General features: G+C 39.4%; 1 protein-coding gene across 2 annotated transcripts; it reads right to left on the reverse strand.

The window, feature by feature from the left end:
• Positions 1 to 8,469: 8,469 nt before the first annotated feature.
• Positions 8,470 to 46,435, reverse strand: LOC131218989 (uncharacterized). 2 transcript variants are annotated; one of them, XM_058213926.1, is made up of 4 exons: positions 46,235 to 46,435; positions 11,776 to 11,964; positions 9,118 to 9,179; positions 8,470 to 9,040 (listed from the first exon to the last, which is right to left on the reverse strand). In XM_058213926.1, exons 1-4 carry the CDS (start codon positions 46,314 to 46,316, stop codon positions 8,831 to 8,833), a joined length of 543 nt encoding a protein of 180 aa, XP_058069909.1. In that variant the 5' UTR covers positions 46,317 to 46,435; the 3' UTR covers positions 8,470 to 8,830. The 2 variants fall into 2 exon arrangements, with proteins under 2 accessions (XP_058069909.1, XP_058069910.1); XM_058213927.1 differs by lacking the exon at positions 11,776 to 11,964 and having other exon boundaries at positions 46,235 to 46,427.
• Between the last annotated feature and the right edge of the window lie 7,766 nt (positions 46,436 to 54,201).

Genomic DNA, 54,201 nt, shown 5'->3' on the forward strand with positions numbered 1-54,201 from the left:
TATATTATATAAAAAAAAACCCATTAAAAAGACGAACGCATAATTTTCATTATAAATGGCTAAATAAATGGATGATCCTCAAGGTCATTTGTTTCACAATCTATCTTAGTGCTTAGGGTCGAAGGTGTTTGGTTCAAAACAGGCCACATTCTGCTCTGGCATGCCCCTGCATCAATAATCAAATTTTGAGCCAAATCTCTTTTTTCGCACACCCATTAAAATGTGTTCTACTTTTAGTTCAATAATTTAATGATATAGTTAGAAATTTTCAAAACGGCTGAAATTTTCCTCCACAAGTTAGCAATGTAAGAAAGAGTTGGTTCAATTGATTAAATGGCCTAAATGACTAAGAGGCCCATCATCTCAGAGGCATTTGGGGGTAATTTGTCCTTAAAACTAAACAGCCTGAGGGAAAACCTCTTATCTGTTGGTTCTTAATTCCTCTATCAGTGAGTCCATAAGTCAAGAATGGAGTGGTTGTGAGGACCTATCAATTGAAGTTATTAGCATGATTTCGTAGAGAAAGAAACATAAGAGTCATTATTGACGTCTAATATGATCAGGTCAAATCAGATGACTTAGAAGACACCACGTGACAATATTATCTTAATGAGAATCTTTACAGACGTTACAATGATAAAATTGGTTATTAAAATGGCCATCCGATGGCCAATTAATAGCCAACAATTTATTTTCAGTTGAGAACATCCATAATGGCTGATTACACTTGATAACAATCAGCAATGGCTAATTAATTGTTGCCATGGGACACATGTTAAATGGTCAAAGTTAATCACCAATAATCGCCTTGCACAAGTGACAATATATGAGATGAAATATTCACTTAGTACCCTAACTGTTCCTATAACCGCCTATAACTAAATATGTGGTGGAGTGGCTACATAACCACCTTATATCGTATACAAATAAAACTAAGAATGGACTTTTTCATGTGGAGGCCAAAATCAATAAAACCCAGTGTAACACTGCTTATTCGCAAGGCTGCTATGCCACTAATTACTACCTCGCTACGCCAAATTCTACTCTACCACGTTGCTATGTTGTTATTTACTACATGGCTATGCTACTGTGTGATATGTCACTATATGCCAAATTCTACATGACCACGATGTTATGCTAATCGGCACACTATTATGATGGGTTGTCATCCTATGCCAAAAGATCACCACCTTCCATCACAATGATTGTCATTTTCTAGAAGAATATTGTCTTGTTATGAAGCTCAGTCTCCACTGAATACAAATATATTGTCATTCTTAACAAATGATTGTAAGTGTAATTATTATGCATTATTAATAAAATTACTTTAAGCTTTCAATCAATTATATCTTCTTTCTTTATTGAGATTACAAATATTGAAGTCCTTCTAAGTGAAATAAAAAAATAAAAAAATTTAAAAAATTTAAAAAATCCATCAAAAGGACAAACCCTTCCCTCTGCAAATTACTTGATTTCCAATAAAGATGGTTGAATATATGACTAATCTGCAAGGTCATCGGTCTCTTAGTTTATCTCGGTGCCTGAGATCGAAGGCGTTTAATCCGAATCGAGCTACATCTTGCCCTGGCATGCCTGCACATCAATGACCGAATTTCGAGCCAAACAATTGGTTAACATCTATTGGATGGTTGGCATGAGATATCACCGAATACTAGAACAAGTGTCCATAAATCAGAGGTTGAGATTTTGAAAGAAATCTAATTTTTAGTAAGATGAATTGTCTAGCGATAGGTACAACAAATATGAGATTACATATGCTACATGTAGGCCTCACTGTTAAAGCTATACACGAGTCGAACTAAGTCGAGCTTGGCCCAGCTTGGCTTGGCTCGGCCAACAACCAACCCCAGCTCGAATGGCTCCGCTTGGTCTTCGAGCTTGACTGGCCAACACGACTCAGTTCGATCAGCAACTTGGGCTAGCTCGAGCCGAGTTCGAGCTAATGCAACATTTTCTCAAACACATAAAATGCATCTTTAATCTCTCATATTTTAAATGTAAAACAACACTTTGCAGACATTTCATCAAACACTCAACGAGCAGCATCAAGATTCAAAAATGAGGACAGTCCTACGATGCAAAGTTTTTTTTAGTGATTTGTTTCTTCAATCTTTCCTCGAATGCTCATTTCAAGAATACATTGATAAGAGGACAGTCAAAGAAACAATAATCCGTTGAGTCATTTTATTAAACACTCGGCAAGTAACATCAAGCTCAAAATACCCGAGTCACTGAGCCGATTCAATCCAAGTCAATTCGAGTTGGGGTTCGAGCTAAGCCGAGTCAAGCTCGGGCAAGCTCGGACTCGACTCAAAAAAAATTTTGAGATCCAAAAACCAGCTTAACTCGATCTGAATCCAGTTTCGAGCCAAGGTGAGTCGAGCTTTTCCAAGTTGAGTGAGTGAGCTGACCATGCTAACTTGACTCGTGTACATCTCTACTCACTATCATTCATTAAATTTTGGCCCCATATAGAGAAGATGATAGACGAGAGAGATGTTAGTCCTCTTTGAACCGCCATTGATAAATCATAAATGAAATAAATGCAACCATGGAAGAAAAGTTATTTTCCAACCCATTAAATAACTCATTTCTTCCTTATATTTATTAGCATTGATTCAACTAACAAAGTATAAACTGCTTGGACTTGAGAGCGCCTCACTTCCCCATAGGTCGAGCTTTGTGGGCTCCACTATGATGTGTGTTGGACATCTGCACCTTGCATTTGGTGTGTCCCCTCTTAAGTTATAGAATAGCCTAAAAATCAGCCGTATTCGAATTTCAGGTGGGCCACACTATTTGAAACCATGTAAAATCAAGCCCAAAATATCTAAAAGCAATTGGTGGGGCCCACTTGAGTTTTGGAATGGCTTTAAATTTGACCTGACCTCTCATTCAAGTGAGATGCACACAGTTGATGAATTAGATGTCAGAACAACATCTCAATGGGCTCGATAAATAATCAGGAAGGGTTCGATGAGTGGGCATTCACTCTCAACTATTGTCTATGGTGTGGCCCACCTAAGTCATGGATTGCCGAATTTTTAGGTCCAGCACCCCCATTGAACAGCGTGTTTGATTGATATTGTGTATGTTCAACGTATGTTACAGTAGGGCATGGCCCCACCATGATGTGTGATGCACATCTATCTCATCAATCAGATGCACCCTTTCATTGTGGGCCATGGACCTAAAAATCAGGCTAATCCATTACTTAGGTGGGCCACACCACAGGCCCCACCAAGTGCTTTTAGATGTTTTAGGCATGATTTCTCATGGTTTTAGATGGTGTGGCCCACTTGAGTTCTCGATATGCTTGATTTTTTCCACATCTTATAACCTAGAGGAGACTTATCAAATGCACGACATGGATTTCCATCATATATTAAGGTGGTACCCACCGAGCCCAGCCTCACGGGAAGCACCCACGAGGTTGACATCATATGCGAACACGTGTGAGTAACCCAACTAATTCGCGTGTGGGGCCACCATGGTGTTTGTAGAACATCCTGCCCATCCATTAAGATTATTCTATCATGAAAATAAGATGCCTCAAAAATCAGGTTGATCTAACTATAAGGTGGGGTATACCATAAAAAAACATGAAACAACACCTAAAAATTCCACTTTCATGTGAAGCATCCCATTTCCCTACATGGATTGTCAGGATTTTTGGGGCATCCTGTTTTCACGGTGAGACAACCCTTATTTGACAGACGAGGTGTCATACAAACACCATGGTGGCCCCCACGGGCGTGTGAGCAACTCTTTCAACCGATAACCAGCTATGAAAATAGCTATTAATAAATGGATAATTAATGTTAATAAATAACGCCAAAGAAGAGGAAAAGGGGGGTCCTGCCCAGGTGGGCCCTACTGTTGTGTTTATGTGAAACCACTTTGATAGGCAAGTGTGCCACCTCATGTTAGGCCCAAGGTCCAAACGTTAGCCTCATCTATTATTTAAGTGGACTACACAATTAAAAATAATTTATAGAACAACGGTCATCATCCAAATCTTTTCTCTTAATGTGGCCTGCCTTAAGGGGGTGTTTGGTGCATGGAATTAGATATTCACTTTGGTGTTTGGATCACGTAAGATGTAGGGCTTAAATACATGTTTTGATTCACGTGGTGTTCGGTTTTACATCAAAAATAACTAACTACCAATCTCAAAAATCATGTTTGAAAACTACAGCGAGAAGTAAGGTGGGCCCCACCTTGATGTTTGTGAGTAATCCACCCCGTCCATCTATATTGTGAGATCATTTTAGGACATGCTACCAAAAGTCAAGCAGATCCAAAACTAAAATGGGCTATACGAGAGGAAAGAGTCGCGAAAGAATTTCCTAGCATTTTAACCTTCTCGAGCTCCACCTTGATGTTTATATGTCATCCCAAATGTTTATAAGTTCATTCCTTCCAGGATGAACTGCCAACATAAAAAAAACTTTATCGTGATGCAAAACTTTTGTGGCGATATGAATGTTTCAATGGTGGTCACTCAATCTCAACTATTTTCTCCTGTGTGGCCCACATGAGTTTTAAATCTACCTCATTTTTGGTCGCTTACCCTAAAATGATCTTGTAAAGCTGATGGATGGGGTGGATTCCTCACAAATATCAAGGTGGGCCCCACCTCCCTTCCCAGTGTAAGAACTTCCTAACTCATGCGTTCATAAGGAAATCCCATTGATTTTTGCAAATCGTGATTGAATTGTGGAAAGCCCTCCCTACCCCTCCTTACTCTGGACACAAATTGCGTCCTACCCTCGCCTAGACAGTAATCCGTCCGGGCAGGGCTCTATGTAGCCCACTATGATTTAAAGATTTTATCCACACCATTCATCACTTTTCTCATATCATTTTAATGTATTGTACAAAAAATGAAGCAGATACATAGTTCCAATGGACCACATCAAAGGAAGCTGCAATGATAATGACACCCACCGTTGAAACCTTTTTAAGGGCCACCGTGATGTTTTTTTACTACCCAACCTATTAATAAGGTCATGCAGACTTGGATGAAGTGAAAACACAAATTTCAGCTTGATCTGACACTTCTCCAGCTCCCAAGAAGTTTTTAATGGTGGACGTTCAATCCCCACTTTGTGGTCCACTTAATCCCTGAAACTACCTCAATTTTTGGCTCATTCCTTAAAACAAACATATAAAAACTATTAATGGTGTGGATAAAATACTTACATCACATTGGGTCCCACAGAGCCCTGCCTGGATGGATTACCGTCCGGGCGAGGGTAGGACACAATCTGCGTCCCCCTACTCCCTGCACACCTACTCCATGTACGGGATCCAATGTTGGAATCCTATGATGAACCAAGCAGGATGATTTTTCAAACCAAGATATTTAAAGTTCCATCCCACTTAATACCATCTTAATTCCATGTACCAAACACCCCCTAAGATTTTTGGGCTCTACACCCAACATTTAGTATCACATCTAATGGTAGGAGTAGACCAAGTGCCTACCTATGAAAACTTCCAGGGGCAAAGAAGTTTTGGATCAAGTTGATATTTTGTGTTAATCTTATGCATAGTTTGGATGGTCTCAACAGTGGATGTCTTTTTCTTTAGTGTTTCCTGTGGTGTGGTCCACTTGAGCTTTTTATATGCTTCAATTTTAGTTTCATACCTAAAATGAGCTAGAGAAATAGATGGACCACGTGGATAAACTATATGCATCACAGTGGGCCCACGTTCTTTACACCATGGTAAAGGGAGGTGACTACTTGGCTATTAATCCTAGGCAAAAGGGTCATACTGGGTAAGCCCCACCATAATATATTTTCAAAATCCACTCCAACTAATAGGCAAGTGACCCAATTTTAGGTCTAAAGATGAAAAACCAGTGACATCCATAATTCAGGTGGATCCCATTATTGGAAATAGTGCACATGGCCACACTCGCCCTCCAAACTGTTTCCTTGGTGTGGCCCACTTGATTCATGGATGAGCCCAGTTTTAAGAGTTCATCCCTAAATTTTAGCATGGCATATAATGGTTTGAGTGGATTTCATGTAATTATTATGATGGGCCTTTAAAAAAACCATGTATGTTTCTCTCCCAACTGTTTCCTTTGATGCAGCCCATCTGAATCAAAGATACAGCTAATATTCAGCCCTGTGCCTAACATGGGGTGATGCACCTAGTGATTGAGATAGATTTCACGTAAACATCATAGTGGGTCCACTTGCGTTGCAGATCACTGAAGATCTCATGTGCTACGGTTCACAGCAGACCTCCACTCTACACACAGATACATCATACATATACGGTTTATGAAGGAGGCAAAAGACACACACACACACACACACACACACACACACACACACACACACACACACATATATATATATATATATATATATATATATATATATATATATATATATATATATATATCGACCTCATGAGAACTTCCCATGAAGTCTAGCTGTGTGGGCCCCACCGTGATGTATGTCAAACATCTACCCCATCAGTCAGATGCACTATTCCATGATGACCCACAGGATTAAAAATCAAGTCAATCCATTACTTGGGTAGGCCACACCACATACGACAGTTGAGAGGGGTTACCCTCCCATTAAAACATTCATAATCATTTAGTAGGCCCAAAGAGATGTGGTTCCAAAATCCATACCATCCGTTGTGTATGTCCCACTTGGATGAGGAGTCAGACAAAGCTTCAGCTGCATCCAAAACTCAGGATGCCCCCAACAAGTGCTTTTATATGTTTTAGGGATGTCTTTGCATGGTTTTAGGTGGTATGGCCCATCTGAGTTCCTTATACGAATGATTTTTGGGATATCCCATAACCTAAAGGGGACCCATCAAATTCACGGTGTAGATGTTCGACACACATCACGGTAGGGTCCACATAGCTCAATGTTGGGATGAATTGACCAACGACTCAGTCTAACAGTTCAACTTCATACCATTGCATAGCCAAAAGCTAAAAGGACCGGGCAGCACACATGAATGAAAGATTGGGCCACTCATCAAGTAGGCCCCACTAAAGAATACCTACAGCAACATTTAGATCTGTTACGAATCATATGTCCATGCTTTTATGTTGAATATGGTATTCTCATCTTTTTACTAACTTCTTGTGGCCCACTTAGTTGAGCTTACTGACCTGATTTTTGGGCCAGCTCATGTTCATCATGGAACCCACTTGATGAGTGGCCTGGATCTCACGTTTCTCTACAACATAATACATATGTCCCTTCAATTTCTCACGCAAGTTGTCATGATTAAAACATTGGATGGTTTTTTGTGGGCCCATCATCCCTTGTTCTCATACATTAGTGGCCCACGTGATAGTTTAACAGACTGAATCATTTGCTGGATCATCTAGATGTTTGATCCCAACCAATACATGCTTAGTATGTTCCACACGTGTGCCAGGCTAGCATGCATGCACATTCTCATCAAGACGAGGTGGAAAGAAATCAACAGACGTGACAGCATGCTTCTACAGTGTCTTTCCACCACCTTTCAGTTTGTCCAAATGGGCCTCATGTTTTAGATATGTGGGGCCCATTTGGATGGCCCACTTCTAAAAAAACCTCCAACATGGAAGAATCCAAGAACCCAAACCTTTCAATAGGCTGCCAAATCCACACAGTACATGAAGAAAATCTAGAAACTTTTCACATTCTACACAAACCAAAAAAAAAAATGCCAAATTATAGTTAAGACCCTCCATTATGGGTAGGCCTAGTAATGGGTCGGGTTTGGTCCGGGTTGAGGTTATCCCAAGCCTAACCCATTTGCTAAATGGGTCCAAACCTACCACCCATTACTTGGGAGACCTGACACATTGTAACCGGGTCAGACTCCGACCCAACCCGTTTCACCTTCAAATACCCCGTAAATATCAACATATGCTCACAGGGTTCCATTAGAGATAGAAATAATCCATAATGGTTTTATGTTAACGGTAATTACGTATTAGAAATTGAGAACTACTGTCAAAGCTATATTATAGATGCTTTGTTTTGTGTTATGGGTCTGGCCGGGTCGATCATCTAGCTCGGTCCTTTGATGAGCTATATGGGCAGGTTGGGTCAGGTAGAATAGATCTAAACACAAAGCTCAACCCATTTATCCAAACGAGGGTTGTAATAGATGTCTTAAATCGAGTTGGTTACTTGGCCTGTCAATGCAATTGACTGATTGTTGGATGTCACTGTCAATGGCATCAATGGGCTTATTTTCCTGAGATGACCTGAACCAAAATGACACGCAGGTCAGGCCAACCCATTGCCACCCGTACTCATGGGGAATTTATGTGGTGAGTCCCATCATACAGATTTTTTCGGTAACTGAATCATGGGACCCACATATCCAAAATGAAAACTAGATCGTATTGCACAAACTCCCCACCCCATGAAATACATACTACTAAAACAGAAATAAACGTAGTGAAGATGAAATCACATTACATTTTTCAAATATGTGCTGATAACTAAAAAAACAAACACACCTCTTACATACGACAAGGCATGCTAAATTGCACGCAAGTTCAGATGCATGGTCCACTTATCCGGTGGGACCCACCGTATTCAAGACATGGCCCAAAAATCAGAGTCATTGGATGATACCAGACATTTGCTCAGTGGCCTGAAGAAGCAACAAAAAGAAAAGGGCAGTTGTAATTTCTTCCTTAAATTCGGGAAATAGGACTTGAGCCATGGTGCATGGATGGAAGGTCCAGCAAGATGAGTGGTCCACATAGGTAGTATGCTAACATTACTAAGTTATTATGGCATCTATTTTACATCAGTTAGGGGGACCCACCATGCTTAGGGCCAGGATGATTTGGAGGAGTCGGCTGTGGAATGTAAGGAATGAGAGGAGTGCCATGTGGGGTGGGCCCTGGTTTGATAGACGCCTTTGAACTTGGAACTGGATCGACAGGGCGATAATCCTCCAAGTTTACACTGCTCAAGTCCCTCTTCTTCTTAAGAACACCATTCAGTTTATAAATCCTCTCCTGAGAAAGAGAGAATTGAATAAAAACCAATGAAAATAAAGTTTTAAACTGAAATCTGAGTGTGCATTATTATGTACCTTTAATTTCCTGTGTGTTGGCATTGTCAGGACCCTTTCTTCATTGTCATGGAAAACTGAATCTGTGTTTGGGTGAAAGTTGATATTCAGTATTAGAATGAATTGGACTCTTTCCATGGTAGAAATTACTATACCCTACTCATCCATAAATGTATATGATGTTGGGGATTGCACGGAAGTAAACCCGAATTCAATTAAATAAGAGGAAATCAAACATAAACCAAACAGATAAAGAACACATGAATATCATGCGAAAAAATTCTCACTGAAAAAAAATCATGGAACAAAGCAACAAACAATCCACTATGAAACGATATTACAAGAGATGTTTCACTTACAATGATGAGAACCCCATTCGAATTTTCCAAAATTCTAACTTTTCTTCTCTAGAATCCTTAGGAACGTCTTTGTAAACCCTTAGAATACCCTAATCCTGATTATACTTGATAAAACATAGCATCACAATCGGAATAGGAAACAAATTATGCACTTATGTAGTTTCATATACGTCGTCAATCTACACGTCAATTGATCGAGTATACCAAAGCTCGAGTGATTGAACTAGTCCAAAATTGTCTAAAGAGTAAAAAAGATTTATTGAAATTACTGTCGATCGATCGAGTATGGTCCAAAACTGTCTAGCGAGCAATCTATCTAATTTCGGAGAGGTTTGATTGATCGAGCATGACTGTTGATCGTTCAATGTCATCTAATTGTACATAGATTGAAGACATCCATTCAACATATGATTTTGTACATGCCAGCGAATGCTTTAGTTGTCCAAACCATTGATCTAAAGGGACACACGTTGGATTGGGGATTCCTAGGTTTTGTGAAAAATTGCAATTACAGGGTCAACGAAAATATGGAACAAAGAAAAAACACACCAAAAATTTACATGGTCTAACTAATTAAGATCAAGCCCTTGATATAGTGGAATGACATAATAAGAACTCACAAAATTTCATACATGCTATGCTAATCAGAATGCTCAAATCATGGCCCATTGTGGATGGATCACAACCTTTTTCAAACAATGTTGTGTATACAATGGATGAGTTAGGATATTAATCTAGGTCCAGGATCCAACCCTAGCCCAAACAAACACACTAGCCAAATACATATTCCACATGTATTAAACAAGTGGGGCCAGGTTGGTCTGTCATGTTGGGCCATGATGATATCCAAACTCACACCTGACCGTATTGGTTATTGCATCTTAAAACTCATGCCCAAGCTCAACCCATAGTCCTTCAGCCTCAGTCTAAGATCAGCTCAAATTGGTAATCTGCTATTTGAGCATGCGTATGGATGATCAGAATCGTCCAACGGATGGAAATCATTGGCCCATTGCCTAAGTACGAGCCCCACAAAAAAAAAAGACCCACCTATCCTATAAACATTATAAACTTTTGTTGTAGTAGTAGTAGTGCCTTTGTAAATATGTCAGCCACTTGATTTACTTACGGATAAATCGAGTGACTGGTGAGTCTAAAGCCACATTTTCACGAATAAAATGATAATCAATTTCAATATGCTTTGTCTAAGTATGAAAAATAAGATTGATTGTGAGATGAAGCGCTAAGATGTTATCACAAAATATTGTTAGAAGTTGTCTAAGTAATGACCAATGTCTCTAAGAAGAAACGTGAGCCACATGATCTCGGTTGTCGTAGATGCCATCACTCAATATTATACTTCCACACTTGATCGTGCAATAGTAGGCTACTTTTTTACACTCCAAGAGATACAATTACTCTCAAGATATGTACAAAACCCAGTGGTGGAGTGATGGGTAGTTGGACATTCGGCCTGATCTGCATCAGAAAACCCATATAACACCAAAAGATTTTTAGCAATCAATCGAACCCCATGATCAATAGCTCTTTAAACATAGCGGAGAATCCTTTTGACGAGCTAAAAATGAAATTTAGTAGTCTGATGCATGTATTGACATGTATGATTGATGCTAAAAGAGATGTCGGGCCGAGTGAAAGTTAAATATTGAAGCCCACACACAATGCTCTGATAAAATTGTGGATCGAAAAAAGGCTCATCATTATTAGATGAAGGATGTAGCTTGGACACCATTTAAATGGAGATGGGCTTGCAACCATACATTTGAGCTCAAGCAATGAAATTAGTAGCATACTTGGCTTGATTAAGAAAGAGTCCACCATTCAATTTTTAGACATCCACAACAAGAAAATAGTGTAAATTGTCAAGATCTTTCATAGTGAATTCACGACCTAAGAGAGATAGAAACCAGGTCAGAGTGACTAAGTTATCGCCAGTAACTATAATATCATTTACATATAATAGTAAAAGATCAATGGTTCCTTGGAGACTATGGCAGATGAAAAGAGACGAATTAGCCATGTTACAAAAGAACTCCAAGGATAGCAAAAAGTGATTGAATCAATCAAACTATGTGCGTGAGGCTTGGCGAAGCCTATACAATACTCGCTTGAGACGACAAACATGGTTTAGATGACGGGAGTCTTGGAACTAGGGTGGTTGCTCCATATACATTGGTTTTATGAGTCATCCATTTAGAAAAGCATTCTTGACATCTATTTGATGAATATCCCAGTTGTGAGCAAGAGCAATAGTAATAACAGTACGGATGGTGACTGGCTTAATAACTAGAGAAAATACCTGGAATTTGATTAAATCCTTTTGGAATGAGTCGAGCCTTTAGGTGTTCAAGAGTTCCATTTGAGTGAAGTTTTGTTTTGAAAACCCACTTGCACCCTACTAAATTCATTGTCGGTGATTGTGGAATGAGGTCCCATGTGTTGTTGTGAAGGACGGCAACAAACTCCTCTTCCATTTCCAAGAACCACCCTAGATGTTTCAATGCAGACTTAGTAGATTTGGGCTTGATAGGGATCATGTTAGCTGTATAGAGGTATTTGGGATTGGGCTTGAAAATGACATTATAGTTACTAGCGATAACTCAGTCACTTTGACCTGGTATTTGGGATTGAGCTTGAAAATGATTGAGTTATCGCCAGTAACTATAATTTGGAAGCCTAAGAAGAATACATGCTTAAAAAGATAAATTAAAGCTAAAAAACAAATCAAGCTGAAGGTGATGAAGAATTAAAGATTTGAAGGTCATTATTGAAGATTTCAAGTACCAAAGATCTAAGAAAATCAAGTACAAAGATGGAGAAAAGACTGAAAAATCACACAACCTGATAATTGAAATAATAGAATAGTCCAGTGATAAATTGAGGTCAGTTCGGTCTTACCGAAAGTGCACAGAATAGTCCAGTGATAAATTGTAATTTTCAGAAGTAATTTGGTTCAACACTTAGGTTCAAACAAAACTATGTTCGGTGCCACCGAACTGATGTTTAATGCGACATAAGAGGGATAGACTTCATATGAATATTGAAGAAATTCGATTACAACCGAGAGACTTAGTTAGTGCGACCAAAGGCTACCATCGGTGCTACCAAAGCATAACAAAAGTACGAAAATTTGAAGTTGGTGTCAAGTCAGTGCAAGTTTTTCATATTTAAAGGGATGTTTTAGGCTATTTTAGATATGAATTAAGGCTTAGAAGAGAGACCTAAGGGTGGTGGAGCTTCCACGGACCTGTCTTTCTTCTTTGATCAGTTGATTCTAGTTTGTCATTTATGTTTTTCTTTTTTCTTTTATAGGATGTTAGCTATGCTTGGCTAATCTTTTAGCTAAGGTTAAGAGATGAAGCTTGTAGTTAATTACAGTATTTAGTTTATTTAATTCAATAACATTGGTTTGAATGATGATAATATATTGAAATAGATTTGGATTTTACTTTAAATTCTTTGAATTATTTATTTATGGATTTTTTGTATACTACGGGTACAATGAATGCTTTGATTTAATAATTGTTTAGTTTAAATTAGAAAATGATTCAATCTGTACAATTGATTGATCTATTATCGTCCAAGGGTGACTTGGATGTTTTTGATCCCATGCTCTTAAAATTTGAGTGCATCATGAGAGAATCATTCAATCAAAATCATGTTTTATTAGTGTTGATGATTAGTTTAATATAATTATTCTCCAATTGGATATAATAGGAATTTGATTCCAATTGAATTATATATTGAATCGGTGAATGAGATATTGTGACTGCTATGAGTGGATTCCTAAATTCTTAGTATTTTATTTATTATTTTATATCATTTTTTACCTCGCTAGATTAAAAATTGAAACCAATTGTTAGCTTTAGATTGGTTTTAAGTCGTGTTCCCCATTCCTTGAGGATTCGACCTTGGTCTCACCGAGTTATTACCACAACGCAGCCTTACACTTGAAGTTGTCAATTCTTGAGTTTGATCAAGTTTTTGCGCCATTGTTGAAGAGTAGCATGAACACAATTAGGTTTATGTTTTCTAGGTTTTCTATTTAAAGTTAGTTTTTTCTTTTTCTTTTTAAAATTTTCTAACCTAGGGTTTTTAGGTTTTTTAATTTCATAGTTTTTTTTAGGGGATAGTTTTGTTTTAGATTTTCTAACATCGCTAACATTGTTTACTTGTTTTTGTTTGTAGGACCATATAGTTCTAATTTGTATCTTATCGTAACATCCCTCCTCCCTCCCTCTAATAGCTTTCCATATTGCTGTAGGATTTTATCTTCTATATGATTTTTATTTAATTTTTAAGTTTAGCTTTAGAATTAAAGTTTTATCATGTTCATGTTAGAGTGGACATGAGAATACTCTAATAAACTTCTAAGAGATGAGATATTGGTTAAAGGGCTAATAGATCACTATGTTACGAAACGCCCTGTCTCATAAATTAAGTGAAACTTCAATCAAGTGTCGACCGGGTTATAATGAAAACAAATATATGATGCTCCACTGGTTAAGAAGATAATGTGTGATTAATATATGGGTGAGAACGCTTATTAATAACCATCGAGTTCACCCACATATGACACATATGATCTTGATTGGTGGAACCATCATAGCTTAAATTAGAGAGGTGAACCAACCATTGATTTTAACAATTATTTCCTTGTGCCTTCTACTTATGAGATCACATCGAAGAAGACCTAAAAGGATTTGGTTTAGAGGTTCATGGATGTTCAAGAAAAAGTTAACCAAAATATCATGCAAACATTCCGCAACATCAGAACATCATTAGACATGTTTGCATCCTCCATTCAAAGAATTCAATCACGCCTTATTAATGAGGAAAAGACTTATCTAGCCTAGCCTCAGCCTAATCTAGAAATACAATGTGAGGAGAGTAATCTCAATCGCTTATTGAACATACTGAATTTAAGAACGATGAGAAGCTGGAGTATGTTCAAGAGTCTATGGTTCAGTTTCCACAAAGGTTGACCTCATCTAAAGCTCTAGTTAACAATAAAAGGATATATGAAATTTTCAAACAAGGTGATGTTATATAATCCACCAACATGACATGTTTGATTCCATTGTGGAGAGTCAGTCCCTCTTCACTGAATGTCCTGACTCTCTAGAAGTTTGCTTGGCACACTTTGAGGATTCTAATGATGACATTATTAAGGAAATAGTGAATGCATTGCAAGACGTTACCTTAGTAATTGATACTAGTAGGAGAAAATTTTATTATGAAGTGCTTCATTCCACTGATTTTGAATGTTTATCATCAAAGGTGGAGGAGTTGAAATCTGAACTGATGTTTGAGACCTTGAATTTTATAGAGACTATGCTAGCTAAGAACTTTACTGAAATTCAAATGTTTATAGTCTCTTATTTACCGTGGTGCACTGACATTAAAATTTTTCTACCACAGGTGAGTTTTATACAAGGTGGATACCTTAGGCAACAAAATAAGATATTTTGTTGAGGTTCATAAATTTGTCGGGACATTCATGCTCCAGGACATCCAATACTAATACAAAATGGGCATTTATATGATCTTGTTGAAAAGCTTGCTGAGAAATTTATTGAGATATTGGCCAGAGGAGGAAAGCATCTACCAGAATGAGTAGTTTTTCTTTTTTGATTTTTTAGATTAGGAGTTTATTGGTTTATTAGGATTAGTTTTTTTTATAATAGTTTTGTTTGAATGCTGAAACACCAACTTATAGGAAGTTTGTACTAGCACTTATATGTTGTCACTTTTTAGGTACTTTTCGTCTATTTTTCTTTATTTTCATTGCATTTAATTCTGCTTTTATTATATATGTTTATACATTAAGGACAGTGTAGAATTTAGGTTGGGGGTAGGTTTCTTTTTGAAATTTCTTTATTTGGGCTGAATTTTTAAGCTAAATTTTTTTTTGTGAATTTAAGTGATTTTGAACATAATCCATATATTAGAATGATAAGATAAGTAATATTTAAGATTTTTTAAACCTAAATTTTAGTTATTTGATAGATTTTAAAGTTGAGTTCGAAGTTATTAATTCTTAAAATTGAAAGTTTAAACATTGATTGAGTCATAAATTCACATGTCACATCTAGCTTACACATTAGAGTTTTAATTTGATATTGAATTGGTAACTTAACGATTATTGAGAATGATAGGAACCAAGCCTAGGAATTTGTCCATCATGTTCAAGTGAAAAAAAAAAAGATAAAAAAAAAGGAAAAGTAATACCCAACTAAAAAAATAGTTATTGTCGAAAATGCTTGCTTATTGGAAATTGTTCATGAAAGGACTATTGTGAAAAGAAAGAAAATAAGAAAATAGAGTGAAATTTGTTGATGGAGGAATTAAAAGCTATAAAAGTAGAATGTTGAATTGTAAGGCAAGTTTTGGTCTATGTTTTAGTTATCCTCAATATTCTTTTGATTATCAATGTTATAGTGAAAGTATTGAGCTGAACTTTGGTTATATTAAGTCTAGATTTTACTATACACTCATAAAACTCAATGTTTAGAAAATTTTCTAATTATAGGATTAATACTATGAACTTGATTAGGATAGTTACCAAATAGTAGAGTTTTAGGTGGAAGTATGACATCTATTAATGAATTTTAGATTTCTATAATCCGGATTATTTTTGGAATTGTTTGAGTTTATATGAATTTATTCATTTAGTTTCGAAATATCTTTCGCATATTTTGCTCGGGAATAGCAAATTGCTAGTTGGGGGTGTGATAATGCCTAAATATTACATATTTATCCTCTTAATCATTAACTTTTATAGTATTTAAGTGCTAATTTGATTTAATTATATATGATTTATACATGTGAGGTAATTTAGACGCCTAAGAAGAATACGTGCTTAAAAAGATAGATTAAAGCTTAAAACGAGATCAAGTTGATGGTGATGAAGAATTGGAGATATGAAGTCATTATTGAAGATTTCAAGTACCAATGATTCAAGAAAACCAAATATAAAGGATGAAAAAAAGAATGAAAAATCACATAACCTGATAACAAAAATAATAGAATGTTCGGTCCCACCTGATGTTAGTTTGGTCCGACCGAAAGTGCTTAAAATAGTCCAATGATAAATTATAATTTTAAGAGTTAATTTGGTTTGATACTTAGGTCCAACCGAAGCTATGTTTTTGCCACCAAAGTGATGTTTAGTGCGACCTGAGGGAGACAGAGACTTCAGATGAATATTGAAAAAATTCAACTGCAATCGAGAAACCTAGTCTATGTGGCCGAAGTGATGTTCAGTTCGATCAAAGGCTATCATCGATGCGACCGAAGGCTACCATTGGTGCGACTAACATATAAGAAAGTTGTAAATTTGAAGTTAGTTCCAAGTTCGGGAAAATTTTTCCTAATTATATGGGTATTTTAGGCTATTTTATATACGAATTAGGGCTTGAGAGAGAGACCTAAGGTGGCAGAGCTTCCATGGGGTCGTCCTTCTTCTTCGATCTTTCGGTTTTAGTTTGTCATCTATATATATTTTTTCTTTTTAGGACATTAACCATGCTAGGATAACCTCTTAGCTAAGGCTAAGGGATGAAACTCATAGTTAATTATAATATTTAGTTTATTTTATTCAATAAGATTGGTTTGAATAATGATAGTAGATTGAAATAGATTTAGATTTTACTTTAAAGTCTTAGAATTGTTTATTTCTAGATTTGTTGTGTACTACAGGTATAATGAATGCTTTAATTTAATAATTGTTTAACCTGAATTATAAAACTATTCAATCTGTACAATTGATTGATTTATTGTCACCTAAGGGTGCCTTGGATGCTTTTGATTCCTTGCGATGGAGATCTGAGTGCTTCATGAGAAAATCATTCAATCGAAACCATGTTTTATTGGTGTTGATGATCGATTTAATAGAATTATTCTCCAATTCGATATGATAAAACTTCGATTCTAATTGAGTTATATATTGAATTGGTGAATGAGATATTGTGATTGCTATGGGTGAATTCCTAGATCCTTAATCTTTTATTTATTATTTTAAAACTTTTTTTACCCTACCGGATTAAAAACACAAACCAGCCATTAGGTTTAGATTAGTTCTAAGCATTGTTCCCCATTCCTTAAGGATTTGACTTTACTCTCAACGAATTATTACTGCATCGCAGCCTTGCACTTAAAGTTATCAACCCTTGGGTTCGATCAAAATACGATAACAAATCCTTCTTAATAAACTCACTCCTTTCATATATTTGAAATACTTTTATCTTTTGTATCAAATTGGGTATGCATGAACTTGTAAAAAATTTGGAAGCATTGTAGAAAATCAAACTTGTGACGTAGTGGAAAAAACTAGGTAAATCTTGTGCTTTCATCTACAAATATGACATAATACTGAAATCCTTGTCAAGAAAGAATTGGAGTTGGTCCTCATAAATCACAATGAAATTTAACTAAAGGTTCATCAGAAAAAGTTCTTAAAGATAAAAATGGAAGCCTACATGACTTGGCCATTTGATAACTAGTGCAAACTACCTCAATTTTATTAAAACTAGTGCTGGAGATCAGCTTATTGTTTTGAAGAAAATCACCAACTTTCATTTGTGGGTGGCCGAGCCATTGATGCCAGACTTGATCTTTAGTAACTCTAGGTCTAGTTGAGAAAAATGCTTCTTATGTTCCTAGTCTAAAGGCGTAGTGATCACCACTTCTACTACCTGTTGCAATCAGTGCCCGAATTTTGTTGTCCTTTATCATAAACCCGTCTGATGAGAACTTAAAAATATACGGATGTTCAATAGTCATTTGGCTAACAGACAATATTATTTTTTAATATTTGAAACTACAAGCGCATTATTTAATTTAAACACTTTATTACCAAGCCCTATATCAGTTGACGCTATATGAGTAATGTCCAAAGCATCCCCATTGCCCACAAAAATTTTCTCAGGTCCAATATAGTTTGACAGAGTGTGAAGCTTACCAGGATCGGTTGTCATATGGGTTGATGCTCTAATGTCTGGGTATCAGGTTTCATCCTAATTATCATGTAGGGTCATGGCCGCCAGAGCTTGAGGAACGTCCTCCGGCTGATATGTCTAGTTGAATCGATGCCAAAAACGTATTGCCATATGGTTCGGCTTGTTGCAGATCTCACAAACTGCTCCTCTCTCCTGATTTGGACATTTCTTAGTGTGATCATACTCTCTTGATTTGGACGTTGCTTAGTGTGATCATACTTCTCAGATGGCCCTCCTTGAGAGCCAAAATCATCTATGTTGTTACTTTGCTGACCGGCCTAAGTGAAACCACGTCTCTTAGAAGAGAAACCCTGATTTCCTCCATGACTCTTTGAGTACGGATTTTTATTATTTCTCTGATTTTTATTTTTTTTTTGTTTGAATTTTTGTTACCACCTTAGCCTTGGAAACGTTGACCAAGGAAGGAAACATTGTGATCAAGGTCCTGGATATTGTGTAGATTCTTCATAGTCTCATGACTAAGAAGAAGAGGAAACTCGGCGTAAGAGGGAATTGGCAGTTTGACCACTGTTGTGAAAAACGACTCATACCCTTGGCCGAGTCCTTGAAGAATGTCAAACACCTTCCGACGATCATCTACTAGTTTTCCAATGGCTTAGAGATTGTTGTAGATATTTTGAATGCCTGAATGTACTCAGGCATTGTCAATGTTCCTTTGCGTAGAAGTTGCAATTGTTGAAGGAGAAAAAATTCTCTTGTGATTCTTGTGCAAAGTAATTATGAAGAACTGTCCAAACCTCATATGCGGTGTCAAGTCTGACCACCAATCCGAGCACTTCTTCAGACAAAGTTCTTGTGATCCATCCACTAAGAAGATGATCAGAACGCCTTTAAGAGAGATAGACTAGGTTGTCGATTTCATTCGTACCTTTAGCAGTTGAGATAGAGGTCCTATGATCTGGAATGGTAAGTTCACCATTGATAAATACAATCACATCTTGACTCTCAATGAGTCCCATGATTTGTGTCTTCCAAAGTAAGAAGTTTGATTGGCACAAAATTTCCTACGTTAAGAGAGGATGGATAGGGATAGGTCTCACTAGAAGAGGAGGATGTCATTGCTAATGGTATAGAAGAAATTACAGTTAAAGGATAAATCTCACAACTCACCCTACTCCGATACTATGAAGAGAAAATAGGACCCAACCAAACTACTTTCGTAACTCTCTTTCTCAAAACGTAAGTTTGCGAGAGATTTTCTTAAGATATAAATAGAGGATAATTACAATCGTATACAATATCTTTTGACATTTTAAATTTTGGATTATAATCATGTTAGATTACGTAAGATGGAGAGATAACTATTTGAAGAATCCTGGCTATCTCATATACATGAAGAGTCCTTCTATGTTGAAGACTCTTTGCCATCGGTTTCAATAAATGAAGAGCTCTTTTATATGGAGATTGCTACCGAAGAGTCCTTACATGTTGGTATTTTTGATTTAGTTGAAGAGTGTTGGCCAGTTGACGTATGTGAGCATATCGATTCCCATAATTATTTACATCCAAATTTAGGAAAATTTACCATAATTCATCTAAAAGCAAGCTTTAAATCTATTCCCATAAGTATTTACATCCAAACACAATTCTTCCCAAACCATTCTTCATGGGACACTTATTCGAGACCCGCCAAGTTCTGTGGGCCCATTACAATGTTTGTGATATATCCATTTTGTCTATCCTTTCTCAAGCTCATTTTAGAACATGACCCCAAATATGAGAGAGATCGAAAACTCAAATGGGTTATACCTTAGAAACCTTTCTAGGGCTCACCATGATGTTTAGATGCAATCATGATTGTCACATGGGTGAAGAAAAAGAAGAAAAAGAAAAAAAACCCTAATCCAAAAGGACGTGATTGTTTACCGAAGTCTTCATTAGCTCTCTCGCTATTGAAGTTATATGAAATGATTCAAAGAGGGAGATTGACGTGGTTAAAATCTAAGTAACAAATGCTCTTTGGTTAGAGAAAAAAAAACATCGATTGGGGTATGAGTTAAGTGTACTCAACCACGAGAGGTTTTCTCTCTCCATTAGGCTCTCTCCAGCTCTCTGTTTCTCTCCCATTATTACTCACAATTAGAGTTGTACACGAGGCTCAACTCGGTCCTTGCGCCTGACTGGCCAGCTCAGCTCGGCTTAGTCGACAGCTCGAGCCAGCTTGAGTCGAGTTCAAGCCGAGCTTAAGCTTAATCTTTGAGTTGAGTTCAAATTTAGATTTTATGATTTTATATATATATGTGTGTGTGTGTGTGTGTGTGTGTGTGTGTGTGTGATCTCATGGGAACTTCCCATGATGTTGAGCTGTGTGGGCCCCACCTTGATGTGTGTCTAACATCAACACCGTGCATTTGATGGGTCCCCTTTAGGTTATGGGATATCCCAAAAATCAGCCGTATATCGAACTGAGGTGGGCCATACCATCTAAAACCATATGAAGATATGCCCAAAACATGTAAAAGTACTTAGTGGGGCCCACTAGTGTTTTGGATGCAGCTGAAACTTGGTCTCACCCCTCATCCAAGTGGGATATATAAAATGGATGGGCTAGATTTGTGAACCACATATAGGTGAGCCCAATAAATGATTATGAATGTTTTAATGAGAGGGTAACCCCTATCAACTGTTACATGTGGTGTGGCCCACCCAAGTCTTGGATTGACTTGATTTTATAACTCCTGGCCCACCTTAAAATGATGCATCTGATTGATGGGGTATATGTTCAACACACATCATGGTGGGGCCCATATAACTCAACCTCACGGGAAGTTCCCATGAGGTGGACCTCATATTACCATTTCCCATATATAACAAAATATTTATATTAAGTGAACCTGATCCAAGTTGAATCAATTCGAACCAAGTAAGTTCGAGCCAAGTTTCAAGTCAAGTCGAGCGCAGTCCAGTTTGAAATAGGCTTGAAACTTTTTCGAGCTAAAAAAATTAGCTTGACTAAGCTCTAACGCAGTTTCAAGCCAAGTGGAATCAAGCTTTTCCAAGTCGAGTTGAGCAAGTTAACCAAGCTAACTTGGTTTGTGTACAGCTTTACTCCCACATTGTCTTTTCCATATGGCATTCGACAGAGAGCCCATTGGACCCATCGTTAATGGAAAAGTGCATGTATCGAAAAGAAGAGCAAAAAGAGGGAAACAGAGGTTGGGCACGAGGCTTCTATTCAACTGCCTCAATGCGACCCTGGTGAACACGTTGGGGTCTAGACCAGATGAGAATAGTCCCAGGGCGATGGCTTGTCGTAGGAAGGCAGCCCCACCCAGGTGGGACAGTGGTGGAGAAAGTGAGGGGACTATTGAGATGTGGAGTCACATCTGGGCAGTGCCACTTGACCAGTCGAGTGGGCTGCTTGACCAGTCGAGGGCTGCCTCGACTTAAAGTCCAGTTAGCTATGATTTTTTAGGTCCACGGTGTTCGATCGTTCGAGGCCCTTGCTCAACCAGTTGAGGTTACGCAGATTCGTTTCCTGATTTTACACGGATTGCGGATTTTTGACACGGTTTCATAAGAGGTGTGAAAGGGAAGTTGCCTAAACTATAAATAGGGGTCCCTAGGGCTTTTCTAGGGTTATGAGAGTTATTTTAAAGTGTAGGTAAATGATTTTCTCTATACATCCAAGGGAAGAGGTTAGTATATTGCTTGTAGTCTCGTTTTCTTCATAGTGAAAGTTTGCACCTGTGGTTTTTTACCCTTGTTGGGGTTTTTCCACGTATATGCTGTCTTGTGGTTTGCTTGGTATGCTTTGATTATACTTTCTAATTTATATTTCTTCTTATTTATCATTTGTGGGTGAGACTGGAGATTGGATCTCGGTTCACTGCATCGTTGGCGTGTTGCGCAACAACTGGTATCAGAGATATTAGTTTAGTTCAAGTGAGAGTGATGACGGAAGAAGGGAAGACTAAAATTGTGAAGTTTGATGGTTCAAACTTTACTTTCTGGAAGATGCAAATGGAGGATTATCTACATCAGAAGGACCTTTATATTCCTCTAGGAGGAAAAGAGAAAAAACCAGAAAAGATGACAGATGATGAATGATCTTTATTGGATCGGAAGGCTCTAGGAATGATCTGACTCTCTTTGTCTAAGAGCGTCACCTTCAATATATCTAAGGTGAAGAATACAAAAGAATTAATGAAAACCCTAGTTACGATGTATGAAAAACCCTAAGCATCCAACAAGGTTCATCTTATGAAATGGTTATTCAACATGAAGATGTCAGATGGCGGGAGTGTGGCTGAACATCTAAATGAGTTCAATACAGTTACGAGCCAGTTAGAATCCGTTGGCATTATTTTTTAGGATGAGGTCAGGGCGTTATTGATCTTGTCCAGTTTGTCAGACAGTTGGGATGGTTTGGTGATTGCTTTGAGCAATTCTTCAAAGTTGACAAAGCTGAAATTTGATGGTGCGGCCAGTCTAATTCTCAGCGAAGAATATAGAAGAAAGGCTTTAGGAATTTCAGGGGATTCAGGTAATGCTTAAACGTTGAAGGAAGAGGAAGATCGCCGAACAAAAGAGGCAATAAACAATGATGTTCTAAGTTAAGGAAGAAGTCCAATGGACCGAAAGAGAAAGACGGGTGTTGGCATTGCGGAAAAAAAGGACATATGAAATGTGATTGAAGGACGCTTAAGAAACAATAAGGAAGCTCTCAAGGCGGGAAGGATTTAGTGAATCTATTAGAGGAGAGTGACACAGAGGCGTTGATTTTGTCTCTTGATGCGAGGAATGAGTCTTGTGTCATAGACTCGGGTGCTTCGTTTCATGCCACTTCATGTAAGGAAGTTTTACGTGATTATATGTCAGGTGACTTTGGGAGAGTCTACCTAGGTGATGATGAGCTGTGCAATATTGTTGGAAAGAGGACGTTCATATAAATCAGAAAGATGGAACGATTTTGAAATTGAAGGATGTCATACATGCACCGAGTTTGAAACGGAACTTGATCTCTGTGGGACAGTTGGCCGATACCGGATATGTGATGACCTTCACCAGTAATTCCTGGAAGATCACAAAAGGTGCCTTGGTGATATCTTGAGGCAAGAATGATGGAACTTTGTACGTGATTTCAGGATCGTATAGTTCACTAGTAGTCATATCAACTGGAGTAAATGGGCAGTTATGGCATCAGAGGTTGGGTCATATGAGTGAGAAAGGGATGAAAGTGTCATTATCAAAAGGGAAGCTATCAGGGTTGAAGTCTATTGACTTGGAATTCTGCGAGGACTGTGTGTATGACAAGCAGAAGAAGGTAAGTTTCAAGAAAATAGAACGCGCTCTAAAGACGCATCTGTTGGAGCTTGTACACATTAATGTGTGAGGACTTGTAACGCCCCAAAAAAATCCGTACAAAGACTCGAGTACGACTTCCTGTAAAAATCACTAAGGACTAAATCCTTTAAAAATTAGACAAGAATTAGCTAAGTGCCAAACTAGATTATCTGTGAAATTAGCTCTAACGGCTTTAAATACGAACTATAAGGCCCAAAACGCGTAGAATCATTGACGCTACATCACCCTGAAATCTAGGATCAATCCCTAAACTCGGTTGCTCTCGGGAGCACACTGAAACTCTGTATCGAACCTGGACCGCGTGTTGAAAGTCCGATTATTGTAAAACTATACAGTTATGACCGCCTTGCTGGACTTGACAACTATCTCAGAAATCAAATCCAGATAGTGTCCAAAAACACACAACTTGAGCTCAGAGCGAAGTGTGTGAGAAATGCGAATATCTTTAGGAAATGAACTAAAACTTAAGTGAACCGAGTCATTCACTTGTAGGCCAAATGTAAGGATTCAGACCATTGGAATCTGACCCAATTACACCCTTGGATCAGGGAAAGTTTCCAACACATGTCAGTATACTTGTGACGCTGATCGCATATCGGTGACCGTTGAACTGAAACTGGTCCCCCGCAGCCGATCCACTGATCCGATCAGAATGAAAACTTAAATTGACCTAGATCCAATGTCAGGAAGCTTAAGTCTGACCGCATGCAGAAAAGGGGCCGCTAGATGTGCCCCGTTGAGCTGAAACAACCGACTTTTGGCTATAACCTAAGTATACCATGACCCTGGGGCCATTCCCATCACTTCTCGACCTATATAAGGGTCTTAAACCCTCTCTCTCCCTTCACATACGAATTTCTAACCCTAGGTGAGAGAAGAGAAAAGAAATATAAGGAAAGAAAGAGAAAGTGAGAGAGAGAGAGAGAGTTGGCGTTTGTTCCTGAGATTTAATCCCATCACTCCACGTGCTTAACCACCATACTTGTATCACTTTTTCGATGATTCCAACTCCGTACTTGGGTAAGAAAATCCAACCCTAATCTGTTTAAGGGTTTTCAATAGTATACGTGATGAAATAGCTAACCTATTTGATGCTATAGGTTGCCGTTATGCCATAGACAAAGGCTTAGTGTTTAAACTGAGTTTGTTTCGAGTCTACTGGCAAAAGGTACGGACTATAAATGTTTAGGTTATGGTTTTCAAGGCTTTCAATGTCAGTTAATGGTTTATGACTGACTTGAATGCTATCACATGCTTAGATACGATGTTTCCTGCGCTTTACACATATATATGAACTATGTTGAATATAGTGTATTTCATGTGTTTGTTGATATGCTTGAATGAATATGGAATTATGATTCGTGCTTGTCATGATTATTAATTGTAAATGCATGATCACTGTATACGTGGCACCTCCTTATGAAAGGATTTGCTGTAACATGTGTTTTAACTAAGTTATTACATATATGTAATGTGTGTAGTCTAAGTGTTTGACAAAATGACTAAATGAGTAAATGCTTGTTTAATGGTATGACATAAGGGTGTTGAGACAGGATCCTCAACCCCCTTATCTATACTTATGGTATCCTTATGTAAGCTATCTACTATTACATGACTTGTGGTGAGAGGCCTATGTATATTGACATGTACACTATGTGTTTGTTAAAATACTCAAATAAGATCTCTATGTGGATTGATTGTCACATGCTATTCTTGACTATCACATGTGAAATAAATTATTTTGGAGTATGTTTGGGACTATGGTATAGTTCAGGCAATCGGTAACGGGTCCTATATTGGTGGTTGAGGTTGTTTCACCACACCAGATGTGTTCGATGAATCCGATTCGTACTTGGGTTATCGACATTGGTTAGGCCACACGGAGTGCTTACACACTTCATGTTAATCAACTCGATGAGCGCTCGTACCAGTCGAGCTCGTCAAGTAACCCTATTGGCCTGATCTATTTCACCATGTATGGATGCTACTGCTTGAACCTAAGGTACCAAATTCACTCACTAGTGGAAACCCCGTTAACCTTGGTACCTCAATCTGCTAAGACTCATTAGTTAGACATGGTGGTATGGGACATTGTGGTCGAGCTGTCGGCCTACGTTGAGGCGACGAGCCTCATGAGCCGAATACGGTAGTATGGGACACTGTATTCGAGCTGTCGGCCTATATTGAACAGGTGACGAGCCATTTGTAGTGACCTCGAGCATACTTTGAGATTGCGTTGAGGCGACAAGTCTTTCGCCAGCAATTAGAGTATAAACTAGGCCTACCTCGGCGCAGCCTGACTGTGGTCCCCAGTCGGGTTGGTGACGAGCCTTCGAAAATAGACTGCTAGTTGGTAGGGCATTGATGGTAGTGACCTGAACTTGCGTATCGTATGTGACTGCTAGGATTGACGACCCTAGAATGTATCACTGTTTAGGAATTGATATAAGGGAGGTACCTTAGCTTCCCAATCCTACTGTATGAAAAGGCCTAATAAGAACCTGATAATCACACTCATGCACCACATTGCATGTGCCGTTTGGTGTTGGGTAGAGCACTGAGGAAATGACTGACATGCCGCGACCGTGAGATGAAGATCGCAGAGGGAGTGTAGGCGAGGGCATGCATCATTATTACATACCATTCTTGCATTAATCACAGTGCTTAGGGATGTTTGATTGTATTGTGTTATCATTACTGCTTGACTGAATTGATAACATGTTAACCTTTGCTTTATTGTTCCACTGAGTTGATCACTCACTCCCTCATTATGGGATGGTGTTTTAAACACCAACTAGACCCTATTGTAGTTTCAGATGATGGCGTAGCCTGCGAGGCGGAGCCGGACTTTAAGGATGATGAGGAGGCATTCTCATATATGTAGTATTTAGGCGGGTCTATGTAGACCATGTCCTGATCGACGGGGTTACAGGGATGCTGATGAGAAGTATTTCAAGAGTGCATGTGAAAGAGATCGCCGCACATGATACCTTTGTGGCCGCTTGGTCCATTGGAGCAACCGAGGCACTTGCCTCCCATCGATCAAGATGACTCCTGATTTTCGCCTACTCCACCATATATTCACAAACAATGTGTATCCCAGGTGGAGCAACCGCACTGAGTGCACGCACTTAATGGTAGACTTCTTGTACCGTATCGGGCAGGGAGATAACATGTGCTTGCTTACCTTTATCCTATGTGAGATAGTCATGGTTGCCCGTTTTACTAGGACAGCGACTACACTTCCATTTACTCGACTCATATGCAAGCTTGCTCACGAGTTCGGCTACAAACTTTGCCCCGATGTGGTGGTGCCGATTCACTTTATAAACGACACCACACTCGCTAACATGAGAATTGGGCCGCTACAACGACGTGTTTGGTCCGAGGACGAGGAAAATAGCTACGAGGCTGAGAAGAGTGAAGAAGAAGAGGAAGAGGAAGAAAAATGAGATAGAGGAAGAAGGAGAGTAGGAAGAGGAAGAGGAGACTTAGGACACTGATGAGGGCTCTCCTCTTGCTACACATGAGCATGACAATAATCAGGCTGCTTTAGAAGCCCGTTTGGCTCAGATTGAGGAGGGCCGGATTTTCCTGCGACAGGAGGTCAGAGAGATCCGGGCCAAGCTTGAAGAAAGCCAGGGCCTTCATGAAACAGGAATTCAAGAAAGTGTCTTGCACCTTGAAGGCTCTCCTGTGCTGCATGCAGGACAAGGGTGCCCTTCCTCCATCACCAGATTTGGACGACGAGTCATATGTGTAGTCGTCTCTTAGATTGCCTTGTTGCTAGTCTTCTGTCATGATCCATGTAAGGCTACATCCCATGTATTGTGACGATTTTGGTTAAATGAAATGCATGAAGCTCCTTTTGTTATAGAATGTGTAAAATGCTGTGTAGTTGAGTTTGTGAGCATGCTGAGTCTGACCTGGGTTGCGCCCTATGTTGTATATAGGGAATGCCACCTAAGGCCACATGGAGTACTGCACGTCTCACTCTTGGCGATTCGATTGACGGGGCACCTCCCCTACGCGATAGCCGTATGGACTCCATTTCGGACTCGATTCACGATACTATGCCGGATTCTCAGTCAGCCACTGGCCTCACTAATGTGCCTACACCTGTTACACCATCGGTTCCTGAGCAGAACCGTTCGTCTACCTCGACGCCTCACATACTGCAGTCCACTCCTCCTCCTGATAGGCTGGAGCAGATGATGCTGTTGATGTAGCAGCAGTAGATGCAGCACCACCAGTAGCAGCACAGTTCTTGGCCACCATCGTAGGGGCTTTTGCTCAGAATATGGACACGGCCCCACCTGCACCACCAGTGCACCCTGCTGGAAACGTGGGTGCTAGCGGCCTATTTGAGCGATTCTAGCGCTTCCGACCTCCTACTTTTGCAGGTACTCACAGACCCGAGGAGGCCGAGTATTGGCTAGACTGCTTCTCTAAGATGATGAAGCCGCTGCACTGCACTGAGGATGAGCAGGTTGAGCTGGTTACGTATATATTTGAGAAGGAAGGCAGTCTCTGGTGGGACAGCATCCTACGGACAGTTCCTAAAGGACATGTGTGGACCTAAGACGCATTTGAGACACGCTTCCTTGAGAAGTACTTCCCTCTCACATACCGTAATGAGAGGGAGGGTGAATTCTTTCACCTTCGTCAGGGAGGAATGACTGTGACAGAGTATGAGAACAAATTTACGGAGCTCACCAAATATGCTCCTTTGATACTGGCAGATGAACCGATGAAAATGCAGTGGTTTTTAGGTGGTCTGCGGCCTGAAATCCGCACTAAGATGTGTTGTACTAGCATTTCCAACTATGTTGAGCTAGTCCACACATCTCTACAAGTCGAACAAGATGGAGACAGAGTTTCTTAGACATGTATACCAATGGGCTCGAGGCTTCAGCCTGAATCATAGCACCGACCAGTCCTAGGTAAGAGGCCACATGTAGACTCGCCTCTCAGGTTCGTGACTCCGCCGACCCAGCAGAGATGAGCTGGCTGTTGGTGTACATATTGCAACAAAGGGGGACACACTGACCCCTTCTTTTTACCAAGATGAAAGACAACAGTGTCACGTCACCTCAGAAGATCGACCGTCGGCCACCACGTGGTATAACGACTCCACCTCTATGATCTGTACCACCAGCGCAGCCATATTACCGACCGCCCATACCTCAGAATAGGCCACTTCAACGACCTAAGGCAGTGCAACCAAATCATCTTCAACAAGCCCGTGTGCATGCACTTGCAGTTGAAACACCTGAGTCAGCAACTGCAGTGCATTTGGCCTTTGAGGTCACTGCCCACATTCAAGGTACACCTGTATTCCTATTGGTAGACATTGGGTCTATTAAACTAGTTCATATGAAAGAATAGGCCTAACAATGGATTACTATAAAGATTTATATATATATATATATATATATATATATATATATATATGGTAATTAGAGGTGACAAATATGTTATAAATAATAGAAGGGTTGAAACGAAAAAATTTCTACAACTTCAAGTTACCAAAAGACTAGTTACACATTTTCATATTAAAGTTTAGTATTTGGTGTCTATTTAGGAATTATTTGTAATCATACTAGGAATCATCCTGTAGTTAAATTTAAATTATACATATAAATATACATATATATATATATATATATTAATTGTTTTTGTGCAAGTAAATTAGGACCCTTGAGTAGGATTGAGTTTCATAGTTTAATAGTCTGTAAGCTCATGTTAGTGGCGGACAACAGTAAAATGTTATAAGCTTCTTATTTTCCTTATAAACTCAAGATTCATACCGCGTCGAGGAGATGTCCCTCTTCTTTCCTTTCCCACAGCCTTATGTCGCTAACATTTCAAACTTCTAAAATATATTAGAACTCTCGACTCTTCCTTCCCTCCCGAAGTTAATGAAACCGATCGAAGTGCAATCTGCCCATGACCCCCTAATCGTATGATCGAAATGGTGACATACAAATATAATTTTAGGAGATTGAAAACCCTTCTAGTATAGTCTTTTGACTATGAGCACCATGGAAGAACTTATTATTCACCAAGTTAAACATAGGTTAATCAAGAGCTCTTGTTGAACAAAACCCAAAGGGCAACCTTATAAACATGAGGCTTGAACCTCCTAATGAATTATAATACTCCTCAAATAATTAGGATTATCAGATTTCGGAATTTCAGAATCATACCCCTACGAGGCATTTGCAGCTTAACTCAATTCTCAATCCTTGGTGATTACCAAAGGACTCACTGCTTTGACGGAGCAGAAGACCAGGATTCATCAGGATTCAGAAGGGATACAATGTGTTGTCTGCCCTAATTAGGTGGGCAATCGATGTATCGGGTTTGAGCCTACCACAAATGACTTTCCGTATTAGCCCAATTATAAAGAGTAGATTATACCACCCCTAGGTAAACTTTATCATCAAATGCTTAGCACAATATAATGATTTGGACATGTATTTCCAAACCTTAAAGGTTTAAACTTTTAAGGGGCGTAGATCAATATGAGCTAGGCTAATGCAGTTATTATATACCCTATCACGTATATGAACCTGAAACCAACAAGACTAAGCAAAATGAAATAATAAGACCTTTACTTATTACCCCTAGGCAATTTCGGGGATGAAATTGTTCTTTAAAGAGGGTAGATTGTAACGCCCTGGAAAAATCCGTACAAAGACCCGAGTACCACCTCTGGTAGAAATCACTAAGGACCAAATCCTTTAGAAATTAGACGAGAATTAGCTAAGTGTCAAACTAGATTATCTATGAAATTAGCTCTAACCGCTTTAAATACAAACTGCAAGACCCAAAACGTGTAGAATCATTGATGCTATATCACCCTGAAATCTAGGATTAATCTTCAAACCCGGTTGCTCTCGGGAGCACACCGAAACTCCGTATCGAACCTGGACTATGCGTCGAAAGTCCAATTATCGCAAAACTATACGGTTATGACCGCCTTGCTGGACTTGACAACCATCTCAGAAATTAAATCCAGATAGTGTCCAGAAACACACAACTTAAGCTCGGAGCGAAGTGTGTGAGAAATGCAAATATCTTTAGGAAATGAACTAAAACTTAAGTGAATTGAGTCGTTCACTTGTAGGCCAAATATAAGGATTCAGACTATTGGAATCTGACCCAATTACCCCTCAGATCAGGAAAAGTTTCCAACACATATCAGTGTACTTATGACCCTGATCGTGTATCGGTGACCGTTGAACTGAAACTGGTCCCCCGCTGCCAATCCACTGATCCGATCGGACCGAAAACTTAACTCGACCTAGATCCAATGTCAGGAAGCTTAAGTCCGACCGCATGCAGAAAAGGAGCCTCCAGATGTGCCCCGTTGAGCCAAAACAGCCAACTTTTGGCTATAACCAAAGTATACCATAGCCCTGGGGCCATTCCCATCACTTCTCGGCCTATATAAGGGTCTTAAACCCTCTCTCTCCCTTCACATACGAACTTCTAACCCTAGGTGAGAGAAGAGAAAAGAAAGATAAGGAAAGAGAGAGAAAGTGAGAGAGAGAGTTGGCCTTTGTTCCTGGGATTCAATCCCATCACTCCACGTGCTTAACCACCACACCTGTATCCCTTTTTCGACGATTCCAACTCCGTACTTGGGTAAGAAAACCCAACCCTAATCTGTTTAAGGATTTTCAATAGTGTAAGTGATGAAATAACTAACCTATTTGATGTTATAGGTTGCCGTTGCGCCATAGACAAAGGCTTAGTGTTTAAACTGAGTTTGTTTCGAGTCTACCGGTGAAAGGTGATGACTATAAATGTTTAGGTTATAGTTTTCAAGGTTTTCAATGTCAGTTAATGATTTATGATTGACTTGAATACTATCATATGCTTAGATACGATGTTTCCTGCGCTTTACACACATATATGAACTATGTTGAATATAGTGTATTTCATGTGTTTGTTGATATGCTTGAATGAATATGGAATTATGATTCGTGCTTGTCATGATTATTAATTGTAAATGCATGATCGCTGTATACGTGACACCTCCTTATGAAAGGATTTGCTATAACATGTGTGTTAACTAAGTTATTACATGTATGTAATGTGTGTAGTCTAAGTGTTTGACAAAATGATTGAATGAGTAAATGCTTGCTTAATGGTATGACATAAGGGCGTTGAGACAGGATCCTCAACCCCCTTATCTATACTTATGGTTTCCTTATATAACCTATCTACTATTATGTTACTTGTGGTGAGAGGCCTATGTATGTTGACATGTACACTGTGTTTGTTAAAATGCTCAAATAAGATCTCTATGTGGATTGATTGTCATATGCTGTTCTTGACTATCACATGTGAAATAAATTATTTTGGAGTGTGTTTGGGACTATGGTATAGTCCAGGCAATCAGTAACAGGTCCTAGATTGGTGGCTGAGGTTGTTTCGTAACACCGGACGTGTTCGATGAATCCGAGTCGTACTTGGGTTGTTGACAGTGGTTAGGCCACATGGAGTGCTTACACACTTCACGTTGATCAACTAGATGTACGCTCGTACCAGTCGAGCTCGTCAAGTAACCCGATTGGCCTGATTTATGTTCACCATGTATGGACGTTACTGCTTAAACCTAAGGTACTAAACTCACTCACCAGTGAAAATCCCGTTAACCTTGGTACCTCGATCTGCTAAGACTCATGTGCTGGACATGTTGGTATGGGACACCGTGCTCGAGCTGTCGACCTACGTTGGGACGACGAGCCTCCTCGTAGTGACCAATGAGCAACCACCTCGTGTGCCGAATACGGTAGTATGAGACACTATATTCGAGCTGTCGGCCTACACTGATCAGGTTATGAGCCCTTTGTAGTGACCTCGAGCATACTCTGAGACTGCATTGAGGCGACGAGTCTTTCCCTAACAATTAGTGTATAAACTAGGCCTACCTCGGCGCAGCCTGGCTGTGGTCCCCAGTCTGGTTGGTGACGAGCATTTGAAAATAGACTGCTAGTTGGTAGGGCGTTGGTGGTAGTGACCTGAACTTACGTATCGTATGTGACTGCTAGGATTGATGAACCTAGAATGTATCAATGTTTGGGAATTGATATAAGGGAGGTACCTTGGCTTTCCAATCCTGTTATATGAAAAGGCCTAATAAGAACTTGGTAATCACACTCATGCACCGCATTGCATGTGCCATTTGGCATTGGGTAGAGCACTGAGGAAGTGACTGACATGCCGCGACCGTGAGATGAAGATCACAGAGGGTGCAGGCGAGGGCATGCATCATTATTACATACCATTCTTGCATTAATCACAGTGCATAGGGATGTTTGATTGTATTGCGTTATCATTACTGCTTGACTGAATTGATAACATGTTAACCTTTACTTTATTGTTCCACTAAGTTGATCACTCACTCCCACGTTATGAGACGATGTTTTAAACACCAACCAGACCCTGTTGTAGTTTTAGATGATGGCGTAGCCTGCGAGGCGGAGCTGAACTTTGAGGATGATGAGGAGGCATTCTCATATATGTAGTATTCAGGTGGGTCTATGTAGACCATGTCCTGATCGACGGGGTTACAGGGATGCTGATGAGAAGTATTTTAAGAGTGCACATGAAAGAGATCGCCGCACATGATACCTTTGTGGCCGCTTGGTCCATTGGAGCAACCGAGGCACTTGCCTCCCATCGATCAAGATGACTCCTGATTTTTGCCTACTCCACCATATATTTACATACAATGTGTATCCTAGGTGGAGCAACTGCACTGAGTGCACATGCCTAATAGTAGACTTCTTGTATCATATTCGACAGGGAGATAACATGTGCTTGCCTACCTTCGTCCTATGTGAGATAGTCATGGCTGCCCGTTCTACTAGGACGGCTACTACACTTCCATTTGCTCGACTCATATGTAAGCTTGCTCACGAGTTCAGCTACAGACTTTTCCCCGATGTGGTGGTGCCGATTCACTTTATAAACGACACCACACTCGCTAACATGAGAATTGGGCCGCTACAACGACGTGTTGGTTCCGAGGGCGAGGAAAGTAGCTACGAGGCTGAGGAGAGTGAAGAAGAAGAGGAAGAGGAAGAAAATGAGATAGAGGAAGAAGGAGAGCAGGAAGAGGAAGAGGAGACTTAGGACACTGATGAGGGCTCTCCTTCTGCTACACATGAGCGCGACAGTAATCGGGCTGCTTCAGAAGCCTGTTTGGCTCAGATTGAGGAGGGCCGGATTTTCCTGCGACAGGAGGTCAGAGAGACCCGGGCCAAGCTTGAAGAAAGCCAGGGCCTTCATGAAACAGGAATTCAAGAAGGTGTCTTGCACCTTGAAGGCTCTCCTGTGCTGCATGTAGGACAAGGGTGCCCCGCCTCCATCACCAGATTCGGACGACGAGTCATGTATAGTCCTCTCTTAGATTGCTTTGTTGCTAGTCTTCTGTCATGATCCATGTAAGGCTACATCCCATATATTGTGACGATTTTGGTTAAATGAAATGCATGAAGCTCCTTTTGTTATAGAATGTGTAAAATGTTGTGTAGTTGAGTTTGTGAGCATGCTGAGTTTGACCTGGGTTGCGCCTTATATTGTATATAGGGAATGCCACCTAAGGTCACATGGAGTATTGCACGTCTTACTCTTGGCGATTCGATTGACGGGGCACTTCCCCTACGCGATAGCCGTACAGACTCCATTTCGGGCTCGACTCACGATACTTTGCCAGATTCTCGGCCGGCCACTGGCCTCACTAATGGGCCTACACCTATTGCACCATCGGTTCTTGAGCAGAACTGTTCGTCTACCTCGACGCCTCACATACCGCTGTCCGTTCTTCCTCCTGATAGGCTGGAGCAGATGATGCTGTTGATGCAGCAGCAGCAGATGCAGCACCACCAGCAGCAACAACAGTTCTTAGCTACCATCGTAGGGGCTTTTGCCCATAATATGCACACGGCCCCACCTGCACCACCTGTGCACCCTGCTGGAAACGTGGGTGCTAGCGGCATATTTTAGCGATTATAGCGCTTCCGACCTCCTACTTTCGCGGGTACTCACGGACCTGAGGAAGCCGAGTATTGGCTAGACTATATCTCTAAGATGATAAAGCCGTTGCACTGCATTGAGGCTGAGCAGGTTGAGCTGGTTACGTATATATTAGAGAAGGAAGCCAGTCTCTAGTGGGACAGCATCCTATGGACAGTTCCTAAAGGACATGTGTGGACCTGAGACGCATTTAAGACACGCTTCTATGAGAAGTACTTCCCCCTCACATACCGTAATGAGAGGGAGGGTGAATTCTTTCACCTTCGTCAGGGAGGAATGACTATGACAGAGTATGAGAACAAATTTATGGAGCTCGTCAAATACGCTCCTTTGATACTGGCAGATGAACCGATAAAAATGCGGTGGTTTTTAGGTGGTCTACGGCCTGAAATCCGCACTAAGATGTATTGCGCTAGCATTTCCAACTATGTTGAGCTAGTCCACACGTCTCTACAAGCCGAATTAGATGGAGACAGTTTCTTAGACATGTATACCAATGGGCTCGAGGCTTCAGCCCGAATCACAGCACCGGCCAGTCCTAGGTAAGAGGCCACATGTAAATTCGCCTCCCAGGCTCATGACTCCGTCGACCCAGCAGAGATGAGCTGGCCGCTGGTGTACATATTGCAACAAAGGGGGACACACTGACCCCTTCTATCTTACCAAGATGAAAGACAACGGTGTCACGCCACCTCAAAAGATCGACCGTCAGCCACCATGTGGTATAACGACTCCACCTCTACGATCTGTACCACCAGCGTAGCCATATTACCGACCGCTCGTACCTCAGAATAGACCACCTCAATGACTTATGGCAGTGTAACCAAATCATCTTCAACAAGCCCGTGTGCATGCACTTGCAGTTGAAACACTTGAGTTAGCAATTGCAGTGCATTTGGCCTTTGAGGTCACTGCCCACATTCAAGGTACACCTGTATTCCTATTGGTAGACATTGGGTCTATTAAACCAGTTCATATGAAAGAATAGGCCCAACAATGGATTACTATAAAGATTAATATATATATATATATATATATGGTAACTAGAGGTGACAAATATGTTATAAATAATAGAAGGGTTGAAACGAAAAAATTTCTACAACTTCGAGTTACCAAAAGACTAGTTACACCTTTTCATAGTAAAGTTTAGTATTTGGTGTCTATTTAGAAATTATTTATAATCATACTAGGAATCATCCTGTGGTTAAATTTAAATTATACATATAAATATGCATATATATATATTAATTATTTTTGTGCAATTAAATTAGGACCCTTGAGTAGGATTGAGTTTCATAGTTTAATACTCCGTAAGCTCATGTTAGAGGCGGACTACAGTAAAATGTTATCAGTTTCTTATTTCCCTTATAAACTCAAGGTTCATACCGCGTCGAGGAGATGTCCCTCTCATTTCCTTTCCCACGGCCTTATGTCGCTAACCTTCCAAAGTTCTAAAATATTTTAGAACTCTCGACTCTTCCTTCCCTCCCGAAGTTAATGAAACCGAAGTGCAATCTTCCTATGACCCCCTAACTGTATGATCGAAATGGTGACTTACAAATATAATTTTAGGAGATTGAAAACCCTTCTAGTATAGTTTTTTTGACTATGAGTACCATGGGAGAACTTATTATTCACCAAGTTAAACATAGGTTAATCAAGAGCTCTCGTTGAACAAAACCCAGAAGGTAACCTTATAAACATGAGGCTTGAACCTCCTAATGAATTATAATACTCCTCAAATAATTAGGATTATTAGATTTCAGAATTTCAGAATCATACCCCTACGAGGCATTCGCGGCTTAACTCAATTCTCAATCTTTGGTGATTACCAAAGGACTCATTGCTTTGACGGAGCAGAAGACCAAGATTCATCAGGATTCGGAAGGGATACAATGTGTTGTCTGCCCTAGTCAGGCGGGCAATCAACATATCCGGTTCGTGCCTACCACAAATGACTTTCCGTATTAGCCCAATCATAAAGAGCAGATTATACCACCCCTAGGTAAACTTTATCATCAAACGCTTAGCACAATAATAATGATTTGGACATGTATTTCCAAACCTTAAAGGTATAAACTTTTAAGGGGCGTAGATCAATATGAGCTAGGCGTAGATGAATATGAGCTAGGCTGATGTAGTTATTATATACTCTAACACATATATGAACCTGAAACCAACAAGACTAAGCAAAATGAAATAATAAGACCTTTATTTATTACCCTTAGGCAATCTCGGGGATGAAATTGTTATTTAAGGGGGGTAGATTGTAACGCCCCAGAAAAATCCGTACAAAGACCCGAGTACCACCTCCGGCAGAAATCACTAAGGACCAAATCCTTTAGAAATTAGACGAGAATTAGCTAAGTGCCAAACTAGATTATCTGTGAAATTAGCTCTAACCGCTTTAAATACGAACTACAAGACCCAAAACGTGTAGACTCATTGATGTTATATCACCCTGAAATCTAGGATCAATCTTTAAACCGGTTGCTCTCGGGAGCACACCAAAACTCTGTATCGAACCTGGACTGCACGTCGAAAGTCCGATTATCACAAAACTATACGATTATGACCACCTTGTTGGACTTGACAACCATCTTAGAAATTAAATCCATATAGTGTCCAGAAACACACAACTTGAGCCCGGAGCGAAGTGTGTGAGAAATACGAATATCTTTAGGAAATGAACTAAAACTTAAGTGAATTGAGTCGTTCACTTGTAGGCTAAATCTAAGGATTCAGACCGTTAGAATCTGACCCAATTACCCCTCGGATCAGGGAAAGTTTTCAACACATGTCAGTGTACTTGTGACCCTGATGGCGTATCGGTGACCGTTGAACTGAAACTGGTCCCCCGCGGCCTATCCACTGATCCGATCGGACCAAAAACTTAACTCAACCTAGATCCAATGTCAAGAAGCTTAAGTCCAACCGCATGCAGAAAAAGAGCCTCCAGATGTGCCCCGTTGAACCAAAATAGCCGACTTTTGGCTATAACCTAAGTATACCATGACCCTGGGGCCATTCCCATCACTTCTCGGCCTATATAAGGGTCTTAAACCCTCTCTCTCCCTTCACATACGAATTTCTAACCCTAGGTGAGAGAAGAGAAAAGAAAGATAAGGAAAGAGAGAGAAAGTGAAAGAGAGAGTTGGCGTTTGTTCCTGGGATTCAATCCCATCATCCACGTGCTTAACCACCACACTTGTATCACTTTTTCGATGATTCCAACTCTGTACTTGGGTAAGAAAACCCAACCCTAATCTGTTTAAGGGTTTCTAATAGTGTAAGTGATGAAATAGCTAACCTATTTGATGTTATAGGTTACCGTTGTACCATAGACAAAGGCTTAGTGTTTAAACTGAGTTTGTTTCGAGTCTACCGGTGAAAGGTGTGGACTATAAATGTTTAGGTTATAGTTTTCAAGGCTTTCAATGTCAGTTAATGATTTATGACTAACTTGACTGCTATCACATGCTTAGATATGATGTTTCTTGTACTTTATATATATATATATGAACTATGTTGAATATAGTGTATTTCATGTGTTTGTTGATATGCTTGAATGAATATGGAATTATGATTCATGCTTGTCATGATTATTAATTGTAAATGCATGATCGGTGTATACGTGGCACCTCCTTGTGAAAGGATTTGCTATAACATGTGTTTTAACTAAGTTATTATATGTATGTAATGTGTGTAGTCTAAGTGTTTGACAAAATGACTGAATGAGTAAATGCTTGTTTATTGGTATGACATAAGGGCGTTGAGACAGGATCCTTAACCCCCTTATCTATACTTATGGTTTCCTTATGTAACCTATCTACTATTACGTGATTTGTGGTGAGAGGCCTATGTATGTTGTCATGTACACTATGTGCTTGTTAAAATGCTTAAATGAGATATCTATGTGGATTGATTGTCACATGCTGTTCTTGACTATCACATATGAAATAAATTATTTTGGAGTGTTTTTGGGACTATGGTATAGTCCAGGTAATCGGTAACAGGTCCTAGATTGGTGGCTGAGATCGTTTCGCCACACCAAACGTGTTCGATGAATCCGAGTCATACTTGGGTTGTCGACAGTGGTTAGGCCACACAGAGTGCTTACACACTTCATGTTGATTAACTAGATGTGCGCTCGTACCAGTCGAGCTCGACAAGTAACTTGATTGGCCTGATTTATGTTCACCATGTATAGACGTTACTGCTTGAACCGAAGGTACCAAACTCACTCACCAGTGAAAACCCCGTTAACCTTGGTACCTCAATCCGCTAAGACTCATGAGCCGGACATGGTGGTATGGGACACTGTGGTCGAGCTGTCGGCCTATGCTGGGGCGACGAGCCTTCCCGTAGTGACGAGTGAGTAACACCGCCTTGTGAGCCGATTACAGTGGTATGGGACACTGTATTCGAGCTGTCAGCCTACACTGATCAGGTGATGAGCCCTTTGTAGTGACCTCGAGCATACTCTAAGACTGCGTTGAGGTGACGAGTCTTTCCAAAGCAATTAGAGTATAAACTAGGCCTACCCTGACGCAGCCTGGCTGTGGTCCCCAGTCGGGTTGGTGACGAGCCTTCGAAAATAAACTGCTAGTTGGTAGGGCATTGGTGGTAGTGACCTGAACTTGCCCATCGTATGTGACTGCTAGGATTAAAGACCCTAGAGTAGATCATTGTTTGGGAATTGATATAAGGGAGGTACCTTAGCTTCTCAATCCTGCTGTATGAAAAGGCCTAATATGAACTTGGTAATCACGCTCATGCACCGCATTGCATGTGCCGTTTGGCGTTGGGTAGAGCACTGAGGAAGTGACTGACATGCCGCGTCCGTGAGATAAAGATCACAGAGGGAGTGCAGGCGAGAGCATGCATCATTATTACATACCATTCTTGCATTAATCACAGTGCTTATGGATGTTTGATTGTATTGCGTTATCATTACTGCTTAACTGAATTGATAACATTACGGAGTTGATCACTCACTCCCACGTTACGGGACAGTGTTTTAAACACCAAACAGATCCTGTTGTAGTTTCAGATGATGGCGTAGCCTGTGAGGTGGAGCCGGACTTTGAGGATGATGAGGAGGCATTCTTATATATGTAGTATTCAGGTGGGTCTATGTAGACCATGTCCTGATCGACGGGGTTACAGGGATGCTGATTAGACGCCATTACACTTGTTATTTTGCACTTTTGGAACACTTATGTATATTCATTTTGTTCATTTTGGAGTATACATGTATATATTTAACCTGATAACATGTTCACACTTTGGACACTTACGACTATTTATATATTTTATATATCTATCACAGTCTTCTGCTTGCGTAATTTAACTGTCTCTGGAGTATGATATGTTGTTTTTGATATAATCCCATTCATATTTAATGCACTAATACGGACAACATTTAATCATCATTATCTATGTTGCATAAGTGATGTGTTGGAACTCAGGAGTTGGGCTCCTGCTCGACCCCCGATTTTCAGGGCGTTACAAGACTAGCACAGGTATCATCTCTTGGTGGCTCATATTATTTTGTTTCTTTTATTGATGATGCTAGTAGAAAACTGTGGGTCTATTTCTTAAAGCATAAATCTAATGTATTTGATGTATTTAAGAAGTGAAAAGTTATGGTAGAAAACGGACAGGTAAAACAATAAAATGTCTCATATCAGATAATGAGGGAGAGTATTGTAATAAGAGGTTTGAGGAGTATTGTGCAGTAAATAGAATGAAACATCAAAAAATGATTATAGGGACATCGCAACAGAACGGTGTGGCTGAGCGCATTATAAGGACCATTCTTGAGTGCGCCAGGAGCATAGGGCTACATGCAGGATTGCCTAAGATGTTTTGGGCAGATACTGTGAATACTACTGCATATCTCATCAATAGAAGTCCCTCAACACCATTGGATGGTGGGCTACTAGAAGAAACATGAACTGGGAAAGAAGTGAACCTTTCATATCTCAAAGTGTTCGATTGCACTTCATATGTTCACATTGATACAGAACACAGAAACAAGCTGGATGCGAAGTCCAGGAGGTGCATGTTTATAGGCTACGAGCAGCATGATTTTGGCTACAGGTTTTGGGATACAGAAAATAAGAAAATCATTAGAAGCAAAGATGTAGTCTTTAATGAAAAAGTGATGTATAAGGATAGTGTGCACAAAACAAGGTCGAGGAGAAAGAATTCGTAGAGTTTGAAGAGTGCCCGGACACAGGTGTTATAGCGCCACAGGATGATCATGCACAGGAGCATTATGATGCAGAGCCACAGACACCGGTTGTGAGGAGGTCTACTCGAGAGAGGAGACCCATGGTCTGATACTCACCCTCCTTACATTATCTACTGCTAACAGATAATGGTGAACCAGAGTATTTTGAAGAGGCATTATAGTCAGATACACGGGTTACGTGGGAGCAGGCCATGTATGATGAGATGGACTCTCTTGAGTCTAATCGTACATGGGAGCTAATCACTCTCTCTAAGAGTAAGAAAGCTTTTGATAACAAGTGGGTTTATAGACTGAAGGAGGAGCACGATAGTTCTAAGAAAGCTCTTCATAATAAGTGAGTTTACAGACTAAAGGAGGAACACGATGGTTCGAAACGGTACAAGGCTAGATTGGTTGTGAAAGGGTTTCAACAAAAGGCAGGTATCGATTTTACTAAAATATTATCACTGGTAGTGAAAATGTTTACGATTCGCATGGTTTTGAGTATAGTGGCTACAGAGGACTTATATCTAGAGCAGCTAGATGTTAAGACAGCCTTTCTTCATGGGGACCTTGAAGAAGAGATATATATGCATCAGCCGACAGGATACGTGACACCAGGAAAGAAGAATAAGGTGTGTAGACTGAAGAATAGTTTATATGGCCTGAAGCAGGCCCCGAGGCAGTGGTATAAGAAGTTCGACAGTTTCATGTCAAGAAACGATTATATGGGATGTCATGCAGACCACTGTTGCTATTTGAAAAAGTTTGATACATCATACATCATCCTTCTTTTGTACGTTGATGATATACTTGTAGCCGGAGCAAGCATGAAGGACATCTTAGATCTCAAAAGACAACTGTCTAGAGAATTTGCCATGAAGGATTTAGGAGCTGCAAAACAAATCTTAGGCATGAGGATAAAGTATGATAGGGAAAACAAGAAACTGGTTTTGTCACAGGCAGAGTACATAGTCAAGGTACTTGATCGATTCAATATGGGAGGTGCTAAGTCGGTTATCACTCCATTAGCCAACCACTTCAAGATTTCTAAGGAACAAGGTGCAAAGACGCAGGAGGAACGGGACTACATGGCTAAAGTCACATACGCGTCAACTATTGAGAGTCTCGTGTATGTTATGGTGAGCATGAGGCCAGATATTGCTCAAGCAGTGGGAGTTGTTAGCAAGTTCATGAACAACCCTGGGAAGGAACATTGGGAAGCTGTGAAGTGGATCCTCAGATACCTGGTAGGTACTGTGGATATAAGGCTGTATTATGGAGGATCGGAAATCAAGCTACAAGGCTACGTAGATTCAGATTTGGCAAGAGATATCGATAATAGAAGAAGCACTACAAGTTATGTCTTTACTCTGGGTAGTGATGCAGTCAGTTGGGTCTCTCAATTAAGAAAGATAATATCTATCAGTACAACGAAAGCAGAATATGTTGCAGTTACAAAAGCATCAAGGAGATGGTATGGATGTAAGGTTTCATGGAAGAGTTGAATAAGAAGCAAGCAGATTGTAGGTTGTACAGTGACAGTCAGAATGCAATACACTTAGCTAAGAATTCAGCCTTTCATTCAAGGACCAAGCATATTGACATCAGATATCACTTCATACGTTCGTTACTGAAATATGGATCGATTACTCTGGAGAAGGTTCATATAAGTGAATCCTGTGGATATGCTGACCAAGGTGGTCACACGGGAGAAGTTGAAGCTCTATTTAGCTTTGATTGGTCTTTAGGCTTGAAGACGGGGAGACGGTGCACTTCAGATGTACAAGACGAAGGTTTATAGTGATATGTCACCAAGTGGGAGATTGTTCCACATCTGGGCAGTGCAACTTGACCAGTTGAGTGGGCTTCTCCGCTGGTCGAGGGGCCCACTCAACTGGTCGAGGGCTGGCTCGACTCAAAGTCAAGGGAGCTATGATTTTTTAGGTCCGCGGTGCTCGATCGGTCGAGGACCTTGCTCAACTAGTAGAGGGTCCGCTCGACCAGTCCAGGTTACGCAGATTCGTTTCCGAATTTTTCATAGACTACAGATTTTTGAGATGGTTTCGCAAGAGGTACAAAAGGGAAGTTGCCTAAACTATAAATAGGGGTCCCTAAGGCTTTTCTAGGGTTATGGGAGTTATTCTAAAGTGTGGGCAAAGGGTTTTCTCTATACATCCAAGGGAAGAGGTTAGTATGTAAGACCCATATCTTAACTTATATTGTTCCATAGGCTTCCGCGGTCCTTCCAGTCGAATTCCGACAACCCTCGACCTGTATCCGACGTTTGCGCGCGATCCTAAGCTGAGTCATACATATCGGAGTCGGCTCGACCTGAAACTTGTACCCCAGCGACCGCGCTGTCGCCCCGGTTCCACAGAGTTTACTCGGTGTACATAAATCAGGTGGATCCACAGAGTTTACGTACAGAGTAACTCAGTACGCAATCCGCTTCTGTAATAATAACATTCATGGCCTTTGTTCTCTTAAATGGCCCATTTGCTCAAATAAGGACGGTGAATTTTCTATAGGCCCATTCTACATGTTGGCATTGAGAGAATTGGAGAAAGAAAGCTCTAATACAAAGAGAAAATGAGATGAATCCAACTATATATATATATATATATAACACAGAGAGGCAGATTGAAAGAAAATGAGATGAAAAAAGATTTTTTCTCTTGTAATTGAATACGTACACACCTATACTCTAAATGAAGTTTCTTTCTCTAATAAAATTGCTTTTACTGCCTAAATGAGAGCCTCCTTAATTTGCACCCATGAATTATCTCCACCTCAGTTAAGAAGAGAGAGCCACCGAAAGCTCCATTATACAAGCGGGAGCGGATTAGATACCGAACGCTTCAGTAGCCAAAATGCTACTGAAGTGACATGGTGAAACATAATTGGTTGGATACCAACGTCTCTCTCTTATAATGAATACTCCTTAAGTTGGAGCTTTGTTAGACATCTTTCTACTTTTAATACTCATGTAAGGACATTTTAGTAATTTGCATATGATGGAATTTTTAATTCTTTAAATTATATACCGTATTAGGAGTAGATATGTAGAATGATCTGAACCATCCATTTATAAATGGTCTATATAAAATGATGTAGAAACACCGCTTATTAGATTTCAGTGAATCCGATCATCATCATGTTTTTCTATAATAATATCTAATGGTTGCGATTGTACAAATGTGTTGTACACATGCCTTGTATGGTGTAGAAATTGGGAGGGCGAAATTTTCATCATCCTAAGTGGAGTTTCGCACGTGCGAGAGATCTTAGGTGGGTACATCCTGAACGGGCAAGATTCTGGACCAATCATCAGGTAGACCAAACAAGAACGTTGAGTGTGGATGCTTCGTTGTTTCTTTATAACTATTGATAGATGATGGACGGAAGTTCGAAAATTGGGAATGAATAATGATCACATGCATTCTATGTACCCCCAAGTGGGCCTCATGAATGAATGACCTATCCTTAAACTGAGGAAAATGAGATATGGACCGAAACAGTGGTACGTGGGACTTTTGTAGAAAAATGTAATAGCTGGCAATCAAATGAAGGGGATATGATTGAGTGACATGGAGATAGGAGACACAATCTATGTACCCCCAAGTGGGCCTGATGAATGATGATTTCCTTTTCTTGTACAAGAGTCCATGTCCTCCTAACCCTAGAAAATGGTCCAATATAAAATGGAGTGGATTAGATAGTGAAAGCTTAGCAGCCAAGAGTCCATGTCCCCCCACATGGTGATTATCCAGAATCTTGCCCGTTCAAGATGCACCCACTTAAGATCTCTCGCACGTGTAAAACTCTACATAGGATGATTAAATATTCGCCCTCCTAATTTCTACACCATACAAGACACGTGTACAACACATATTGACACAAAAATTGCAACCATTATATATATATATATATATAAAATGATAATCGGATTCATTGAAATATAATAAGTGGTGTTTCCACACCAGTTTATATGAACCATTTATAAATGGATGGTAGTATGGTATATAATTTAAAAAATTAAAAATCCTAACCTTCATAAATTACTAAAAAAATCCTAACCTTCATAAATTACTAAAATGTTCTCCCATGGGTAACAAAAGGCGTAACGAAGCACCGAGGAGCATTTATTATAAAGAAAAGACACCTGGTATTCCACAAATCATGTTTCACAACGTAACTGAAGTATACTTTTGGCTACTGTAGCGTTAGTTCGGTGTCTAATCTACTACCCATACAAGCATATGCAATCCACGCCACATCCTAAACTTCTAAAATTCCCAATAAAGATCAACTATGGGTATACAATCCTTATTCGAGTGGACTATTTGAATTTTGGATCTTCTTCGTGTTTGAGATCATGTCCTAAAATGAGCCCAGTAAGTTGATGGACGGAGTGGATATAACTTGAACATCGTGATGGCTCCTAGAGCTTGAGATTTAAGGAAATCTCTGAAATACGGTTGAGCAAGTGGCGTCCGTCTATCTCAAAAAGTCGGAAAGCCATTCTATTTCTATGGATGTCTAGATCGATTATTGATCTGACGAACCACCACTGATGGGTACTGCCTAAAAAGCCTCCAAGATCAGACGATTCTGACCTTTGGATCAGTGGGCCTAAAAACAAAATGTTAAAGAGAAAACATAACTACTCTCCCAAAAAAGATCCATAGATGGGATGAATAGGATTATTTTGTCTCAACACTTTGGGGGCATTATGAATAATTGGGGACCCCATCCTATCAACGGTCCGGATCATCCAAAAGTGGCTTCAAAACCGGTACAAAATAGATGCATCAGTACACTATTCATGTTACCAGGACTATCCTGATTGACCAGATGGTGCTAGTGGCTCATGGTCAGTTGCTCTTCTATAATGATGCTCCAAAAACCGTTCAAATTAGAAGATCCTAACGCTTCGATCAGCGTCCCACAAATAGATGGTTAATCAACGGTCCGAAAGCAAGGACCGTATATTGGAGAGCTACGATCCCCTTATCCAACACCTTTAATGGGTCTTCCCCATCCATGGTAGAGTTACCATTTCAACGGTTCTGATCACCTATCCAGGGCCCCACTTGTTCCAAATGAAAGCCTCAGAAAGGAAAAAAAGAATGTACCTGGAAAGTAGCCGCTGCAGGCAAGGAACGTTAAAGCCGTTCCAACGGCTATTGCCAAAACCCAAAACCCAACCCCACTCATTTTGACAAAGCCACACGCAAAGCTCTCAAGCTACAGACCTCAACCCATGAACCTTTCAGCAAGAACAAAGGGACCCTTCTGCCCTTTATCGTCCCAGATGAGAGAAATCCCTACAACCACAGGTAGTAATTTTGATCGGAAATCGAGGGTGGTCCAACCGATTGGACCATAACTTACGGTCCAACCAGAAAATAACTTCGGGCCTATCATGTGTGTGCGACATCTAACCCTTCCAATAGGTTTTCCCCACCATGAGGATCAGTTTTTAAGAAATCATCCCCATCTACTCAGGAGGTGGACCATACCACAGAAAACATTTATAACCATTGATAAATAATAAAACTCAAGTGTGGTCCACTAGATGAGTTTATATAGCTTAAGTTTTTATATGATGATCCTCATGATGTGAAAAACCTATTGGACGGATTAGATGTCGTGTGAATATTAAATTTTGGAACTTATCCCTTGACTTATGGTCCACCCGGTTGGACTGAGACCTCGTTTCTGTTTCTCCATTTTTCTCAATTTATTTTTCATTTATGGCAAGGGAAGGAGCTTCTGATGCTGCAGGAGGTAGTTACAGCGGGGAGCAGTAATCTACGCCGGGGGACTAAGAATAATTGTACGCATGTGGATAGGTAACATATAACTGGAATTTTTAAACACAAATCCAAACCGTTAAAAACATCTAAAACATTGTGAATGGTTCAGAAAATTATGTAAATATCCATTTTATGGAAAATTATTTAAAATTAAATTGAAAAGTCGGTAATGGTTCAAATTCCACAACAGATATCACGAATGTGGACACAATCTAATAATATGTTCCAAAACAATTGGTGAACACCATTTAGACGGTTTGGATTGATATTGGATGTGCTAAGTACACAATCTCTTCATGCACCTGTACGGATGATCATATACTGCTGGAGTATGGACGTGTTTTCTTTCCTATATCAGAGTGGAAAGGGAAATGAATGCTGGGTGCGGTGGAAATCGGACCGCTGAACATGGCGCAGAGACGGGGGATAATGGAGCGATGAACCTGATGTAAACGTGACATGTACCAATGCTACAATATGCTGGAGGACTACCTACCGTACACGTGGATCATTTTTAGGGGTCGTTTGGCAGCTGACTTTGAGTGTATCCAAGGCACTCACAGTTCAAAACTCAGTTTTCAGCGTCATTTGGAGGTATTTGCCATACATACACTGCTGCTATGTTTTGAAATTTCTTCCTTTCGGTGCTGTGATTCAAAATCAAATGCTAATAAAGTTGTATGTGGCTACTAATGTATTTTACATGTGACCCGTTAATGATACTCCAAAATAATTACATCAATTAAATGATCCGAACAGCTCCAACATTGGTCATGTAAATCAATGGCTAAAAAATATTGATGAGTTACTCGTCAGTTAAAGGCTTGTTACAGTCATTTTATTAAATATTAAATTTTCCACTAATTAAACGCCAATTTGATTTGCTTAATGTATATGTAATTGAACCGGAATTTAGCATTCATTACTCTCCTTGATAGGTCCTAACTCGGAAAACCTTACCCTAAGATAATAGGTGTCAAAACTTTGTGGGCCCCACCATGAGTATGTATTTATCCATGTCATTCATTCATTTGCTGATCATTTTAGACTATGAGCCTAAAATTGAGGCAGATATAAAACTATGGTGGACCACACTATAAGAAACAACGGGAACAACGATGCTCACTGTTAAAACCTACTTAAAACCTACCATAATGTTTATTTTGTTGGGGATTGTGCTGCGGAATCACACAAGAATGAATTTAGGATAACAATCTAAGAGTACTAAGAAAACACAAGAGAACACAAATATTTAACGTGGAAAACCCTTTCGAGAAAAAATCACGGCACAAAGCGACAAATATTCACTATGAAAGCAAAAATTACAAAGAGAAAGGACTTACCAGACTTCAGTAATCCTCAAATCTCTCCATTGCTCCACCCTTTTAGAAACCCTATAATCCTTTTAGAAAGCCTTAGAATCCCTTAGAATACCTCTCAATCTCATTTACACACACACACACACACACACACACACACACACACACACATATATATATATATATATATATATATATATATATATATATATATATATAGTTTTAGAAAGAATCAAAAACGAAATTGGAAACAAATCCCGCACTTCTGCAGTTTTGCAAAAAAATCTGCGCAGAATCAGATTAGATTTAAGACATCGAATACAATAATTTTCACTATATCTTCAATATTCAAACGTGTTGCTCCTTATCTTCTTATCTTATCTCTGCCTCGCATTATAGCTTCATCAATGCTTCTCATGCAGACTCTGTCTTCCTTTTACGCCATGACCAAGCCTAGAGAAGTTGCACAGAACTTGAACTTTTCTGTAAGAACAACCTTAGTGAGCATGTCCACTGGATTTATGCTGGTGTGAATCTTCTCAAGAGTCACGCCTCATTCTTTAAGCACCTATCAGATAAAGTGGTAATGAACATTAATGTGTTTATTAAGAGAGTGATAAATAGAATTTTTAGCCAAATTAATAGTGTTCTCGCTATCACAATTAACCGGCATGACCTCCTGCTGAAGCCCCAAGTAATTTATCATACCTCTTAACTAGACACATTCCTTAAACGCTTCTGTCACTGCCATATATTCTGCTTCGGTCATAGAAAGAGTTACCACGGACTGAAGCTTCGACATCTAACTAATCGCTCCACCCGCTAGTACAAACGAATAACTTGAAGTTGACTTTCTGGAATCTATAATGCCTGCGTAGTTTGAATCCACATATCCTACCGACTTTGCTCATGTCTTCTCAAAAGTTAAAACGTAGTCTTTTGTACCTCGAGTGTATCGAAGTAGCCACTTCACCGCTTCCCAATGTTGCTTACCGAAGTTTGACATATATCTACTCACAACACTGACTGCTTGTGAAATATCTAGTTTGGTACAGACCATGACATACATTAAACTGCCAACCGCATTCGAATAAGGCACATGAGACATAACCTGCTTTTCCTCATTTAATTTAGGACATTGTTATGAGGAAAGCTTGAAGTGAGTTGCGTGAGGAGCGCTCACTGGCTTTGCCTGGTCCATCCCATACTTGATCAGTACCTTTTCAAGGTATTCTGCATGTAATAACCAAAGCCTGCTCTTCTTCCTATCTCTATGAATATCTATGCCGAAAACCCTTTTTGCAGCCCCCAAATCTTTCATCTCGAATGTCCCTGATAGCTAAGTCTTTAGTACGTTGATTTTAGATATATCGTGACTGACAATCAACATATCATCAACATACAATACTATGATGATGAATTTTTCGTCACTCAGTGTCTTGTAATAGACACAATGATCATATTCACTCTGAGTAAATTTTTGACTCAACATGAAAGAATCAAATTTTTTATACCATTGTCTACACGACTGTTTTAGGCCGTATAACGACCTCATTAACCTACAAACATTTTTCTCTGCCTCTTTAACTTTGTAACTCTCTAGTTGCTTCATGTAGATCTGCTCTTCCAACTCCCCATGCAAGAATGCAGTCTTGACATCCATCTGTTCCAGTTTGAGATCGTATTGGGCAACTAGCACCAATACGAATCTGATGGATACTTGCTTAAGCAGTGGCGTGAATATTTATGTGAAGTCGATTCCTTCTCTCTGAGCATACCCCTTCGTTACCATCCTTGCTTTGTATCTATCCTGTTTCCTTTTGAATAATCACTTGCATCCGATCACTTTTCGACCTACTAGAAGCTCCACCAGTTCTCATGAGTGGTTTTTATGCACCGAGTTTATCTCATCATCTATAGCCGCCTTCCACCTTTTTGCATCAGGCTCATTAAGAGCCTCCTGAATAGTAGATGGGTCCCCCTCATTTGTAATGAGGGCATATGCGATATTAAAGTCGTCCCTATATCTTACCGGTAACTTGCGATCACGCGGTGGGTTTCTTCTCACAGGTGCTGCTTCACCTGATCCTGTACCTCTATCTCTGCCTAAGTATTATCTGTGTCAATCCAGACATCTACGATCAACCTTTCTGGTTCCACTTGCTCTTCCTGATCATTCTTGTAGAATAGGGAGCTTTCATTGAACCTGACGTCGTAGCTAGTGATGACCTTGCGTGTGACTTTGTTGAATAACCTGTAACTTTTTACACCAATATCATAGCCAACAAAGAAGTACTTTTTGGCTATAAGGTCTAACTTATCTTTCTCAACTGACGGTATATGAGAGTAAGCCTCACAACCAAATATGTACAAATTTGAGTAGTCCATCGTATGACCACTTCATACTTCCTCTGAGATTTTACATTCAAATGCCGTAGACGGGGATCGGTTCACCATTTAGTAAGTCGTGTTAACGGCTGTAAGTGCTATGGTTTCTAGCTCCTATAATTGTCAAATTTTGTAGTGCCAAAACCTTTCTTGTAATCTGTGTCTTATCCAACTCTTCTATATAATGAAAACTTTGCATCACTTAAGAATAAAGGTTTTTACTTTAAGAAATGCTAGATTACATGGTCATCAAGTGATTGTTCAATGTTCAAGATTCATAATTCCAGTTCCAAGTCAAGACAAAGTCTTTTTACTTTGTACTTCAAGCTCAAGATTCAAGATATTTCAAGTTCAAGCTTCTTAAGGCTACAAATTCAAGTTTGAATATTCTTCAAAAGGTCACAAGTTCAAGCTTCATTCTAAGACAAGATCTCAAGCTTTTTGAACTTCAAAGAACAACTATCAACTAAAGAAAAAGAAGTTTCAATGTTCATAAATCATGTTTAAGGTATGATGACCCTAGATTGACGATAGGGTAGGTCATTTTGAATACATAATTCAATTATATCATTTTATAAGTGAATAGTCTGTTTCTCGACTAGTCTTGGACTTTATTCGACTAGTCCTAGTACTGGCTCGACCAGTCCAAGAAATTCTTCGACCAGTTCTAAGTTTGTTTCAAATTTTTGAAATTTTTTGTTAAGCCTCGACCAGTCTTGGAGACTGCTCGACCGGTTGTGTGAACAGTGCTCGACTCGTTCTCGACCAGTCCTGCAGCTACGACTTAAAGTCCAGCAACTATTTCAGGTTCCACACGACCAGTCGTGGATAGGTCACGACCAGTCGTGGAGGTCCCTCAACTGGTCGTGCAGGGCTTACGACCAGTTGTGATCGGTTTTATCCTATCGCGCCCAAATTTCAAAAATCTGTTGGTCCTACGACCAGTCGTAGTGTCCTCAGGACCAGTCGTGAACGCGATTTCTTCACTTATAAATAGAGCATGAATTTCAGAGTTTTTCATTCAATTCAAGATAAATCAATACGCCACTCTGAGAGATAAGTTAGTGTTCTTTTTAAGCTATATTGTGCTCATTTAATATTCTATTAACTTAGCTTTGTTATATTTGATTTTGTATTCTATATTCCATTCATATTTGAAGAAGGGATTGAGGATTACCCTTTTCTTGGAATCAAAATCAAATAGAGCTAGCCCAACTTGATTTAATTTAAAATCAATTTAGAACCTAGAACCATTTCATAAGTGAGTTTGGACATTGAACTTCTACGTTGAAATTCTACTCCGATTTAGTTCTTCCGGGCAGTATCAAAAAGAGAATATTCAGGTATTTTACATTATTGTAAATTTCTGTTTTGGTTTTTGAGATTATGCCAGAAAAATCTCTGCTTTGGTTTGTCTGAGGTGATCCAGAAAACTCAGAGTGTAGGATTTTTTGAATTGTGTAAGCCCACTTGAAAGACACGATTGTGAGGGTTTTAGGTGAACCTGAAAAAACCTATTTTCATAGTGAACGCTAATATCCACCGTGTGAGGATATTAGGAGTGGAGTAGTTGTGTGGCTGTTTTTCTAAACAGTTGGTGTACACACAAGCGAACCACTATAATTTCTGGTCTTGTGGTTTGATTGTTTATTTCTTTTTGTGGATGGTTGTAATTTCCTTTTTGCATTGTGGAGAATGTTATAATTTTTTTATGTAAATGTGGAGAATGTTGTAATAGCATAGATTTCTTTCCTTGCTATTTATTTATTTATTCTTTTATATCAAGTTTGAGTTTTTGATACATAAACCGTTCTAGTAAGGTTGTCCTGCCATAAACCCTTGGTTTTTATGGTGTAAGGTTGTCCTTAGAACAACATCTGTATCAACCTCTCAATACTCGTTCTTTTGAGGTTGTCTTTAAATTCAGCATTGTGGGATTGTCTATTGCTATCTGTATTTAATTTATTTAAATTCCGCTGTTAAGTTTTAATTTGGTATAGTGCTATTCAACCCCCCCCCCCCCATCTAGGACATATAGCTCGGCCTTTTCAAGAGGTATCAGAGCCTAATAGCTCGCTTATTATTTTTATTGGATTTATTTCCTGAGCTAATCGATCTGAGCTATTTGAGATGTCAAATTTTGATAGTCTTTCAGTCACTAGGCCTCCACCATTTAATGGCTCCAATTATGCCTATTGGAAAGGCAGGATGAGAATTTTTTTTTAAATCCATGGATGAGAGCGTGTGGCAAGCAACAGTGACTGATTGGACCCCTCCTACTACTGAAGTAACTGACATCAATGGATCGAAAACTATGAGAGTTACACCTTACTTCTCTTGGACCACTCTTCAGAAAAACAAGAGTAGTGCCAATGCAAAGGCTTTAAACGCCATAACTTGCACATTATCACCGGATGAATTTAAAAGAATTATATCCTGTGATACTGCAAAGCAAGCCTGAGATATTTTAGAAATGACACACAAAGGAACAGCAATCGTTAAGAAATCTAAAGTCCAAATCCTTACAACTAAATTTGAGAAAATATGTATGGAGGAAAGTGAAACTTTCATGGACTTTTATACTAGATTGAATGACATTGTTAATTCTATATGGGGTCTTGGTGATAAAATCCCAGAAAGAAAAGTCTGTGCAAAGATAATACGTTCACTACCTAAATGGTTCAATTCAAAGGTGACCGCGATCCATGAACTTCGTGATACGGATAATATGAGGGTAGAAGAGTTAGTTGGTTCTTTATAAACCTATGAGTTAAACTTTAAAGCTCCTAAAGGTAAATCCATCGCCCTTAAATCTTCTAAATGTATTTCTCAAGAAAATAGTAATTCTGATTTAGAAAATTCTGACCCTTTTAGCTAAAAAGTTTTATAAGATTTTCAAAACTAAAAAGAGGATTGATTTTCAAAAATCAAATGATAAGAAAAGATCTAAATTTAAAACTTAGAAATCTTTAAAATATAGTCAATGTTACAACTGCCATGAATATGGGCATTTAGCGAACAAGTGTCCTAAAAAGGACAAACCTAAAAGGAAAGGTATGTTGGATACTTGTGATGAATCTTCTAGCTCTGAAGCCTCTTCTAAATCAAAAGATTTTGAAACTGAGTCGGGTAATGAAGTCAAAGCCCTTATGGTTCTAGCCAAGTTCACATTTTCAGATCATGGTGATTCAACTAGTAAAGAAAATCTGAATAGTGATTATGAAAATAAAGAAGATCTTCAAGATACTTATAATGCCCTATACAAGGAAAGTTGTAAGATTGCAGTAAAACTAAAACTTCAGAAAGAAAAGCTTTTGAAACTTAAAGAAAATTTTAATACTCTTGTTTTAGAAAATTTCCACATTTCAGATTCTTTTGAAAAAACTAAATGCAATTTAGAATTCAAAACCTCATTTATTGAAAATCTAAAATCAGAAAATGAAAAACTAAAACTTAAAATCTCTTCACTTTTGAGTTTAAAGGATACATGGAGGTATGTCCAAGGTAATCCTACGTTAGAAAAACTATTATCTAGATCTAGAAAATGTGGTAACTGATCCGGTTTGGGCTATGACA

The sequence above is a fragment of the Magnolia sinica genome, chromosome 11, assembly GCF_029962835.1.
Source record: "Magnolia sinica isolate HGM2019 chromosome 11, MsV1, whole genome shotgun sequence".
In the NCBI taxonomy this organism is placed as follows: Eukaryota; Viridiplantae; Streptophyta; class Magnoliopsida; order Magnoliales; family Magnoliaceae; genus Magnolia; species Magnolia sinica.

Coding starts and splice junctions, on each gene's coding strand:
- LOC131218989 (XM_058213926.1), bottom strand. CDS start 46,316: ATGAGTGGGGTTGGGTTTTGGGTTTTGGCAATAGCCGTTGGAACGGCT. Junction 11,965..46,234: donor CTGCAGCGGCTACTTTCCAG/GTACATTCTTTT, acceptor TGAAACATCTAG/GGTGGTTCTTGGAAATGGAA. Junction 9,180..11,775: donor AGGATTTAATCAAATTCCAG/GTATTTTCTCTA, acceptor ACCCAAACACAG/ATTCAGTTTTCCATGACAAT.